Genomic DNA, 57,212 nt, shown 5'->3' with positions numbered 1-57,212 from the left:
GAAGCTTGGTTTCACTCAGTACAAGAAGTGTAGACTTTCTCTGGTATTGACTGATCGTTCAGTGAAGTACCCTGTGGGTATCTTGGAAGACCTCCCCGTGATGGTTGGAAACTATGAGATCCCTACAGACTTTGTGGTGCTTGAGATGGGTGAGGAAGCTCAAGATCCCTTAATCCTTAGAAGGTCTTTCTTAGCTACAGCAGGAGCTATTGTTAATATGAAAGAGGGCCAGATTGATCTCCACTTGGGTAAAGGGCACATTCTCCACTTTGACATCAAGGAGGTAATGAAGAAACCAACAATTCAAGGGCAAGTCTTCTACATTGAAGAGATGGATGCCCTTGCTGATGAGCTCCTTGAAGAGTTGTCACTAGAAGACCCTTTACAACACACTTTGACGGTAGAGAGAGAGGTTGAAGTGATTGAGAACCTGGAGAGTACTGCCTATGGGATGATGCTGGATTCACACAAAGGGTTTGTTAGTAAGGATCAGTATGAGGAGCTGCCATAAGTGGTTCATCAAGAAGCCTCAGTCACTCAACAAGAGGACACCCAGCAAGATGACTGGAGCGAGCTTAAGGCGCCTAAAGTGGAGTTTAAACCTCTCCCCCATGGTGTAAGGTATGCATTCCTTGATCCTAATGAAACTTATCCTGTCATTGTGAGTAGTGAACTTACTGAAACTGAGCTATCTGAACTTTTGAAAACACTTAAAAGATTTAGAAAAGCAATAGGCTACTCACTTGATGACATCAAAGGAATATCACCCTCTTTGTGCATGCATATGATACATCTTGAGGATGAATCAATGAATTCTATCGAGCATCAAAGAAGGTTAAATCCTAACCTGAAGGATGTTGTAAAGAAAGAGATTCTTAAACTCTTAGATGCTGGTGTTATTTACCCTATTTCAGATTCTAAATGGGTATCTCCTGTGCATGTTGTACCAAAGAAAGGTGGTATCACTGTAATTAGAAATGACAAGGATGAATTGATACCAACAAGAACCATCGCAGGTCATAGAATGTGCATTGATTACCGAAAGCTAAACTCTGCATCTAGAAAAGATCATTTCCCATTACCATTTATTGATCAGATGCTTGAGAGACTTGCAAATCACTCATTCTATTGCTTTCTTGATGGATATTCAGGGTTCTTCCAAATCCCCATACACCCCAATGATCAAGAGAAAACGACATTCACATGTCCTTATGGTACCTTCGCATATCGAAGAATGCCATTTGGTCTATGTAATGCTCCAGCCACATTTCAAAGGTGCATGATGTCAATCTTCTCTGATCTAATTGAGGATGTTGTGGAGGTGTTTATGGATGATTTCTCTGTCTACGGATTTTCATTTTTTGCTTGTTTGTCAAATTTGTGCAGGGTCCTACAGAGATGTGAAGACACCAACCTTGTGCTGAATTGGGAGAAGTGTCACTTCATGGTTAAGGAAGGGATTGTGCTGGGACACAAGATTTCAGAGAATGGGATTGAGGTGGATAAGGCTAAGATCGATATTATGGTTGGTTTGCCCCCACCAAAGATAGTGAAAGACATCAGAAGTTTTCTTGGTCATGTTGGGTTCTACAGAAGATTCATCAAGGACTTCTCCATGATCACTAGACCATTGACCAGACTGCTGTGCAAAGAAGCCACTTTCAGCTTTGATGTGGAATGTCTAGAAGCCTTCAAGAAGCTGAAAGGTGAACTCATTAGTGCTCCAATTGTCCAGCCACCTGATTGGGATCTCCCCTTTGAGATCATGTGTGATGCTAGTGACTATGCTGTGGGAGCTATTTTGGGGCAGAAGAAAGATGGCCCTTTGATTTTGATTTACGAATGAATTGGGAAATCTACGCGAGCCAAACCCTGAATGATGCTCAGATGAGGTATGCCACAACAGAGAAGGAGATGCTAGCCATTGTCTTTGCCTTTGAGAAGTTTAGAAGCTACTTGGTGGGATCTAAAGTCATTGTCTACACAGATCATGCTGCTTTGAGGCACCTTTTGGCCAAGAAGGATGCAAAACCCAGGCTCTTGAGATGGATCTTTTTGCTTCAAGAGTTTGATTTAGAGATCAAAAAACAAGCCAGGAGTTGAGAATGGTGTAGCTGATCACTTGACCAGGCTGAGAATGGAGTGTAGCATTCCTATTGACGAAGGACTTCCAGAGGAGCAGATCATGGCTATTGGAGCAGTGATGGCAGTTTGTGAGACTGGTAGAAAGCTTGAAGAAGTCAAGGCAACAGAAGAGAAAGAACCTTGGTATGCTGATTTGGTGAACTACCTAGCAACATGAAAAGAACCTGAACCTTGTGGGCTATGCCAAGAAGAAGTTCTACAAGGATGTGAAGAGGTACTACTGGGATGAGCCCTACCTCTACATTCTCTGCAAGGATCAACTTTATAGGAGAGTGGTTGCTAATGAGGAGATTGATGGGATCCTTACACAATGTCATGGATCATCCTAAGGAGGCCACTTTGCTACCTTCAAAACTGTTGCAAAGGTGCTATAAGCTGGATTCTGGTGGCCACACATGTTTAAGGATACACAAGACTTTGTTTCAATGTGTGATTCATGTCAAAGGAGAGGGAACATCACCAAAAGGAATGAGATGCCTCAAAATCCAATCCTTGAAGTTGAAGTGTTTGATGTGTGGGGTATTGACTTCATGAGACCATTTCCATCATCCTTTGACGACAAATACATCCTTGTAGCTGTTGATTATGTCTCCAAATGGGTGGAAGCTATTGCAAGCCCCACCAATGATGGTAGAGTTGTAACCAAGATGTTCAGGAGCATCATCTTTCCAAGGTTTGGAGTTCCAAGAGTTGTGATTAGTGATGGAGGCTATCATTTCATCAACAAACTGCTTAAGGGACTTCTCAAGAAGAACGGTGTAAAGCACAAGGTAGCAACTCCTTACCATCCTCAAACAAGTGGTCAAGTTGAGATCTCTAACAGAGAGATCAAGTCCATTTTGAAGAAGATTGTGGGGATTACAAGGAAGGATTGGTCCATTAAGCTTGATGATGCGCTTTGGGCTTATAGGACAGCTTACAAGACACCTCTGGGGACCACACCTTTCAACCTAGTGTACGGGAAAGCTTGCCATCTGCCAGTGGAGCTTGAGTACAAGGCACTATGGGTAGTAAAGTTGCTGAACTTTGACATTAAGAGTGCCAAGGAGAAAAGACTTCTTCAGCTACATGAGCTTGATGATATAAAAATGGATGCTTTTGAAAACTCAAGGATCTACAAGGAGAAGACTAAAGCTTTCCATGAAAAGAATATCCTGAAGAGAGAGTTTAAAGAAGGAGATCAAGCTCTTCTCTACAACTCTAGGTTGAAGCTATTTCCAGGAAAGCTTAAGTCAAGGTGGTCCGGTCCTTTCAAGGTCAAGGAGGTTATGCCATATGGGGCAATAGTTTTGTGGAGTACTGATGGAAGAGACTTCACAGTCAATGGGCAAAGGGTTAAGCTCTACATGGCGACTGCGCCAGAGGAAGATGGGGTTTCAACTCCACTTTCTGATCCTACCCCGGCCTATTCTAAAAGGAGGCAAAGTCAAGCTAGAGACTTAAAACAAGCTCACTTGGGAGGAAGTCCCATATATATCCTTGGACATATTGCATTAGTATTTTCATTTTCATCATATTTCTAAAAAAAAAAAAAAAAAAAAAAAGAATTGAAGTTGTGTGCAGGTGCTTGATCGATCCGGTTTGAGCAAAGAATCAGGCGTGGGAGCGAGGACCTGGAGTGAGGGTGAAAGTTCGCTCCAGCTGGGAGCGACGTCACCTCAGCGAGTGTAACAAGTCGCTCGGCTTTGCGGCGTTTTGGGCTCGAAAAATACTCTCGGAGCGACCTCCTAGAGCGACGACACAAAGTCGCTTCAGCTCCAGAGCAGGGTCAGCACAGCGACACCCCGAGGTCGCTCGGGTTTGTCGATTCCAGAGCGGGGTCAGCACAGCGACACCCCGAGGTCGCTCGGGTTTGTCGATTTGAGAGCGACGCACCACAGCGACATCCCGAGGTCGCTCCACGACCAGTTCAGGTAAGTGATTTTCGATTTAATCCCGGTTTCAATTTAATTGGACCGGTCCCTTCCCACCTAAACCAAACCGGACGACCCTAAACCTAGCCCACAACCCTTGATTTTCATCTTCCTCAACCTCCCTCCCCTCACAAACACTCATACTCTCTCAAACTCACCCACACCAAAAAAATTCCATAACTCTCTCAATTCTCAACCAAATCACCTAGTTCTTGTTTCTAAATCCAAGCTTTCGCCCCTGTAATCTATTCCCCATCACCCATTCACTATTTCCTTTCATACAAAGCAAGATATTGAGTTTTTAAATTCAATTTCGTAGGTCCATGAACCCTAGAATTTGAAAGTCGAAATTTGGTCATTTTATTACTTGATTGTGGTAAAATAGACTAGGGAAAGCTTACCTATCAAGTTGGGTTGTTAAATTAATGGTAAAATTGAGTTTAATTTGAACTTTGACAAAATTAGGGTTCATGGATTTGGGGCTTTTCGAAATTGACCTTAACTGCGTGTGTTGGTGGGTGAACTTGGTGTGTTAAGGTGTTTAAAAGTTTGATTAAAGAATTTTCTCATTCTAGAACCATTTTGATTATTGAATTTTACTTAACTTGTAATTTTCATATTTTGATAAGATTGAGAAGTGTGATTCTTTGCTCTTAGCTTGGCTTCTTAGTGCTAAATGTGTGAAATAGTTGCATTGGGTTAACTTGAGCTTAAATTGCTAGTTCATTTGTTGAGTTTACTTGCAATTTTCATTTACAAAGTCTTAATCTTCTTTGCTTCCATCCACTTATCCCTTTTCTAATATTGAAATTTTCAGGTACCAATGGTTAAGAAAACAAAGGGAAAGCTGGATGCTGAGAAGCAAGAAGCTGAAAGAAAAGAGTCTACACTAAGAGGGAAAGCTTTGGCCTCCGAGCCAGCTGGCTCTGGGACACAGAAGACTTCTCGACAGCAAACCTTGGCTGCAAAGGAATCAAAAGAGCAAGAGAAGAGGGCAGGGAAAAGTGTAGCAGTTCCCACTAATGAGGAGAGTGACGATGAAAGTGAGGATGAGCAGGCTCCTACAAAGAAAGCCAAGATGTCAAAAGGGAAGGCGGTTGCTGTTGATAGGGACATGGAGAAAACTCCATCTCTGGAAGAGTTGTATGAACACTTGCTGAATGGGGTCACTTGGACTCCAACAAGGTTCGCCGACCTTGATTTTTTGAAGGAGTTGGGTATTGATTCTGATATTGAGGCGATGTTGGGACATTTGAAGATGCCAAAACTCCTCACCATGGCTTACCCTGTCTACAAGGATGTCTCCTGTTAGTTCTTGTCTTCCCTTGAGGTCACTTACCATAACACTCCGCATGTGAGGCAAGGATGGGGCAAGATAAAGTTCAAGGTCAATGGGAGAGACTACAACATGAACTTCACGGACATTGGGAGAGTCATGGGGTTCCAAGACTTGGAAGACTCTTCTCTTCCCAAATGCGAAAATCTTCCCACCGAGCTTTGGAAGTTGATCACCGGAAACATGCACTCTACCGGGACTGACAAGAACTCACATATCCGGCATCCGTCTGTGCGCTACCTCCATAGGATGCTCGTCCATGCATTCTATCCATGGAAGGAAGCAGGTAGTGTCACCGAGGAAGATATGCGACTGCTCTACCCGGCTATCCGACCCTACGCCGCCCCTGGGGTGTTGCCTCATCCAAGCACCGACATCTATGCTACCTTTGGGATGGTCAGTTTCTTCGTGAGTCATCTCGAGCACTACAGAGACTGGGCATGGTACACCTCTGATTCACGCCCGAAGGTTGGAATTGGCGGGTTGATCACACCACTGCTTCAATTTAGGAATGTTCCCTTGGGAAAGGACGCAGCATGACCTAGATTCATTTATGGCACTTACTTGAGGATTGCTACTTATTTCAGCGGGATGTATGAGAAGAACTACGTCTACTACTACTACTTGAAAGGTAAGCCTGTTGAAGTGATTCTTCCAAACAAGAACCTGACGAGCTTAGAGAGACCTGGAGCTATCAGCTTCAACATTTCCCAGGAAGACTTTATGGGAGAGCACGGGTCTCTCGGTCCCATTGCTGCACCAAGGAAAAGGAGTGCTCCGACGAGACATCTGAACCCGTCTATGGATCTCCGTGCTACTACTTCAAGCCATATGCTGGAGTTCTTCCTCTTGGTGCCCTTCGTGATGCGCATGAGCATATTGGTCGACTTCAGAGATGGAACAAAGCACAAGACATGACGGTAGAGAAGCTGAAAGACAAGTGCCAGGCGCTTAGCAAGACTGTGAAGAAGCAAGCAAAGACTTCAGCCAAGTTCATGAAGAAAGTAGCTGATGTCTTGACCAGGGGAGGAATAGCTGGATGTAGCTCAGCAGACTTCGCCTTCGCGAACACATCAGTCCCCCAGCCTCCACCTCAGCCTACGGATCTTGGTTTCCCCCTCACTGCTAGACAGCTCCAGCGCAAGTGGAGGAACCCACCCATTGAACCCTCCACCTCGGGAAACAAGTCCCCATCCCTAGCCTCTTCTGATAATGAGGTCTAGATTGGCGAGGTTCAGAGCCAACCATGGTTTGGAGGCTACAGCTCAGCACCAGGTGGTTACTACACCACATTCCCACCTGACGACGACGATGCTGGGGCATCTGCCCCTACTCACTATCCGTAGAAGGTACTTCATTACTTTTCCTTGTATATACCATTTCATTTTTTTTTTTTGCATATTAGCTTTCTTTTGGGTATCTCTCTCTACTTGACAACATAGAGACTGTGTAACTTAAGTTTGGGGGAGGTACCAAGTATTTGATCATGTTTGCTTTGATGATTTTGCATTGAGTCTTGCATACATACCTTTTTGCATAAAAAAAAATCATATAGATTACATCGCTTGCATTTTTAGGAGAGTGTAGAGCATATAGGTTGCATTCACTTGCATTGGGAGCAATGATTTAAAATGCCTTGTAAAGAACACTACCTCGCGCTCGAATAGCTATTGCATCTCTCAAAAAGCCTTGTATGTTTCGAGCCTTGAAAACTCTTCCTGAATCTCATTAGTTGCTGAAACTCAATCTTTGAAGCCAACTACAACCTTATTTGAACTGAACGAACTTAATGCTTCTTGCTCATGGTCCCTTGTGTACTGAGTCATGGCTATACACACTTGAGTCGTCACATCCTTTACGCCAATCTTTTTGACAAACTCGAGTGGTTGACCACTCCCAAAACCCTTTCCTCCTTTTAAGCTTTCTTTGTTTGATGAGTGAGGCCTTTTTCGGAAAGTCTTACATGTGCATAATGTTGAGAGTATCGGGAACGACAATGCTTGATCTTCATTCTTGCTAGATTAGGCACTCTATTGTCTAGCTATAGGTGGGGGTGAGTGTTGTGATTATGATTTGGGAGCATAAAAAGTTTGAAGGAAAAGAATAGGCTCTTTGTGTTTAAGTGAATAGTCTTATTGGGATAAGTAGATAAACATCTAGCTCAAGTTTATGAAAAGTCTTGGCCCCCAAAAATAAAAAAAATAGAGAAAAAAAAAGAGGCTAGCAAAGTTGTTAGGAGCTAAGAAATGTTTTTAAATTGTGAAAGACAAAAAAATCCCTTGTAGATTTTAAAGTGAAAGAGTTTTATGTGAAAAGTGTTCTTAGGATCTTTTGGTGAGAGATGTGAGTTGGGTTTGACATTGGGAAATGATTGTGTAACTTGTATGTTTGGGAAAATGGTAGAACAATGGAGATTGAGCATTGTATGCATGAGTTGATCCATTTCTTAGATATATTATGTGCAATGTCAAAGCTACTTGTCTTGAGAGTAAACCACCTTAAAGATCATGTATCTTGAACCTCTTGACTCACTTGAATAAAAAGTCTTCCCTTACCCAACCAAATGATTTGGACCAATTGACCATTTGCAAGAATTCACATGATGTTTATTGCTTAATGAATGTGAGAGTTGGTTAATTTGAATGTGTGGATGCTTGATGATGATTGTAAGGGCAAAAGGAGTTGAGATAGGCCTAGAGAAACTATAGTGTAATAAGAGAGTGTGCTCATGTTGGATTTAGATGTTGAATTGAGTGCTAGATGTGTTTCTTTTGGCTATGAGCTCCCACCTTCAAACCTCTCTCCCTATGAGTTCTAGAAAGTTCACTTGTGGACAAGTAAAAGAACAAGTTTGGGGGAGTTGATATCCTGCATATTTCCATTGTGTTATCCATTCACCCATGTGCATTTTGATCATATAGACTAGGATGTAGCCATGTTTAGGTTGCATTTTGCATACATGAGTCTTTATTAGGTATTGGAGTACCACATGGAGTTCTTGGAGACATTTGGGTGCATTTGGAGCTCAAAAGAGGTGATAAAGGTGATCATTGGACGAGCAATGCATGGGAGCGACCCTTCCGAAGCGACGCCATGAACTCGCTCCAGCTCCAGAGCGAGGTGACCACAGCGACACCCCGAGGTCGCTCGGGTTGTGTCGATTCCAGAGCGAGGTCACCACAGCGACACCCCGAGGTCGCTCGGGTTGTGTCGATTCCAGAGCGAGGTCACCGCAGTGACACCCCGAGGTCGCTCGGGTTGTGTCGATTTGAGAGCGATGAACAAGACGGGAGCGACGTCCCACAGCGACTACCTGAGGTCGCTCCCAACACCCAGAGCGACCTCCCGGAGCGACGTGCCGAGGTCGCTGCGCTTCAATTATTTGGTCAAACTTATAATTAATCAAGGGCCTTTTGGTCATTTGTTATATACGTTTTACACTTTCTAAACCTATGTTTAAGTACTTTTTGTAGGCCATTGGAGGCTGATTATCTTTTATCTTAAGAAAACCACCAAAAACCTCTTGGAAAGTTCATCTCTTTGATTCAATTGATCATTTTTGTTATTGCAATCCTGTTGTTTTCATATCGATTCTCTGTATTTCTCTACATGATTAATCTGAAATCCAATATGAGTTTAAGAGGAATCATGGAGATTAGTGAGTAATCACCTTTTGAATTCATGGGTTAGGGAGATTAAGGGTGATTAGGTTAGAGCTAGGATGTTTTAGTGTAGATCATTCTTAGTCCTTGCTAGTAGAGTATTCATAATGCATCTTCTGAGTTGGCCTCTCAAAAGTTGATCTTTAGGCATTTTCCACCCAAAAGGTGTTTGATGAAATGCCTGAGACAACTCTTCTAAGCTTTTAGCATACTTTGCCAAAGACATTTGTTGTTAGAGGTGCTAAGATAGCCATTAGACTTGTTAGTAATGATTGCTTTCATATTATTCAACCAAAGACATTTGATGTTTGAAATATGTTAGTAAATGAACATTCATCTAGACATAGAGCTTGTTTAGAACTGTGTCTAAGCTTAAGGTTGATAGTTTGATTGATCGTTTGTCATCCTTAGTTCGAAACTTGATCACCCAAGGTCTAATCCCTATGCCCATGAGTTTTTTTTCCCTTAGTCAAGAAAGTTACTTTATTTATTGCTTTTATTATTCTGCAATTGCATTAGCATTACTTATTAGTTTAGAAATATTTTAAATCACCGGTTGCACTTAGATTAAGTGAGTACTTGCATTCTCAGTGCTTTAAAATCCCTTAGAATTGGTTCGACAATCTTTTATATTACATCATTTGTCTTAGGAGCCTTGAAAACTTTTAACATCAAGTTGGTGAAGCTTCTTCTCAAGAGCTTAATGTATTCCAGGTAACTTTCAAATGCTGGCCATTCCTCTGGTTTCGAAACCATCTTCACCAGTTGAGAACAATCCATTGCAAACGTAACCCGAAACTGTCTTAAGTTCTTCATGTATTCCATTGTCCAAATTAATACCTCCATCTCCGCATGAAGAGGTGAGAGACATGTCCTTACATTCCTTACTCCTAACATACCCTCAAATCCCGGTAGTGTGCTGAACCAGCCTTGCCCTGAAAATAACTCCTTATCTTTCCAAGAACCGTTTGTGAAACACCATCTTCCTGTAGTCCCTTAATTTGGTCTGATCTGTACTTCATGTACCTCAGCCCAAAGTGTTGATTCCAATTCTGCTAAGTTAAGCGTTTCCCTCAGATCAATATCAAGATTACTGAAAACTTTATTATTCCGACCCTTCCAAATGTACCATAGTATCCATGTAAATTGATGGTCCTCCATTTTTGGGTTAACTCTCCAGAATAGATGATCCATATTAGCAAAAAGAGAGCCAATAGGAAAAATGTTTGGGTTCGATGGAATCGTAGATAGTGCCCACACTTGACGTGCCGGGGGACATTCAAAGAACACATGATTTATTGATTCCTCCGGGTCTCCACACCGTGCACAACATGTATCTCCTTGTATTCCTCTCGCTATTAGATTTTTTTTTACCGATATGCAACTTGTCAACAACTGCCATAAGAAATGCCTTAACTTCGGAGGACACTTCACTTTCCAGCAGAAAGCCTTAAGTATATCCACATTGGGTCCATAAAATTCTGATGGTTTTTCCTTGTCGGGATAGATCCTTTCTACTTGATACCCTGATTGTATTGGTGAAATACCATCCATTCCTATCTTCCATTTGATTTCTACTCAAAGGAATACTTTCAATCATATTTGCATCGTGGGGTCCAACCAAAGTCCTAATTGCCTGTAAATTCCATGTCCAGGATTCCTGATTAATGAGAGAATCCACTGTGAGGTCCGGGTAACTGTTATGAAGGTTTTTGTTAGCTGGTCTCGGGCGAATAGATAGGATCCAAGGATCATTCCATACTGAAATAGATGACCCTGTTCCAACCCTTTTGATTAGTTCTTTACAAACCAGAGATTTAGCAGAGATAATACTCCTCCAGCCATATGACGGGGAATATGAGCGAATCGGTTCCAGGGGTGAAGCATTCCTGTAGTACCGTCCTTTGAAAACTCGAGAGAAAAGAGCATTTGGCTTCTCGATCAGCCGCCACAACTATTTTCTAAGCATCGCCGTATTAAAATCAGTCAAATCCTTGAATCCTAGCCCACCATTATCCTTATGTTCACATAATTTATCCCATGATTTCTAATGCATGTCTCTTGTACTTCTTCCTGGACTCCACCAAAACTGAGCTACTGCACTCGTTAATTTCTTTACTGTAGCTTTCGGTTACTGATGCACATACATCACATGGTTTGGCAGGCCGTGATCACCGATTTAATAATCACCTCATCCCCCCCTTGGTAAAGAATATAAAAGTACATCCACTCACCCTACTATTCAGACGCTCTTGTACAAAACCAAATACTTTTACCTTAGGTCCTCCTAGACTTTCTGGCAATCCTAAATAAGATCCCATTCCGCCTAGGTTTTGAATTCCCAAGATATTTCTCAACTCTTGACGGCTGGTTTCATGAGTCTTATTTCCAAATTGAATTGAAGATTCCTGAAAATTAATTTGTTGCACTGAGACAGCCTCATAGTCCTTTAGTATCCTAAGAATAGTTTGCCACTCTTCTTTGTTTGCCTTACAAAAGAATAGACTATCATCTGCAAATAGCAGATGAGAAATTGCTGGACACTCTCTTGCTACCTTCATACCAGTTAATTGTTTCACCCGCTCCGCCTTTTTTATATTTATAATTAAGGCCTCAGTACACATAATAAATAAATAAAGAGGTAAGGGATCCCCTTGACGTAATCCCCGCTGAAGGGTTATAAGGCCTCTTGGCTGCCCATTGAGAAGTACACTATATTGAACTGAAGATATACATTCTCGCATATATTTAACCCAATGTGGATCAAATCCCATTTTTTGAAGGAGGGCTTCAATAAAATTCCACTCTATCCAATCATATGCCTTACTCATATCCGTTTTAATTGCCATAAACTTATTTTGACAAGACTTGTTGGTTCGCAAACCATGAAACATTTCCTGCGCAATAAGAATATTATCCGATATTAACCTTCCTGCCACAAAATCTGATTGTGCTTCCGAAATTAGACGGGGGAGGCAACTTTTCAGCCTTTGACACAAAACTTTCATGATAATCTTATAACCAACGTTACATACTCTTATCGGCCTTAGTTCCGTCATCCTTGTAGGTCTCTCAATTTTTGAAATCATACAAATATTAGTTATGTTTAACCATGGGTCCATTTCTCCTGTGACTAAGAAGTTATTCACCAACTCAATCACATTCTTTTTAATGACATTCCAGGATTGCTGAAAGAAGAGAGCTGTCATTCCATCCGGGCCTGGCGCTTTCTCTGGGTGCATCATGAATAACGTTTGTCAAACCTCTTCCTCCGTTGCTAATCGCAGTAGCATTTGATTCATCTGGGGAGAAATTGATGGCCCTATCTCCTCCCGAAAACTATCAAACTCCGTTGGGTTAGTCGAACTGAACAAACCATCAAAATAATCTACCGCCACCTTCTCGACGCCGTTCTCTTCTGTGACCCAATTACCTGCTTCATCATGGAGGCCCACTATTTTATTTCGGATCCGACGTTGCTTTGTTAAAGCATGGTAAAACCTTGTATTAAGGTCCCCAGATGAATACCACATATTTCGACTCTTCTGATGCCAATATTCCTCTTCATCCTTATAGGCCTCTTGTAATTTTCTGGAAATCTCAAGAATATCCTCTTGTGATTTATGGTTATCTGTTTGTACTTCTTCCAGCGCTTGTTGGAGATTCTGAATTTTGTCCTTCCCATATGGTTGATTGTCTTTCCGCCATGAAGATATTTTATGATGAAAATTATTAATTTTTGTAATAAAATCCTCTGATTGGCCTTCTTGGTTCTCTATCCAACCCAAAACAATTGATTCAATTTGTCCCTCTTGGCATATCCACCGCTTATCAAACCTGAACTATCCCCTTTTTCTCTTTGATAATTTATCCTCCAAAAAAGCAATCACAGGTCGATGGTCTGATCCCACCAGCCTCAAGTATTCTGTATAAGAACATGGAAAAAGTGTATGTCATTCCTCATTGGCCAAAGCTCTGTCCAGTCGACATCTGACCGTTATTGCTCCTTTCCTTTTACCTCTCCGTCCTTGCCATGACATTTTATTACCACGAGCCGGAAATTCTAGTAAACCACTATTCCTTATCATATTGTTAAAAGGAATAAAGGAAGCCGCACATCTTAGAGATCCCCCATCCTTTTCATGATTCCCAGTAATCTCATTTAAATCTCCTATAATGAACCAAGGCTTCGAGTGTGATAATCCATACCGAGTTAATCTCTCCCACACCTGTTTCCTTAATTTTTGAACTGGCTCTCCATACACAAAAGTAAGGAAAACTTGTTTTCCTTTGACCACCGCCTCAACATCTATCATTCTATTGCTAGAATATAGTATCTTAACTTGGTAATCATTATTATAAAAAAGAGCTAGACCGCCACTTCTCCCATTTGGATCCACCGTAACCAAACTATCGTAACTAAAGTGTGATTGAAACCTTTGAACAAATCCAAAATTCTGTTTCGTTTCAGATAAAAACAAAAAATCTGGTTTATGTTTATGACATGTCTCCCGAAGATAACTTATGGTCCAATGGCTTCCGAGACTTCTGCAATTCCAGCTTAATATTTTCATATATAATAATACTTATATTGCTCTTTCGAGCCCGGAGATGGAGGTTTAAAGATACCCAATAGTTTTATCCCAAAGTCCCAAAACCACCATACCACCACTGCGTTTAAAGATGCAACAAGCCCTTGAGAGTCAGAATCACGCCGTTTAGACCCCTTTTTCCTACTTTTACGCTTCAGATTACATACATACAACAGTCCGACCAAGACATTAGACATATACATTCTGAGGCTCAGATAGTGTAGTTTCATTTTTATTCCTACTAAACCATAATACACATAAAGTCGCTTCAAAATCTTACACTTATTAATAAGAGACCCATGTAAGTAGCATGAAATTCCCAACACCTTCACAGACCCATTAACCTTTTGATATATAATGTTAAGGCTTACTACTCCAGTCCCCATAAATTGCCGAATGTTACTCATTTTCCATAGTATAGTATAATATTACAATTTAGTTAATTTTTTTTTCCAGTTGTGTAAATATTATAAATATATACTATTGTTTATATTTGGATTTGGGTTTAGTGATTGAGATTTAGGGTTTAGTATTTATGGGTTGGGGTAATGTTTAGTATTAGGAGTTGTGGATAGATTATAATCTTATACTACTTTGATCATATTTTGATCATATAGAATAGAACACTAAGTGCATATGTGTTTGTCAATAAACATGTGATCTGGATGGCTTCTCCTTGATTCCTGTCTATTTATATAGTATGGTTAATATTACAAAATATTATATATTATATATTATTTTCAGATTTTTAATTTTATAAAAAATATTATAAATATATATTATAGTTTATATTTGAGTTTAGTGATTGAGATTTAAGATTTAATATTTATGGATTAGGGTAATGTTTAGAATTAAGGGTTGTGAGTAAGGTTATAATTTTATATTATTTCGGCCATATGGAATGGAACACTCGATGCATATGTATGTGGTCAATAAATGCGTGATGTGGATGACTCCTCTTTTTTTTTCCTATTATACACGTTGACTGAGAACTTATTAAAATAAAGGGTAAAACTGGTTGAGAAGTGGCATAATGTCTGACATTACATTATGTCAAAATCAATTTTAGTTACCTAATTTACACTCAATATATGGCTATTACACAAATAAGCCCAATAAAAAAATTCACAAACCACAACATGAACAACCACAAATATCAGGTGCACAAAAAAAAGGAAAAAAAAATCTAAAATCAAGGCCATCTTATTGAATATATTACTTTTGTAATACTATTGAAAATAGTTGGAGGCTTTAAATTTGAGCAAAATATGAATTTGTTCGATGAAGTAAAGAAAAGTTCTCACATTTTTAAGAAACCTTTGATGACTTGGAGGTTGTATAAAGATTACTTTTGAGTAATTCACATACACTCATAAATATCTTCAAAATACGTATATTACTTACACAACGTTCCGTAAGCTTTTCCATTAATCTGCAATAATTTACTTTTTATAATCGAATTGAATGTTGTATGTATATTGTAAAATCACTAAAGGACTTCTATAATTAACTCGTTCTGTTTTTGCAGGAAAATTAACTTTAAAATTTATAGATTTTATCATGAGTTGATTACATATATAGAAGGGCACATTTTGTCTTTGTCTTTCACTCAGAGTCACATTGAACCTGTGACACACTTTTTTTGGAGCCAGCCAATATTTCGGACAATAATGCCCTTCCTTCCCTTTGCGATTTTGTTTTGTTTCCCAAAGGAAAATCAGTACAGTTTTCTGGTTTGGTTTATTTGTTTCCTAGGAGGCATTAATTTGTTAGGTTTATTGATCCAAGTGCTTTATTCTTGACCGTTGGATCTCGATCTGGTGCTTTCCATCCAAAGGCCGAAATTAAAACTTGATCAGTAGGGCAGTTTGATAAAGATGTGAATTTAATGTGTTGGGTGTGGAGGAACGGTTGCATACAAACTTTTAAATTGTGGTCGGCCTAAGTATTTATCCCGGAATCCGTCCACAAGTATCCTTACTTGTACTCCGTACACAAAATCTTCTGACGTATATATCTTCCACAAAACCTTTTGCACCTATTCTGTCCACAAGCATTTTTCAAATCTAATTCATCCACAAAATGTTCAGGAAAAAAAGATAGAATTTGGCTAGTGCCAATCGTTAACATATTACAAATTCTAAAGAAAGTATATAGAAATAGGTTTAACATATTACATTGGCTGTGGGTATCAACCAAAAAAACAAAAAAAGCCAGCTTGAAGGTGGAAAGTGAAAAGCCTAAGCTCGACCGTAGTAAGCAGGTATATGGAACCTGTCGCCGAAGAGATGGGGGAGTAGTTGAAGTTGGATGGAAGGAGGTTGCTTTGTGGATGGGTGTGTTGTGGATAGGGGAGCTGTGTATTGGCGAGTTGTGGACGGTAAAAGAGTGGTCGGTGGTATTGTGTACGGGGGAAGCCTGGATGGGAGAAGTGTGGATGGACATTGACGTGCTGGGAGGTTAAATAACTTCCCGAAGCAAGAGCTTACAATAAACTGGAACTCTCCGGTGTCCCGAAGAGCATGACGGATGAAAGCTAGAAGGTCTGGCTTCGAGTAAATGTTGAGCCGTCCACTAGGGAACCGGTTAGTGGCGAATAGTCTCGGTGGGAGGCGGTGGTCGGGTTGGTTGTTACCAGAAAAAAATGGAGAAAATGAAATAAAAATTAATTTTTTCGAACCTAAAAATGGTGAAATCGAATTTCTGGGTACGAGAAAGTAAACCAAATCTGTAAAAGGAAACAAACACGAAACGGTGTTCTTGAGGTTTGAATCAAGAAATTGATAGTGTAGATTAGGAAGAAAGTTGAATATGAAACATTTAATAGAAACATATAGTATCGGATCCGAACATATAAGATGTAGATTAGGAAGAAACAAACCTTGCATGACTTGAACTGGAAGGACTGAGAACGACGGTGTTGATTCGTGAGAACGGTGAGGTTACGGAGGCGACAATGGAAGACTAAGAATAGTGACAGAGATGGATTGATTCGGAAGCAAGAGTTTGGCGGTGTTACGGAGGCGAGAATAGAAAGAGAGTGAGTGAAGAATCAAATCTAGGGTTCTAAAAAATCGCCGCAAAAGGGGCGTCTTGAGAGAGGCTGCGATTTTAGAATAAGGAATAGGGTTGTGAGTTTGAATTAGAGAGTGGTTGGTATAATAGGTAAACCAATAGGCTCCAACCGGTTTGAATTTTTTTCATTTACTTTCCAAAGACATAAGGGCATGAAAGACATTGACTAGGAACAGGGCCGGCCTTGAGAGTTTGGAGATCCAAGACCATTTAGTAAAGACTTCAAAAATTTGGGAGCCTAAAAAATATTTTTTTCACAAATTGGAGGTCTATTTACATATAAAAATTTTCAAAAATTTTGGGGGCCAAAGACGAATGTTTGGGGACCAAAGGCGAATGTTTCATTGGACTTGGCCCAGGACCTGCCCTAGGAAGAAATATTGTCACATGTAAAAAATGTTTTGGGCTGTAAATTCAAAGACATAAAGTGTCTTGGAGAGAGTAAAAAATTCTTTTACCACCACATTAGCAATAATGGCGTTAAAGTAAAATCTGACAGAAGAGCACACGAACGATCACATGTATATATTATGTGTCATATACAGTATTTTATGCAGGGAGAGGAGGGACATATTGTGACTTCTTGAAAACTACATCGCTGACTTTCCTAGTTTCGTATTGAAGTTTTGATGGATATACATGAATCGAAACCATATATACTTATATATTGTTCGTTTTTTGAGAAAGGCATAAATGTATATTTATCGTGGCTGCTGTGATCAATTGTTTTAAGAGATAACGAAGTTGGGTGATCATACTTGCAACTTGTGAGACAAGTTTTCAGAATTTCTAGCAACTTGTGAGACTATCTACCTTTTTATTTTCCAACAAATGTTATCATACGTATATGTTTTCACTTCATCATGATAAGAGTGCATATATCGCGTCCAGTCAAATCTCTTGTGAAGAACGGATAATTTTTTTTTTTTGAACAACGAAGAACGGATAATTATATAACATTTTGTGGTTGCTTATTTAGTAATATACTCTACATATACATCATCATGATTAAGGTTGATTCCCTATTTCGACGATTAATTACTATTCAAAGGTGCACAAAAGTAATCTTGTCGTTAATAAATTAGACTTTTTTTTTGCAGACCGATTGGACATCATATCAACAGGAGTTATAAAATATAGTCGATAAAAGTTTTTCAAATGTGTCAGATGTTTCGGTGTTCTAGTCCTTGCGCTACCATTCTCTACTTTGTTTTTGCTTAAACCATTCTCTACTTCTTCGAGTGTTTTCTGGTTTTCCTTCAAAGAAATGGAGATAAATCAAATTTAGTAGAACAAAAGCATTAAATTACAAGCAACAACTCGTTTTAAAATTTAGTTTGGAACAACAAATTTTATTCGTTATACGTAATTTTGAAAATGGAAAATATCAAACGGAAATGTACAAAATATAAAAATCAAAAATATAAACAGAGAACGTGTTATATACTTATATTTTTTTTGCTAAGTATTTGAATTTCATTAGAAAATGGGATGGTTTATTTACAAAACAAAAGAGAAGAGCAAATTAGTCTTCCTCTGCCAAAAAAATAAAAACAGAGCAGGACTACAGAGATTCTGAAGTATCAGATTGGACACTCATGCTTTAGCCATTGAGTCATAAGTTTACAAAATTTCTTTCGCTCTTTCCTTGGTATAATGCATTTCGAACCAGCCTGTCGATCGATGAAAACGGCACAACGTGTGTTGGGAAAAATACATGAATGCATATACAGATGAATAAAATAAGATACGTGGGGGTATTTAGGTTAAGGGAATAACAACAAACGAAAATACTGTTTAATTAGCCCCACATAAGAGCTGTTGAATCTTGTCCCTACTTCCTTTCCTCTCCCATTCCTTTTCCGAAGCGATCTTTTTCTTAATTTATTTTTCCCAACACCCCTTGTGCCGTTTTCATCAATCAATTTATCATAACTGTTATCCAAAAAATCTTTTTGGCTTCAACTGTTATCCGTTCTTCACAAGAGATTTGACTGGACGCGATATATGCACTCTTATCATGATGAAGTGAAAACATATACGTATGATAACATTTGTTGGAAAATAAAAAGGTAGATAGTCTCACAAGTTGCTAGAAATTCTGAAAACTTGTCTCACAAGTTGCTAGTATGATCACCCAACTTCGTTATCTCTTAAAACAATTGATCACAGCAGCCACGATAAATATACAGCCACGATAAATATACATTTATGCCTTGCTATGTGAAGGTTAGGCTAAGGCTCGTAGGTTTGAGATCAGATGTGTTGTACTTGTACCATAATCATATAGAGAAGACCTAAAATTTCATGTACGTACGAAATACAAAATTGTTGTATCGACCATGATAAACGTAGAACATACATATACTATTTAGAAGAAGCAAAAAAAGAAATAGGTTCTTGATGGATTGATGATCTCTTCCTCTATGCTTTGTTTGAATCAGTTTCTTGTGGTTCCTAATGGTTATGGCTTTGGTAAGGAACCTCTGATGTGAGTTTTAGGAGGTAACCCGCTATGCCTTTGGAATTCATTTTCAAACAATTTGCTTTGACTGGGTTCCTGGGAAAGGTTTTGGACCGGCTATGTATATATGCTCGTTCAATCCAATCCCCAAAAAGATTGTGGTGAGAGTAGTATGACTTTTGATCAGCCTTCAAGCAGCCAGACGAATAAGGTAAAGTGGTGGTCTAGTTGTCTTTTTCGTTAGGCCTTGGTCTTTGTGTTAAAGTGTGGTTGTTTGTATTTTATGTATCATTTCCGTGTCTAGACCTTTTTTTTTTGGATCAGGTTCATATCAGTTCTTTTCGGATTTGAATTCTTTGGGTCCTAAATATTTAAACTTAATTAGGCATTTGAACTTTTTTGGTTTAGATTCGAGTCATCTTTTCAAATCTGGATCAATTCATGTCTATAACTAAATTAATACATGTAACTTTCGAATGCGTAGCTAGTCCAGATAGATTCAGGTATTTATGATCCGAAAAAGATTAAAAACATCCAATTTTTATTAAAATTTAGTTAAAATCCGTCATATTTATCTACAATTTACATAATAAGCAAAAAAGCTATAATAATTGAGATAAATATTTTAAAACTCTAATTTGAAATTAAAAATTGATATTATTTGAAAATATTAAAATAATAATAACAAAGACTACAAATAAAAAATATTATAACTAAATCATAAATTAAAATATAAAAATAGAACACTTGAAGTTATAGTCTTTGGTATTCATGTTTTAGGTCAGATATGAATCAGTTCATCTCGGGACAGTTCAAGTCAGATCAGTTCTTTTTGGATCCGAACATATTCAAATCGGTTCGTTTTGATTTTGATTCTTTTGAGTAGAGGAATTTTAAACCAATTAAGTACTCATAGATTTTTGGTTTCAGGTTGGATACTTTCAGATCAGTTTTGATTCGGACTTTTGCATTCTGGTAAAACGCGCATGCTTAATTTTGACATCTTCCATCACCCTTCGTAATCTTCTTTTGTTTAATAATAATTTCCAGGAAAAAATTATTAATCGATTGATACTATATACTAATGGTGTATATTCTTTTCAATTTCAATATGGAATTTGTGTAAATCATATCTTTCTATATAATACTGTAGGTGTTTTCACAATCAATTTATGATTTGTTACGAATGAACACGAATCAACTCGAAGAAAACAAAGAACTTAAGAGCAAAAAATGTATTGAAGCAAATACTTTTTTAGTGTTTGTATATTATTATGTGATAATTAACTTTACAATTTCTTAAATCGATATTTATAGTAGCCTCAAAATTCGATTTTTTTTCTCTTTAAGAAATCATACTTATCATAAAATTATTATTTTTTCTTAATACTAAAAGGCATATAATACCGCGGGGTATTCGGCCCCTGCACCTCCTAGATGTTAATCTTAGTTGCGAGTTTTTCTTCTTTGTGTCTACGACTGCTGGTCTTTTACTTGTGCTCATAGATTTAAGATATTTCAAGAATTAACAGATTGGAAAAATGTTTTTCTTGGTATGATTTTTCTTTCCATTCATTTCCCACATAAGCTCTCATTGTTGTTTAGTTATATCCCATTAAGTTCTGTGATTCATTGTGAGAAATTTATCTGATTCCAGTTTTATTATAAGATGTGTAACCCGAACTATCATATTTTAAAAGTTAACATTAGATGAATTAAATTTGATTGACAATGATAATACAATAGTCTACTTGGGGTTGCAAGCCCATACATTTCTATTTTCTAAGACCATTTTCAATGGTTTACTCTATTTTTCACTTCAAAATAGAGTAACTCTATAATAGAGTTGAATTCTAGTTCAATGGTACTCTATTTTAGAATAAAAAATAGAGTGACGAACAAAAAATAAATAAGTTACTCTATATTTGAAGTAAATCTATTTTTGCTCTAATGAAAATAAGAGTACTAGTAGAGTTTTTTTACTCTAAATTCTATTTTAGAGTAGAAAATAGAGTAGTATTAGAAATACTCAGGCTTAGCATCAAAGTTATCCCAACTAGCATCATAGAACATCTGAAAAATCAATAATAGAACTTCTCTGTTCTTCCCAAGAAACAGAAAAATAATAAGGTTTTCTTGTTTTTATACCTTTACAAGTCTAGGTAGGTCTATGTAGACACAACACGATTTTTATAGGTCTATACCGGTATATAATATATAGACTTAACACTGGACCCATTCACTCATCCATTTTCCCTACCTCAATATTTTTTTTTCCCTACCTCAATATATTACTTCGCTTTGTGAAAAAATCATAAAATTTTGTCAGTAGTCAAATCTTTGATTTGGAGAATAAAATGAGAGACAAACAACTTCGATAGTTGGACCCATCTCATTTGGTTTACAGAAAGTATAAAACTAATATGAGAATGAGAGATTAGATCAAAGATTAAAGGGCAAATGTGATCAGAGAGAGAGAACACCTCTTCATGTCTCTCCCGAGGGGGAAAACGAGTTCTTCTTTCTCACCTTTTTTATTCTCTTTGATTCATTTTTTCTATGAGTACGCAAGCTGTAACCCTTTCAGAATTTCCCTCTAATATATGTAAATATCTCTCGCATTCTTATTATATTTGTTTTGTTATATGTATTTTGCAGATTTAAACTTGGATAATAATTTAAACACAACACAAATACCAACATAAGGTTGGTATAATGGTTAAAATCTTAAACTGTTTAGTAGAAATCTTACAATCATATGTTCAAGTTTTTCTAGAAGACCAGAGAAGAATTGCCTTGATAAAATTCTTACATTATCTAGTAGATGTCTAATGGATCATGTTCAAATTTTGTTGGAAGAGTTTTTCTCTCCAAAAAGAAAAAATAAATTAGTTTATGACTCATTTCAAAACATGTACGGGTCTACAAATATATAACCTCCTAATTACTCAAAATAAAAAATCTTGAAGAGATGTAACTTTCAAATAAGAGTTAAATTACATGAATAGATTTCGTCAGAAAATATACAAATTTACGGATCATAATTCTTTTAGTTATTATGAAACATGAATACAAAATAATATTTATTATATCTTGATCTTCTGAGAGCATGTCCAATGGTTAGAGCCCTTGATGGGTTCTAGTGATTTGTTTAATTATTAATTGTGTACTTTATGAAATTTAGAACCCTTGTTTATGTAATTAATTTTGTCAATGTCCAATAGAAGAACTTCTTTGAAGTGTCTTAATTTTTTTTTTTAGAAATTAAATTATTAAATTTAAATTTTACAAAACTTATAAATTATTAGATTTCATAAAATTTAAACAAATATGACATAAAACATATTAAAAATATAAATATAAATTTATAATTAGAAATTTTGAATAGACATCTTTTTCTCAGCTCTGTTCCATGTTTCAATAGTTCAGCAGATCAAACCAAAGAAACCTATAAAAAGATTGTAAAACATACAAAGAGAGAGAGAAAGAAGAACCGACAAAAAGAGAGATGATAATTTTTTTTCTCTTTTATCTTTAATGAATAGCCAATACAAAATGGCCACATATGGGGTGTTTAGCGATTCTTAAAGTCCCATATTTGACACCGGTTCTGCTCTTTTAATGCATTTTTGTTTTTTTTGTTTTTTGTTTTTCTCAAGAACCCCCTCCAATGGAGATGGTCTTAAGGTTGTAAACAACCTAGTCGCATTTGTTCTATCTCTGGCTTAACTCAAGGCAAGGATACCTCACATAGTATCCAAATTTTATTCATCGATGAATATCAACACCGGAGAATAAATTTATATCTTAAAGAGTAAATGGTAGACCAATATTTGAAAACTTACACTGGTTTTAAAATATATCTATAGTGAAAATTTTTAAAAGTGGAGCTAAACTTGTGTTTTTTTTTTAAACTTATGGTAAGACCAAAAACTTATGTTTTTAATTTTGTTTAAGCTATTTGTTCTAGTTAATTTTTATTTCGATATCCCTCTTCAGCTTAAAGGGATATCCGTCTTCAGCTTAAAGTCCCTCTCTCTATATAAAACTTAAAAGGAAGAAAACAAATACCACAAATGGCATAGTCTTAGCCTATTCATTCCACTTTCTTTTTTTCCTCCTCTTTTTTTCTTATTCCATTTGATTCTCCGACTCATAGAAAGAGTTCTCAATTATAATGGAAAGAAGAAACTAAGGAGAAACGACCAAAGCTTTAGCAAACAGTACCTTGTCTTCTGTTTCAAAAACAGGCGATAATGTCTTGTAATAATGGAATGTCTTTTTTCCCTTCAAGTTTCATAATCCAAAACTCTTACGAAGACGATCATCCTCATCAGACTCCATCTCTTGCACCCCTCCTTCCTTCTTGCTCCATGCCTCAAGATCTCAATGGTATGCCCAAACACACATATTCTTACTCATGATCTTCTCTGTTTACTAAACCTCTGTTGTTTGCTCTGTTTTCAGGATTTGCTTCGTTTATAGGTAAGCAAATATTAGAAGAGGATTATTCAGATGATGGGTCTCAGATGGGAGAGAAGAAGAGGAGATTGAACATGGAGCAAGTGAAGACATTGGAGAAGACTTTCGAGCTTGGAAACAAACTTGAACTAGAGAGGAAAATGCAGTTGGCTCGTGCCTTAGGTTTACAGCCAAGACAGATCGCGATTTGGTTTCAGAACAGAAGAGCTCGCTGGAAAACAAAGCAGCTAGAGAAAGATTATGATACTCTTAAACTAAAATTCGATGCACTTAAAGCTGAAAACGATCGTCTTCAAACTCACAATGAGAAACTCCAAGCTGAGGTAATTAACCTTACAATTTTCTCTAGAAGTTAAAAATTTAGTCTAAATTCAATTGTTTTATATGTTTAGTTTCACTAAGGTTAAAAGACTGAATCTCTTAGTTTCTTTTATTTCTAAAAATGTAAAAAAATCAAGATTTTTGGTTAAATCAATCTCATAATTTTCGTAAATATTAAAAGATTGACCTTTTGTTTTGTTCTTTTGTTCGTAATTTGTTAGGGTGAATAAATATTTTTTTCTGAAAAATGTTAAAGATTAAAGTTTATATATATTTTTTGTTAATAATTATTGGGATCAGGAATTGCTTTCAAGTAGGGTTAATAAACTGCACATGATTAATGGCTTTTCAAACATCACCACCTCTTCTTTTCTTCTCTCTTGTGTGCAACAAAGATCTGAAAAACAATAGCCTTCTAATGTTTATCACATTATACAGCACTGTTTTTTTTTTCCGAATCTTGATGGGTTTTGTTAAATACAGATTATGGGATTAAAAAATAAAGAACAAACAAAATCTATAAATCTGAACAAAGAAACAGAAGGGTCTTGCAGTAACAAAAGCGACAACATCTCCGATAATCTCAGACTTGATATCTCGACGCCACCGCCGCCATCAATAGAAAGCACAATAACCGCAGGTCACCCACCGCCGCCGCAAACAGTTGGTCGACACTTCTTCCCACCGTCGCCAGCCACCGCAAGGACCACCACAACGACGTTGAAGTTCTTTCAAAACTCGTCTTCAGGACAGAGTATGGTTAAAGAAGAGAACAGTATCAGTAACATGTTCTATGCAACGGATGACCACTCTGGTTTTTGGCCATGGCTTGATCAGCAACAGTACAATTGAAACTGGTTTAAAAAAAAAAAAAATACATATCTTGTTTTTGTTTTCAATTTTGATAAATAAAGAAGAACCCATGCATGTTTCAAATTGGAATATATATTTCCTATTATTTTTAAGTAATGAGATGTAAAGTTGCACAAAAAAAAAAGTAATGAGATGTAAAAAAATTGTTTACATAAAAAATATCTATCATCATCAGAAAAGAAAAAAAAATATCATCATCATCTATCAACATTTTTTACGCGAATATATATGGAGAAAAAAGCTTATATATAAAATTGTTTGGTCGTGGGTACTGGCACGGTGGCACCATGTGTTCATAGTCGTCATATGCAGAAGTGGGGAAAATATACAATGAAAAGGACATTTTCCATGTAGCAAATTATTAAGTTTGTTTGAATCCATGAAATAAATTCTGCATATGTCATGATTCAGTCGAGAGGGTTAAAAGACCAAAAATATGATGGGACAAAATCTAAAGGAGCTAATCATGAGACCTTACGATATTTTAGTCTGAGGACGGAGCAGACCATCAATTTCATATCCCTCTTTTTTACATTCCTTTTCTTACAATTACAACTTCACCACGTGCTTCTTTTCTTTAAAAATATCTCTGTCGATAAAAGTTCTGAGAACACTCACGTCGTCCAGAGACTGTGAGTACTACACGAGATATAAGCGTTGAAGCTGACTTAATATTCAATATTTGGCTATCTGATATTATATGAATATCATCATTACATGCTCAACACAATTCCATGAGTATCATCATTATATACATTTTATCCCTCAGGTTATAGTTCTATTAATTAGAAGACACTGTAAATGTGACGAGTAAGAGGGAAACAGCAAGAGGAATAGACACACAGATTCACAGATTCCAATGGAGATAGATGAAACGGACAAATAGAGTTGGAGGAAAGCAAACAATTTGGGGTTGGAAGTTGTAAGTGTCATTGCACCAAAAAGTAGTAAGTGTCACTCTCCTTTTTGATCGACTCTTCCCTTTTACCCTAGTTCCACAACCAAATGGCCGACACTTTTTGAACTTCTCGAAATCTCTTAGAAATCGATTCTCTTTTATGATAAAGGTTTTAATGTCGAATTCGAATCACAATATCTCATTCGAAGTGGAAGGAAACATTTTGTTACGGATATGGCGATCTGGTTTGGCTTCCGATCGACAGCCATAGTTTCTCATCCAAACCAGTTTTTATATCATTTTATTCATGAAACAATAAAATTATAGTCACACCAGTTGTATTTTTTTTATTCGAATAAATTTAATTTTTTTTTCAAAACAAAAAGTTTTAAATTTCACTGAATATTTATGTATTTTTCAAATAAATCAATTGAGTTACATTACATATCTTTGTTTATGATATACATGATGTAAGAAATAATTTGTTCAGGACTTAGACGCAAGCGAAAGAAGAAAGCAACCAAAGAAATTTTGTGAATAAAAGTTTACTGGGGCCTAAATATGTAGAGATACTAAGGCCAACATTGCGTTTTAGCGACGCTGATGCAACATTTTGGTTGCCATAATTTCAGTGTGTCGCTGATCTTTTTCTCTGTACCGGCTTCATCGACCTCTTTAAAATCAGGATAACTGAGATGTAACTCACTACATAATTTTGAATAAGTCAATTAAAATACTACTCCATATGTTCCTATATGATGCATTATTTTGTGTTTATTATTTAAAAACATATTAAAATGATACTTCATATGTTCCTAAGAATACATTTTTTTTGTTTACACATATTAAGAAGACATATATTAAAATTAATTATAAATATATAATTGACAAGTAAATATTTTCCCTAAATTTAAACCAATAGTATACTGCATACAAATGTAAAATATATATATCACAATTTACCGTTAATAAGTGATAAAAACTGCATACAAATGTAAAAGATATATATCATTATGGAATACAATTTTATTTTAAACATTTATTTTCAGGAACAAAGAGTATACTTTTTTTTTTTTTTTTTGATAATTCAGGGGTTCCCCGCTTCGCGGGTCATTCCCCTGGGCCCGGTCAAGCAGCGGTCCACTTCACCCGGTGATGTTAGGAGTTTTCAAGGCTCCTAAGACAAATGTTGTAGTATAGTGATTGTCGAACCGGTTCTGAGGGATATCAAAGCACTGAGAATGCAAGTACTCACTTAATCTAAGTGCAACCAATGATTTAGATGGGTTTTAAACTACTACTAATACTAGAAATCAATAACAAAATGATACTATCTTGACTAAGGGAAAAGAGAACTCATGGGCATAGGGATTAGACCTTGGGTGATCAAGTATCGAACTAAGGATGACAAATGATCAATCAAACTATCAACCTTAAGCCTAGACACAATTCTAAGCAAGCTCTATGTCTAGATAAATGCTCATTTGCTAATATATCTCAAACATCAAATGTCTTTGGTTGAATAATATGAAAGCAATCATTACTAACAAGTCTATTAGCTATCTTAGCACCTTTAACAACAAATGTCTTTGGCAAAGTATACTAAAAGCCTAGGAGAGTTGTCTCAGGCATTTCATCAAACACCTTTCGGGTGGGAAATGCCTATTGATCAACTTTTGAGTGGCCAACTCAGAAGATGCATTAGGAATACTCTACTAGCAAGGAACAAGAATGATCTACACTAAAACATCCTAGAACTAACCTAATCACCCTTAATCTCCCTAACCTATGAATTCAAAAGGTGATTACTCACTAATCTCCATGATTCCTCTTAAACCCATATTGGATTTCAGATTAACCATGTAGAGAAATAGATAAGAAATCAACAAGAACACAAGATGAAAGCAATGAAATCTGAATCAAAAGAGGTTTTTTACTAGTTCTTCTCTAGAAAAGAGATTGTTTTTTCTCTGGTGGCTCTCCCCGTACTTAACTTAGGTTTAGGTAATCTAAAAACAATAAAACAAATGACCAAAAGGCCCCTGAAATAACATAAAAATCGTCCAATCAAACACGCGGAGCGACCTAGCATAGTCGCTCCCAGGAGGTCGCTCCCGACGCGTTTCTTCGTGTCTCGCCCCGTCAAAACGCGAGCGACTTGAGCTGGTCGCTCTGGCTGGGAGCGACCTTGGTAGGTCGCTCTGAGGGGTCGCTCCAGGATGCTCGATTTTGGTGTCTCCGGACGAGAGGACGCGAGCGACCATGGTGTGTCGCTCCAACAAGTCGCTCCGGACTTCGGGAGCGACCTCAGTGGGTCGCTCTGAGAGGTCGCTCCGGGCTTCGTTTTGTGTCGTCTCGCCATGGAAACGCGAGCGACCTCGGAGAGTCGCTCTGGCAAGTCGCTCTGAGAAGGGTGTCTCACGATAAAAGCGCGAGCGACCTCTCCATGTCGCTCTGGCTGGATCGCTCTGGGATGTGTGTCACAGCGACTTCACGGCGTCGCTCCGGTGAGGTCGCTCTGGTGCGCTGCTCGTCCGTTGATCGCTTTAAACACTTCTTTTGAGCTCCAAATGCACCCAAATGCCTCCAAGAATCCATGTGGTACTCCAATACCTGATAAAGACTCATGTATGCAAAATGCAACCTAAACATGGCTAAATCCTAGTCTATATGATCAAAATGCACATGAGTGAATGGATAAAACAATGTAAATATGCAAGATATCAACTCCCCCAAACTTATTCTTTTACTTGTCCTCAAGTGAACTTTCTAGAACTCATAGGGAGAGAGGTTTGAAGGTGGGAACTCATAGCCAAAAGAAACACACAAAGCACTCAAATCAACATCTCAATTCAGCATTAGTACACCCTCTCTTATTATACTCTAGCTTCTCTAGGCCTATTCAATCTTTTCATCCCTACACTCATCATCATGCATTCACACATGCAAATCAGCCAACTCTCAAGTTCATTAAGCATAGCATCAAGTGAATTCTTGCAAATGGTCAATTGGTCTAAATCATTTGGTTGAGTAAGGGAATGCTTTTATTCAAGTGGGTCAAAAGGTTCAAAATCCATGATCTTTTAAAGTGGTTTACACTCAAAACAAGTAGCCTTGACATTGCACATAATATATCTAAGAAAGGGACCAACTCATGCATACAATGCTCAATCTCCATTGTTCTACCCTTTTCCCAAACATACAAGTTACACAATCACTTCCCAATGTCAAACCCAACTTCCATCTCTCACCAAAAGATCCCAAGAATACTTTGCACATAAAACTCTTTTTCTTTGAAATCTATAAAGGATTTTCTCAACTTCTAAACAAATCTTAGCTCTAAACAACTTTGCTAGCCCCCTTTTTCTTTCTTTTTCTCTTTTTTTTTTTTTTTTTTTTGGGTCAAAACTTTTCATAAACTCGAGCTAGACATTTATCTATTAATTCCAATAAGATTATCCATTTAAACACAAAGAGTCTATTCTTTTCCTTTTGAACTTTTCATGCTTCCAAACCATAGTCACCACACTCACCCCCACCTATAGCTAGACAATAGAGTGCCTAGTCTAGCAAGAATGAAGACCAAGTATTGTCGTTCCCGATACTCTCAACATTATGCACATGTAAGGCTTTCCGAAAAAGGCCTCACTCATCAAATAATGAAAGCTTAAAAGGAGGAAGGGATTTTGGGAATGGTGTACCACTAGAGTTTGTCAAAAAAAAAAATTGGCATAAAGGATGTGACAACTCAAGTGTGTATATCCATGATTCAGTACACAAGGGACCATGAGCAAGATGCATTAAGTTCGTTCAGTTCAAATAAGGTTGTAGTTGGCTTCAAAGACTGAGTTTCAGCAATCAACAAAGTTTCAGGAAAAGTCTTCAAGGCTCGAAGCATACAAGTGTTTTTGAGAGGTGCATAAGCTACTCAGGTGCAAAGTAATGTTCTTTACAAGGCATTTCAAATCATTGCTCCCAATGCAAGTAAATGCAACCTATATGCTCTAAACTCTCATAGAAATGCAAATGATGCAAATATATATGTATAATGCAATGCATGAGACTCAAAATCATCAAAGCAAACGTGATCAAATACTTGGTACCTCCCCCAAACTTAAATGACACAGTCTCTGTGTTGTCAAGGAGAGAGAAATACCCAAAAAGAGAAAACTAATATGCAAAAACGAAATAGTATATACAAGGGAAAGTAGTGGGTTATCTTCTATGGGGAATGAGTAGAAGGAGATGCTCCCTCCTCGTCGTCCTCAGGTGGTAACTCTTCAAGGTGCTCATCAGCAAGAGTGCCCATCTCTTCAATGTAGAAGGCTTGCCCGAACACAGTTGGTTTCTTCATTTTCTCCTTGATGTCAAAGTGGAGAACATGCCCTTTACCCAAATGGAGATCAATCGTGCCCTCTTTCACCTTAACAATTGCTCCTGCTGTAGCTAAGAATGGCCTTCCAAGAATCAATGGGTCTTGAGCCTCCTCACCCATCTCAAGCACCACAAAATCTGTAGGTATCTCATACCTTCCAATCTTCACAGGTAGGTCCTCTAAGATGCCCACAGGGTACTTCACTGAACGATCAGCTAACACCAGAGAGAGTCTACACTTCTTGTACTGAGTGAATCCAAGCTTCTTTGCAACAGACAAAGGCATCACGCTGACACTAGCTCCCAAATCGCAGAGACATTTCTCAAATACCATAGGTCCAAGAGCACAAGGTAGTGTGAAGCATCCTGGATCCTCTAACTTCTCTGGAACATCAAGCCTCTGGATGATGGCACTGCACTCATGGGTAAGAATCATCATGCTTTCCATTTCCTTCTTCTTTGCAGCTACAACATCTTTCAGGAACTTGTTGTATTGAGGAATCAACATGAAAGCATCGATGATGGGCATTGCAACCTGAGCTTCACTCATTTGCTTCTCAAACAAAGCCTTGTACTTCTCTAGCAGCTGCCTCTTGAATCTACCAGGGAATGGTAGTTTGGGTTCATAGGGAGGAGGAACAAAAGAATTCTCACTTGCTGGAGCAAGAACTTCACCATCTTTCACTGTTTTCTTCTCTTCCCCCACCTTTCCTTTACCTTTGGCTTCCACAATCTTCTCCAAGATTTCATCATTGATTTTCTCATCAACAATCACCACTTCATCATCTAAGTTGATGGCCACCTCCTCACCTAGTTTCTCAGCATCCCTGGTGAGGGTTGTAGGAGGTAACTGCTTACCACTCCTAAGGGTGATAGCTTTGGCCTCCTTGGGGTTTTGGTCAGATTTTTCAGGTAGGGATCCTTGCTGGCGAGTCTGGTGAGTGTTCATGGAAGCAAACTGATTCTCTAAATTCTTGACTGTAGAAGCAAGATGTGAGAACTTGTTGTTGAGCTCATTGTAGCTCCCATCAATCTTGGAATGAAGGTTCTTCAACTCATAACCAACATGCTTCTCACTTCTAGTCTGAGACTCCAAGATTTGTTCCAGCAGGGTGTCAGTGCTGCTCTCTTGAGGAGCAGAGGAACCAGATAAGGGGTTTTGCTGAGGTTGATAGCTGCCTTGCTGGTTGTTTCGAGACGGATAACCAATCTGTTGGTTGTTGGAGTAGGATTTCTATTGGTAGTTGTTGTACTGAAAGTTTGGCTCTTTTTTGTACCAGCTACCATTGTTGTTGATGAAACACAGCTCATCCTGACCTTCCAAACCCTCAACCTCATGGACAACAGGTGGATCGTCCTGCTTGGAGTTACCAACAAACTTCAGCTGCTCTTGGGTGGCTTTTTCAGCAATGATTAGGTCGATCTTGTCTTCCAAAGCTTTGATCTATTTCCTCGTCTACTTATCATCACCCCTACTGCCCCTGTCGTGATCTGCACTGTAGACTGCATCACTCTTCACCATGTTGTCAACCAGCTCTTCTGCATTGTCTTCAGTTCTTCCCAAGAAGAACCCATTGCTAGCTGTATCCAATCTGGCTCTGTACTTAGGAAGGGAACCTCTGTAGAAGGTACTGAGCAAGCTCTCCTTAGAGAAACCATGATGTGGGCATTTGGTTTGATAGCCTTTGAATCTCTCCCATGCTTCACTGAATCCTTCCAAGTTCTTCTGTTGGAAACTGGAGATCTCATTTCTCAGCTTAGCAGTTCGTGAGGATGAGAAGAATTTCTCCAAGAATGCTCTCTTGCACTCATCCCAAGTAGTGACAGAGTCGCTGGGTAGAGACTTCTCCCATTGACGTGCCTTATCCCCCAAAGAGAAAGGGAATAACTTCAGCTTTAAGGCATCCTCTGACACACCATTGGTTTTTGACAACCCACAGTAGCTGTCGAACCTGTCCAAGTGATCGAATGGGTCCTCTAAAGCCAAGCCATGATATATGTTGTTTTCGATCACGTTGAGGAGTCCTGACTTGACCTCAAAGTTGTTGGCTGCCACAGCCGGTGCTCGGATTCCCAGTCTGTGACCATGAATGTTGGGCCGGTCATAGGTACCAATGGGTCGAGCTGCCCGCGGTTGGTGTTCTGCCCCTTGCGGTGGATCTGCCATATCAATATCCAATCGCTGCAAGTGGGCTTGTTGTTCTTCTTCTCTTCTAGCTCGAACACACTCCCTCTCTAAAGCTCTAATGTCTGCTACTATTGGAACTAGGTTTGTTGGACCCCTGCTCCTCAAGTTCATACACCTGAAAGTTAAAGGTAGGTGAAGAAGAAGAATCAGTAACAAAAGAAAATAAAAATGACTTAGTCTCAAGTAAGTGACTAAATCTCAATGTTCAAATATACTCAGAATTTGGCAACGGCGCCAATTTGATGTTAGGAGTTTTCAAGGCTCCTAAGACAAATGTTGTAGTATAGTGATTGTCGAACCAGTTCTGAGGGATATCAAAGCAATGAGAATGCAAGTACTCACTTAATCTAAGTGCAACCAATGATTTAGATGAGTTTTAAACTACTACTAATACTAGAAAGCAATAACAAAATGATACTATCTTGACTAAGGGAAAAGAGAACTCATGGGCATAGGGATTAGACCTTGGGTGATCAAGTATCGAACTAAGGATGACAAATGATCAATCAAACTATCAACCTTAAGCATAGACACAATTCTAAGCAAGCTCTATGTCTAGATAAATGCTTATTTGCTAACATATCTCAAACATCAAATGTCTTTGGTTGAATAATATGAAAGCAATCATTACTAACAAGTCTATTAGTATCTTAGCACTTTTAACAACAAATGTCTTTGGCAAAGTATACTAAAAGCCTAGGAGAGTTGTCTCAGGCATTTCATCAAACACCTTTCGGGTGGGAAATGCCTATTGATCAACTTTTGAGTGGCCAACTCAGAAGATGCATTAGGAATACTCTACTAGCAAGGAACAAGAATGATCTACACTAAAACATCCTAGAACTAACCTAATCACCCTTAATCTCCCTAACCCATGAATTCAAAAGGTGATTACTCACTAATCTCCATGATTCCTCTTAAACCCATATTGGATTTCAGATTAACCATGTAGAGAAATAGATAAGAAATCAACAAGAACACAAGATGAAAACAATGAAATCTGAATCAAAAGAGATTTTTTACTAGTTCTTCTCTAGAAAAGAGATTGTTTTTTCTCTGGTGGCTCTCCCCGTACTTAACTTAGGTTTAGTCAATCTAAAAACAATAAAACAAATGACCAAAAGGCCCCTGAAATAACATAAAAATCGTCCAATCAAAAACGCGGAGCGACCTAGCATAGTCGCTCCCAGGAGGTCGCTCCCGACGCGTTTCTTCGTGTCTCGCCCCGTCAAAACGCGAGCGACTTGAGCTGGTCGCTCTGGCTGGTCGCTCTGGCTGGGAGCGACCTTGGTAGGTCACTCTGAGGGGTCGCTCCAGGATGCTCGATTTTGGTGTCTCCGGAAGCTCTGGACGCGAGCGACCATGGTGTGTCGCTCCAACAAGTCGCTCCGGACTTCGGGAGCGACCTCAGTGGGTCGCTCTGAGAGGTCGCTCCGGGCTTCGTTTTGTGTCGTCTCGCCATGGAAACGCGAGCGACCTCGGAGCGTCGCTCTGGCAAGTCGCTCTGAGAGGGGTGTCTCACGATAAAAGCGCGAGCGACCTCTCCATGTCGCTCTGGCTGGATCGCCCCGGGATGTGTGTCACAGCGACTTCACGGCGTCGCTCCGGTGAGGTCGCTCTGGTGCGCTGCTCGTCCGTTGATCGCTTTAAACACTTCTTTTGAGCTCCAAATGCACCCAAATGCCTCCAAGAATCCATGTGGTACTCCAATACCTGATAAAGACTCATGCATGCAAAATGCAACCTAAACATGGCTAAATCCTAGTCTATATGATCAAAATGCACATGGGTGAATGGATAAAACAATGTAAATATGCAAAATATCACCCGGGAGGGCTTTACCTGGGCTGGATCGAACCCAGTACCGCTTTGGTGTCCAGAAGAGGCAGGGTAGTTTCCGCATGGAGAGGGAATCGAACCCGGATGGTGGTTGCCACCACAGACCCGTCCTGCCACTTAGACTACCTCGTCCGGATAACAAAGAATATACTTGATGCCAACCAAATAAATACCTTGCAAATGATATTTTAACTTTATAAAAATGGGTCTATCAGTTGGACTTTGATCTATATGTGATTTAAAAAATTAGATACGCTAGTCTTCAATATACCTATAGGAATTTGAAAATAAAAATAAAACGAAATTAGTCGTTCTTCAATATACCTCTAGGAATTTGAAAATAAAAATAAAACGAAATTAGTCGGTGCGACCTAGAATTATCCACTTCGTTTCTACAAGTACACGTTTCTTTTAGCTAACCTTTTATGGTCTGCTTTCTTTTGCTTCTTTGGTTAATGGACCCTTTGTAAACTTGGATGCTTTAACTACACTTAAATGCGTTGCTCACCCTCATCTCTTTCAATCTTCCAAGCTATATACTTAGAGCATGTGCAACAAAAAATCCTTAGCTCGAATCCATAAAAAAAAATATTAAAATATTGGTGTGGGGCACAAATTTTGTAAGGATCAATCCGAAAAATCCTAACATAAAGATTGATCCTAGGTGCTTTTCGTTATTGTGTCGTGGGCCCCACGATACGCGGCGGCCCACGATTGGTCCGTTTTTAAATTTTTTTTTTTTAATTAAACGAAAAAGAAAAAAAATCTAATAAAATAATTAAAATTTAACATTGGAAATCGAGCTCTCCAGGTCTACCATTTTCCAGGTCTACCATTGCAGGTGCGTTTATACTGTACTATTAATAATGGACATCCTTGTCTGCATGGGGCTCTATGGTACATCCATTTTTTTCTCTAAAACTTCATTCATTCATACTTTTTTTTTTTTGCTAAAGGGTAAATATCATTAAAAAGATAATGAAAATCCGGTTACAAATTATAGAACATTGAAACCAAGAGATGCTTTTCAGCTTATCAGGTTTATGGAACCGCAAAAAGTTTTAAAAAGCCCCATAGAACCTACAAAGATTAACACCAAGCAACCCAAACAATGGCTTACTTAAGTTAATATTACATTGAAGCACAAAGACAGCATTTTGAAATACATTGGTGGAATACATTTTTGTGGCTCTATTATACATCTTATATCATAGAATTGTGAAGTACATTATTCCTTAACTACGCTACCCACTCATAAGCATATCTTTTATAGTGGTACGATTTCAATACTGAAACATGTATATAAAATATTTTTAATTTTAAAGTTTCAATTTGAAAACTGCTTATATGTTAGCAATTTTAATAACTTGTTTAAACGACCGTAAACCCATATCATGAAAATGTGAGCAAGAACATTGATGGTTTTCACTTTCTTCTAAGAGCATCTCCAAAAGATCCTCAAATCTTTAAATTTTGATTTTTTGCTATCCAAGAGATTTTCAAAACTTCAAACACTATTTATTTCTCAGTAGTCTTTATACTTTTGTAATTTACATATAATTCAAATAATATTACTTTTTTATCACTTTAATCCTTATAACTATATTTCACTTAAGTATTTAAATATATCTTTATATATATTAGTAATACATAAACTATACAAATAATATAAATAATATTGTTTAAAATAGAATTATTATTTCACACAATAATTATATTACATTGAAAAATATATTACAAATTAAAGATTAAAAGTACAAGAATATATATTTTACAATAAAGATAACACATAAACATTACACCAAAATGTTGTTCATAAAAAAATGTTATAATATGAAGTTGTTGTTGCTCTTTTCTTTTATGTATGATTCTTGCTTGTTTGGATCATTGATGTGAAAGAGAATCTATGGAAAACTATGTATAAGATTATGAGTAAAATTATGAAGATTTTTTTGTCTTATCTATTGTTCAAACATTGATGAATTTGTTAAAAAGTATGAATAAAATTGTGAGGATTTTTTATTTTATCTTTTGGATATGTTAGACATATGGAGAGGAAAATGACAAATTTAATCTAGTGGTTGATATCAAAGAAAATCTTTTGAATGACATAAATTGATCATATATGGGATCATATTTTTATTTTTATGTATTTTGTGTTTTAATAAATTGTATTTATAAATATTGCGTTTAATATTTTTAATATGTATGTATTATATATATATATTAATTTAGATTAAAATTGAGGACTAAAATGCTATTACATTGAATTTACAAGATAAATTTGAAATTTCTTTTAGGAGTAATTCATCCTCATAGTTTCATTTTAAAGATCCTCTTCTTCAAAATGAGGTTATTTCTTAGAGATGCTCTAATATAATGTTCTTTGTAATGTGTTCAAATTTCTAATATTTCTGTTGACGTTGATGATCAAATTCAAGAATTCCTGTAGACAATAGTTGTCTCAAGAGAAACCTCAGGGGTCAAATCCATCAATTACGTTCAGGAACTGAATTACATGGACACGAAACTTATTCGTACAATCTACTTTGGTGGCTATATAGTTAGAAATTCACAGCGATTTCCTCGAGATCAAACTGAAGCAAAAAATGCTACGCACGAGCAGAGGCAGATGCACCTTACGGAAGAAGTAGGGGTAAACATAAATCGAATATGCAGATTTTTGTAAATGTTGTTAAATAATCAGTTATCGATTGGATTCAATCCGATCTGTATCTATCTAGATATTCGGCGTTAAGATATCTAATTTTTAGGATATCCAATTTGATTGGTACAAATAAAATAAAATAAAATAACTAAAAACTTAAAATAAAATAAAATAAAATAATAGTATTTTATTACAAAAATGTTATTTACATTTAAAATTTTAATAACTACAGTAATAAATTTAAAAAATAAAAATATTATAAAACTTATATAAAATATGACAATTACATATATATTATATATAATTTTAATATATGCATATATGTATATATAATGGATCAGATCGGATATTCATTCCTATAAATATTATATTAATATTTATAATTCGGATATTCATTATGTTAAGTCTTTTGATAATATAATTTTTTTATTGTTTCGCCATTTTTGGTGACAGTGTATCAGATGCCATTGTGCCAACATGCATTTTTCTACATGCCATGGCAACCAAACAAAGAATTACCCGTAAAGAAGAACACTATGCGAGTATGTGGCCATCAGCTTGCTGCTTCCAGTCCTTTATTAACTACTCACATCCAATGGAAGAATGGCTCAAAACAATATTAACAACAACTTTGACAAAAAGTAGCTAAGATCACGGTGTATATTGTTTCCATTTACTTATGTACAACGTACGATCAGCTTGTTAATTAGTTTATCAGAAAACTATTAGAAAATTATATCTGTTATATATGGAACGAACGTCTAAGTATATAATATTCCTCAAAGATAAACTTTCAATATATGTGTTTATGAAATTGGGTACGACATTTGTATGTGAACTTTTAAACAGCTAATATATTCTTATTGTCCAGACGAGGTAGTCCAAGTGGCAGGACGGACCTGTAGTGGCAACCACCATCCGGGTTCGATTCCCTCCCCATGCGGAAACTACCCTGTCTCTTCTGGACCCCAAAGCGGTTGGGTTCGATCCAGCCCAGGTAAAGCTCTCCCGGATGAAGTGGACCGCTGTCTGACCGGGTCCAGGAGAATAACCCGCGAAGCGGGGAACCCCTAGATTATAAAAAAAAAATCAAAAAAAAATATATTCTTATTTGGTCGATACGTAGACTGTAGTGGGAATTATATAAACATGTGCATAATGTCGCTATTAAAATATAACATTAAGCAGTGTGAAAATGCTGGAGTGTCTATATGCTATGAGTTCTAACGTTGAATAACAGAATATGATATTAAAAAATAAAAGAGGGAGATGGGATGGAATGTCTTTATTTAAAAGGTTATATTACCGAAAATAAAATATAGTGGTATAAATGAAAAAGGAAAAGAGAGATAGGATGCATGTGACTGAGACAAAAAAAAAAGAAGAATGCATGTGACTGGCAATGACAATATGACATGAAGAATAGTGGTTCAATGTTTTGCACTTTGTTTAAGTGTTAGCAAACGATCTTTCGTTGCCATTTCACGTTGCCACATATTTTATACTAGGGAGAATTTGTCAAATAGACAAATAACCATAATAGGAAAGGAAATTAAGGAGGAAACAGTCATTTAAATACCAAACTTTGTCAAATTTGCTAAAAAAAATACAAACTTATCATTAAACCAAATAAATCACAAACTTCCGTTGACTGAGTCATAATAGATACATTTTCGGTTAACTTTTTTAACTATTAAATCTTTGTTTACTGTTAACGGAAACTAAAACGATGTGTTTTGAAATGAGAACATAGAATTAAAAAGTCCCAAATCAGTACTCGTTCTCCCCTTTAGAAACCTAACATTTTTTCTCTGCAAATCGATTTCATTTCTTTTCTCTGCAAATCGTTTTCTTCCTTATACGATGAGACAGAATAAGCTTCCATTACGTCGAAGCAGAGCTAGAGAACCCGAGCCTCGACCTCCACCGCCAGTTGTTCGTGATGAAATAAGGTTTACTGCAATTGAAGATGGTGGAGATGAGCGTGAACCTATACTTGGTGATGAAGTCGAAGAAGAAATGAATGAGACTAAAGAAGAGGAAAGGAATGAGGTCAACGAAGAAGAAGACAATGAGGACGTGGAGTCAGAATTGAAGAACAAGCTTGTGAAGTTATATCATCACTTTGAAGATGTTGCAGGGAATGATGGAGGAGATGATGTATGATGCATATGTTGCCTCTCTTTGTTGTTGTATTTTTATCTACTACTTGTTGTTTCTTTTTGTTGTGAATTGAGTCAAGGTAGAACTTATGTTGTAGTCACTTTGCTGTCGTTGGATTTTTTTTTTGTTTTGTGTAAACTTGTATGCATGTTCTTGATTAGTGTCTAATTCTTCTTTCATAATATAAAGCCATTTTAAAAAAATAAAACATGGACAATGTTAGAGATACAAGAGTTCAAACACAAACATAGACTAATAGTCTTTCAAATGAGACAAAGATACAAGAGTTCAAGATGCTTACAACTATCTGAAACAGTTTTACAAATGAGTTTCCACTTCATACCAGAACTTCCATAATACAAGAGCTTCCAGAACACAAGAGCTCAATAGATGGGATAGACAATTCCAATCACAACAAACATAAAACAAATGAATCCACAACATGTCTCAGTAATTAGTTTCCACTTCCTCATCTCAAACTTGGTCGAAATAACATCCTATATTAACTCATCAATCATCTTCTTCAAGCAATCAACCTGGCTTTTGTTTCACACCGGTAAAACGGACAACCGAAATTCTCTTTTGTCTTCGAAGTTTATATAGACACTTCACTCCCACAAACACACCTTGATGGCAAGCCTCATTTTCTACTCATTTGCAACTGGAATCAAACTCATCTTCGTCACTCGCTTTTAGTCTATAAAAGTAACAAAGGAGAAGAGTATAAAAAGAAGAAGAAGGGAAATCAAATACTTTGTTTTCGCACAGAAGAAAAAAAAAGGTGAAATCAAACTTGTTTTGTTTTTAAAGTGAAGATGTTTAATGCTCCGTGAACAGCAACAGAGATTTGACGACAAAAATAAGTTGAGTAAAAATATATCTATTATGGTTTGGTCAATGGAAGTTTATGATTTATTTGGTTTAATGAGAAGTTTGTATTTTTTTTTTGGCAAATTTGACAAAGTTTGGTATTTAAATGACAGTTTTCTCAGAAATTAAGTGCATAACAATGATTTTAACATAATTAAGTTCATAACAAACTTTCCCAAGATTTGTCCGGTACTACCCTTTATTTTCTTAAATTATCGGTGACAAAAGGGAAGTGATGTCATTAATGACAAAACAAAAACTACACTGTTGAAAATTAAATTAAACATATAACATGTCATCACTCAACTAATCCCACCACATATGAAAGCTCAATTTCTTAAATTAAAGAGGGTGGAACAAGCGGCGAAACAACCATGCATGATTATTGAAAACAATTTTTTCATAGATAAGACATAATATGAACTCTCTATAAATAGTATATAGTTTATAGTCTATTTCATTTACATATATAAATTAATAAACTTGAACATCATATAAAATAGTGTAGAACTTATAGTAATTTGATAGATATAATCATAAACCCTAACTTTGAATAATATAATCACCATACTATAAATAATATATATAATCATAAACCCTAACTCTAACCCCCCCTCCCCTTCAATACTAAACTCTAAATCCTAATTAATAAACCCTAAACCTAAATATAAAATATAATATATATATTTATAGTATTAATTTTAAATAAAATTAAAATTTGAAATATTTACAATAAAAGTTGCTTCTAAAAATTATATGCATCCAATAGAATATTAGACAAGATGAAACATAATTATAACCCCACCCTTCCCCTTTAAATACTAAACCCTAAATTCTAATTAATAAATCCTAAACCCAAATATAAAATATATATATACTTACAATATTTTAAATAAAATCAAAATTTGAAATACATACAACAAAAATAGAATAGAACATATCAAATGGTATAGTATATATTAATTAAAATAGAATGTTTCTTCCATTAAAAAATAGATTTTGTTTATTAAAAGTTTCTTCCAAAAATCATATGTATACAACATAATGTTAGAAACAAAATTATAAGTTACGCATGTGACATACTCTTCCATCATACAAGATTATGCAAATGAAAATATAAATAGAATGGAATACAAAAAACAGTATAGTAAATATTGAATAAATTATCAAATGGTCTAAAAATATTATACTATGTATGTGCTAAATTAGCAATTATAATGCTTTAGAATGCTAAATGGTATGCTTTCAGTGGATACAAAATTTAGCAAATAGAATAAAACTTAATTTTAAAGTCGCCATACTAGAATATGCGACGTGGTTATGAAGAAACGTTGAGTAGAATGGAAAGATGTAGTGGAGGTTTCAGAGTTAGTGGTGGTCGTGGCGGCTATGATGATGGAGGACGTGTGATGGATCTGTTCATGAAGGAGTAGATGGTGATTATGGAAGAGGCGATGGTTGTTACAGAAGAAATGGAGGTGGTTGAAGCGACGGTAGAGAAACATGTGGTGGTGGTTGTTACAGCAAGGGCGATGATTATCGGAGCGACGACGGTTACCGGATCAGCAATGGTGGTTATAAAATAATCGGTGGTTGTGGTTTCGGAGGAAACTGTGATCATGGATATAAAAAGGTGCTATGGTGGTGACCATGATGATGATAGGATGGTGGAAGATAAAGTGATATTATGTGGATATTTAACCACATCGTGGTGGCCTAGTGGTTTCCACTAGAGGAGGAGTTGCCTTGCTGGTCCAGGCCAGGGATCGACTCCCCTCTAGTGCAAAATTATTAGCTCCACATGTGGCCACGCGGATATGGGCTCATGCTTACGGCCTATTTGAATACCCGGGAGATGATCCATCCGTGGGTTGCACCTCCCACCCGGGGTTAGGTCTGTGTCTTTAATAGACCCGGGTTTAACCATTTTTTTCAAAAAAAGATATTATGTGGATATGAAAGAAACAATAATATGTAGGAGTAGTTACTGGAAGAAAATAAAACAAAAAAAGAAAATAGATAAATAATGAGAGTAATATAGTATATATTGTAGAAATGTTAAGAGGTTTTTTATTTTTTAGTTAGTTTCCTAATTATAATTTATTTGAAGGCTACTCAGTGCAATTTTCCTTTATACTTTTCGATATTCTTTATTTATTTCGTCAACGGGTACAGTATAATATACATCCAAAACCTCAAGTTGGCTTTGAAACCGACTTTCCTTCGAGATCTCCTAAACATTATTTCTAAAGTAATTTATGTGTGTAATCATCATATTTAATTTTAACAAAAATAATGATATAACTTTTGAAAATTTATGATCAAGCATCAGCTTAATTATAACATTTTTTTCTTATAAAGAATTATTTTTGGCAAAGTCTTTAATATGGTAATAAGTTAATAACAGTTAACTTATATATCACTATTAATGTAATGTATTGTATAAATATTTATATTGAAAAAATATTTAAAAATATTAATAATTAATAGCTCATATATTATCATTAAATTAATATAATTAATATATATATATATATATACATATATATATCAAATTAATAAAAATAAACTAAACATAACTACAATTATATAAATCTTCCAAGAGATCCTAAAATAAGTATTTTGAATTTTTTTTTTTCAATTCCAACTTTTCAGTTTTTTGACAAAACTTTCAAATTTGATTTCAAATCCAAAATTTATTTTTGAAGCTATTTTTAAATTATTATTTTAAATTTTAAGTAATTCTTTTTAAATATCACTAAATTCCACCTCTCAAATCTAAATCATAAATCTACATTAATTGACCCTACCAATATAAATGTATTTTTACCTTCTTGATGAAATATTTAGGTCATTTTGACCATTGTGAACTATATTATGATAAAAACGTTTTTATGCTATCATAGGAAATTTCTATTATGACTTTTACAATAAATTATATATCATATTTTGTATATATATATATACATATATATATATAATCAAAATTAGTTTTAATTGTGCATCAACAAATACAAAACTAAAGTAACACTAATCAGATAATTTCTTAATTATTAAATAATTAAAATTTTATTAAAATTTATCAGTTCATTATATTAATCAACCAATTAATTTTATATAAAAAAATATCCAAAGTTTATTAGAATTTATAAATTTAATATAGAAAAATTAAATTTAGATGATAAGAGACATATACAAAATAAATGAGCATCAAATGTAATATAATATACAATCAAATTTTTAATTTATAAAATATAATCTTAAATCTATTGAAATTTTAAATAAGATAAAAGTGGTAAAAATCTGATATATACTGATATATATGATTCAAATTGATTTAAACTATTCTAAATCGGTTAAAATTGATCTAAATTAGTCCAAATATGTTACATTAAGCAATAATGTTATTACAAATCTACAAATTTGTCTAATTTCTTTTGTTTTGTTTATCTAGTTTTGATAATTTATTACAATAATTTTATAATTAAACTTAAAAACTAAAATATGTCATATAAATATATAATATATAAAAAATAAATTAATTTTGTGTTAACGCCTAGGTCCCTAATAATTTGCCTAGTCGTTAGTTCTCTATAAAGCGTGTAGTTACCGCCTAAGGATTTTTAGAACAATGTTAAAAGCTATTTTAATATATATATATATATATTATATTTCTCTTTGTAATGTCCAATGAAAGATGGATGTTTCTCTTTTCCATTTTTCAAAAAAAGTTATCTTCCTATTTTTCTTTTAATTGCCTTAATTTCTGCTTTTTTATAAATTGTCCACTCTTTTTTTCTTGTAACACAAACTGTCCACCCTTATTATGCATCAAGAGTAACAACCTCAATTCAAAAATACATCTTGGGAAGGAATGGAGTCAGTTGACCTTACTATTCTTTAAAATATGTATTTTTACTTAAGAAAAATTGCATTCACCCCAGTAAAAATAAACATTTAATTGTTAAAAAAAAGAAAAATTTAATTCTACTAAAACAAATTTAACCAAATACAAAAATTTCTGGCTTCACCACTTTCTAGTACTATATGTATGTATTAGCTAGTATAACTTTTCATATTTCTTTTATGTGAAATTTGACTTTGGAGGATGTTTAGCAGTCTATTCATGATTCATAACAAAAACCGAAAATCATTACTTCAATAATTGGGGTTTGCGACAGCGACCGGAGATGGTGGAGTATTCAAAACTTGGTGGGCAGTTAAATTTTAAATCAACCATATCCTACGTGTTTTTAAATCTTCACTGCAGATCACGTGTTTCTTGCTCCAGTTTCGCTCATCAATTACTAATAATATAAATTTAAATGCTACCCAAATCATAAAATTAATGAAGACACTGTCAGTGAAAACTGGAAAGTATAATAACAACTATCATCATTAAACAATTTACAAACATATGGGTTAGTTAAAAGAGAAGATATTTGCAGAGTATTAATTGAATCTATTGACGTTGATAACAAAAAGAAGAGAAGATGAAAATGAATTTTCTCCAAAGTCTCTTGCCAGATCTTTTGATAAATATCAGCATGAAAAGACCCACGAAAATAACAAAATCTAATACAGTAGCCTTAAATTTTTTAGAGCATGTCAGTTCAAAATGAAATTAATATGATGTGATCAGTCTATCCAATGTACAAAATTGAAAATAATACGAGTGCAAATGGGATGCAAATACGCTGGTTAGAGAATACAAGTCTGTGAATATTTGTTCTTAGGCTTATTATAGCTCTACCTTCCGAAAGTTAAAGAATATTCTCCCTTTCATAGAATCTTCAACTCTCAGTTTTTCATATTTTTGTTTGTTAGGTTAACAGAATCTTTGATCCGTAACGTAACGTGTCTCAGGCTTGAATGAACTCATCACAAACTTGAATTTATCAGACTCGATCAAAGCTTGAAGTAAGAGAATGAAATTAAATACATACTTCCAACTCGAATAGTTATGAATTTGTAAGTCTATTTGATGAATTTGTATTTCCGCTACATTATCCAATATATATATATATATATATATATATATAGCTCTCAGCACCAGTTAAATCTAATCGCACTCTTTGGAAGATCAATCCTGACAAATTATTAATAAGAACAAAAATTTCTACGATTAGCCAAACAATAGAACAAGGATGAAGAGACTTCTACATTTTTGAGTTTGAGAATTTACTGGCGAGACCATTTCTCCAAAGGCATAAGTCCTGGGATTCGAGAGATAAGGAAGGAGGAGAAGGAAGCTGCAGACATTGTCGCAGCAGGACAAGCAGCAGTGTCTCCTCGCTGAAGGAGCTAGCAACCAAGGAGGCATACATCTGAGATTGTTGTTGTCAAAGGGATTCTGAAAACCATGAGACCAGTATCTCTAGCAATATCAATCAATGGACTTAGATTGTTCCTATCATCGGGCCAGAATAAACAAATCCTCACAATCCCAGTTTACAGGAAATAATAGGTCTCGCCATAGGTCGAAGCTTCATAAAACGTCTCCAAATCCAACATCCAGATGCTGACGCTGACCAGAAAACTTATTTCCTATTAAATTATCTCCCCCCACGCAACCCATAAAGACCCTTCTGAAGAAGACAAAAGCCAAATGAGTTTTTAATGTTCATATGGTTTAGATGATATTGTATGACCATGAATTATCATTTATTCATAGCATCTTAATCAAATTCCAATGATTTGAATGTTCATACCGCATGTGATTAGAAATATATACACATTATTTATTTAATGATTTATTCTATAGATAATGTACCTTTAATTAAACATGTATCTGTATTGAAAATTGTTTTGAATAAGTCCAAAAGTTAAATAACACATATGGTTATGAGGTTGGGTCCAAAATAGGTCTGATCTTACCAAATCCCACAACGAAGTAAAACTCCACGGTAAATCCTTCTGCTCCAGGAGCTTTATTTTTGGCAAAGAAAAATCTCCTCATCCTATGGCAAAATACCTAACGGATTTGATAACTCTTCTGAACAACTAATAAGGATGAATCTCCTGAATTTGCTTTACTGAAAGTGGCTGACCTATTGATGCAGCGTGGTTCACCCTTTTCCTATTTAGTTTTGGTGTTACTTTCCTTTAAACGTTAACTTTAAGAGATATGTTAGTTTTCCTTTATTTTAGGAGATTAGAATAAGACTTAAGGATATAATGTTAGATCATAATCCCTAAGGACTTAGGTCTTTTCTTATTGATATATATAGTAATCTCTAGGCTTTGTAAAGAGACAATTTTATCAATTTATAAAACATAAGCTTTGCTTTTAATCCCTTGTTTACGGCTAGATCATTGGTGATCTCAACGCATTCAAGTTCGTAGATCTCTTGGGAATTCTCAGACTAAACAATTGCATCTACACCCTATCGGTTACTCTATCAGTTGGTATCAGAGACAGCCGTTTAGATTTCTCAATCTAAACCTTACGATCATGGCACCACGAAAACTTTCGGACGAAGAACTCGAAGAAATTCGTCTTATGCTTGAGACGTTTACAGCCGGTCTACAAGCGGCCTTACAAACTTCTGTAACCACCGCCCTACAGACGGCGTTACATGAGAATCGCATCCAGCAAGCGGCTCAGGGAGCCAACCCACAGAATCAACGAAATCAACAGGAGGCTAGAGAGGAAGAATCAGATGATGAATGTCTAGCTGAGAACGTGTTTGCTGAACACACCATCAATCAACAAGGACGGCGTGGTGATAACAATAACGACCACCGTAATGCGCATGGTGCTGAACACGACCAGCGACCAATTCAAAACCGTTGGGAGACCAGTTTTCGTTTCGAACTTCCTGAATTCCATGGTACCCTCAACCCAGAAGATTTTATCGATTGGGTAAACATAGTCGAGGAGATTATGGACTTTCGTCAAGTCCCGGATGATGTTAGGGTCTCGCTCGTTGCAACTCGATTCAAAGGACGTGCGATGGCTTGGTGGCAACAACTCAAGGAATCACGACGTCAAGATAACAAACCTCGTATCAACACATGGGAGCGATTGACCAAACACATGCGACGTGCCTTCCTGCCATTCAACTATGAACGAACCTTGTATAACAAGCTACAAAACTTGAGACAAGGAACGCGCACGGTTGATGAATATGCTACAGAATTCTTCTACATGACAGCGAGAAAGACATCGGGTGAAACTGAGAAACAACTCATCTCACGCTTCATTGGAGGATTACGAGGCCAATTACAAGTCGCCTTGGCTCAATTCAATCCTACGTCTGTTTCGGAGGCTCATCAACGCGCCATCTCCATGGAAAGTCAACTTCGGCCGTCATGGAACTCAAACTCATGAACTCGCTTTAACCACTCAAGAGACAACGCAACAACCACACCAACCGATGGAGCCAGTACATGAACAGGGCCTGCTAAAACAGGCCAGAACTCGGACACTATCGCCAACTCTCGGCCAGCTCGTACCAATGCCCTTCGCTGTTTCACTTGTGGAGAGCGAGGGCACATCCAAACTGCGTGCCCCAAACAAGTTAAACGTGGTCTGGTTATACAAGAAGGTGATGAGGAAGAACCAGTGTACGACAATTACGATACAGAGCATGATGAGACCACAGACGAATTACATGGTGATACGGGCCTCAGCTTAGTGCTTCGTCGCAACTGTCTCCTTCCCAGAGCACCACAAGAGTCGTGGCTACGTTCTAATCTGTTTCGATCTACCTGCATTATCAATGGCAGGTAGGAGATTAGAATAAGACTTAAGGATATAATGTTATATCATAATCCCTAAGGACTTAGGTCTTTTCTTATTGATATATATAGTAATCTCTAGGCTTTGTAAAGAGACAATTTTATCAATTTATAAAACAGAATCTTTGCTTTTAATCCCTTGTTTACGGCTAGATCATTGGTGATCTCAACGCATTCAAGTTCGTAGATCTCTTGAGAATTCTCAGACTAAACAATTGCATCTACACCCTATCGGTTACTCTATCACCTATCGAATTTGATTTTCCTAACAGTCCGAATAGTACCCGGGGCCAATCTCCTTTATCCTCGCAGGTTCATAAACCTTTTTTCCAAAATTATCCGCGAGGAAGTAAATGATACTACGAGGGAGATTTCCTAACACTGATTTGTGAAAGAAGCCTGTATTTGAATTTGTATTCTTAAGCCACTAAATTAAGGATTTTGCTTGAAGAAAGATTCCTACGCTAAGGCGGGAAATATCAAGATTCCCTACATGACTTCCTCAGTTTTAAAAGTGCTAGGTACTTGCATTTGCCTAAAACGCAAAAAAAAAAACCTACGTCATTTTTACAAACTTCTCTACCATTTCTGTCTTGACTGATTTTATGTCCAATTTGAGTTTTACAAGTTTAACCTAGTTCCTGGCTAGATCTAATACATAGTTTCAGAGATTTAATTTATAACTTCAGCGATATGCATATGTTTTATAGTACTGATATTATTTTTTTAATTATGGAAAAGTGATTTAATAAAAAGCAGGAATAGTTCGCTTTATGCTCACCAGATGGCTGCATATAGTTATGCAAAATTAATACATTAGAATATTGGAGTTATTTTTTACAACGTTGAGGTTGTGTTTTTTCAGTAATAATTTTTTGATAGAATAGTTTTGAAAAGTTTGAAAAATTCAAGATAAGATATGAATGTCTGAAGCTTTTGAAATTTTTTTATTAAAATATTATTATCTTTTGGTAAAAAACTCTAATTAAAAGATCTCAATTCGAATGATCTAAGGGTTTGGATATATGCCAAAAAAAAAAAAAACGCGAACATCCTCTCTGCATCGTAGGAAAAAAGTTTCGAAAAACAGTGGCCGTACGGTGGTCGGTGGCCTTCGCTGCCGGTTATGATATATGGTGTTTTTGACACCATTGTGTATATGCTTTTTAACTTTTTTTCAATGTTTTATCGAGTTAGTCCAGTCCTTTTGGAATCATTTCAGGTCTGGAGTAGACTGAAGAGCTGAAGGAAGAAGCGTGAAGAAAAGAGTAAGAATTGTAGTCTGACGGTTGATCCCACCAAGAACAGCCAGACGATTGTTCCCGACATTTATGGAAGTTTCCATATCTTTCAAAGATTTGCCCTAATCATCGATTCTCTCCTCTGAAGTCGATGGCGCCTCCATATAAAAAGCCATCCTTATCTTTATTTTGTTTACTACGCTAGTTTTGCAATAGACCTAGACCTATTTTGGATAATTGCTATTGTAAGGGAGACGGCTCCTCTTCTTGACAGAGAAGATCATCCTGAACCCTATTGATTTATCTTTGGATTTATATGCAGTATTATTGAGTCATCGTGTCTGTTTCATCTTGTTTAATGACTGAGTAGTCGGCTAGCTTGTCTAGGGTTCTAGGGTGTTAATCACAAGGCTAAACATAAATAAGCAACACTATTGTGTCTTCGTTCATCCCGGCTCTTAATGCTAGCTCCAACCTGATCACTTACTGCTAGATCTTAGGTTTAATCTGCTCATTAACCGTGTAGTAGGTTGCTTGATATTGAATGAATGAGCCGCGCATCCCTAGTCAGCGAAAGTAGATACTTGGGTGCTCGGTGTACTTATCGGACTTGATCTCTATTGCTTGTAATCAATCCTTGATCCAAACGACAGTTTAGGCATCAAGGTCGAACCGCAAAGGGAACAGCACCACGACAGTGGGCTGTTCTACTTGAGTGATCCGTGTTCTAGATTATGCTTCAAAGCGCTTGAATAAATGTTTGGTTAAGCATTGACACCAGATAAGAAACCCTAGATCGGCTTATCTTTAATATTGAATTCTAATCATCTGAAATTATTTACTTTACTTGCACGTCACCACTTAATTCAAACCCCCACTTTTAGTTTTAGCTAAGTAGAAAACTTATAAGAATAAAGTGTAAACTGGTCCTCTGGATTGAATCTCAAATACTACAACTACCACTGTTAACTTGACAGTAGGAAATGTTCAGTTTTAGTGTATCAGGTTACCACCTTCGTTTTTGATTTTGCTTTACGCCATCTCGCCGGATCTTTGGACCGGTGTTTTTTTTATTAGTGGTCTCTGTCTCTGGCATCGTCGATTCTGTAGAGTTGCATGTCCGGTTTAACTTCAGTATCGCACCTATCTATTGGTGGATGACTGACTTTTGACTCTGGGGCCGGAACGTCTTCTTCGGTGTTGGTCGCCGGCTTTTGTATCCGTTATACATCGGGGGTGTTTGTTGTCGGTTGGTTTGTGGTTAAAATCTGAAGCGTTGTAGAAGGTTTCCTCGGCGGTCTAGATCGGTGAGACGATTCCGTCTTTGTGTTCGGTGGTTCAGTTTGTGGATGAGATCTCGATTTAGATCGATTAAAGCTCTCCGAATAACGATCATAAGTGTATGTGTTGAAGACGATGGATTTCTTTTAACTTCCAACATAGTCATTGGAGGTTTCTTTCGTCGTGGTGTTCCCGGTTGATTCCGGTGGTTCGATGAGAAGTTTGGTCCGGTGGAGACGTTCAGTCGGTGAAGACGGTGGGGGCTCGTTTCAGCATGTGTCGCGCTCTCCACGTTTGGTTTCCAACACGTGTTGATGCTTCTCTTGTGGTCCCGTGGGCTAGGTTTGGACCAGTGTTGGGTCTCTTTAGTTTGTGTTTTTTTTGGGCTTGTAAGCTTATGCCCTTTGGACTTTGTATGTGTGGTTTTTAAACCTTTCGATAGAATACAAGATGGCAAAAAAAAAAATCCAAGGGTTTGGATATAGGAGCAGAGCTGGAAGTTTGGTTTGGACTATATACACAGTGAAAATCATTTTGATTTTGTTTGTTTTTAATATACTTTGACCATATATTATTGTGAACGTGTGCAAATGATGTCATCTCTTTTGTTTTTTTTTAAACGATCTCTTTTTTTTTTCATACATTTATATTAGCGTTGGATGATCAATTTTTATTTATTTAATAGCATAGTTCTTGTGAAATTTAGGAGAATAGTTTCTTATTCTTATTCATCATAAACAGGAGCCTTTTATATATAGGGAATTACACCATCATAGAATAATGAAAAAACTAGAAAAAGTAAATACAAATATGGAAATAGTACAAATCATAAACCAAGAAGGAAAAGGCAAAGGTGGCCGACTCTCTCTCCTCTAGACTCACGGCCGACACCGGTTATGGACCGGGCCGGTTATGGACATCCACAATATGATTTATAACACTTCCCCTTGGATGTCATAACCATACAGAGTTTGTAATACGCTTTGGATGTTTCCTCATTAAAAACTTACCAGGAAAACCCAAATGGGACAAAACCATGGTGAAGGAAAAAGACTACAACACGTATTATTGAAGGTCTTTCAGTCTACGCATCCCAATCTGATGCATGAGCTTCCTGAACGTGCAAGTCGGAAGTGATTTGGTGAACAGATCGGCTGAGTTGTCGCTGGAACGCACTTGGACTACTTGGACCTCGCCGGCTTTCTGTAGCTCGTGCGTGAAGAATAACTTCGGTAACAAGTGCTTCGTCGGGTCTCCTTTGATGTAGCCATCCTTGAGCTGAGCAATGCATGATGCATTGTCCTCATACATCACGGTTGGTGCGTCCTTGCCTTCGGACATCCCACAGTCAACTCGAACATGTTGGGTCATGGACCTCAACCAAACACACTCGTGGCTTGCCTCATGTATTGCCAAGATCTCCGAATGGTTTGAAGATGTGGCCGCGATCGTCTGCTTCATGAAACGCCACGATATGGACGTTCCACCATGTGTAAACACATAGCCTGTATGTGATCGAGCATTGTGTGGATCCGAAAGATAACCTGGATCAGCAAAACCAACTAAACCTTCTTTGTTTTGGTTAGTATAAAATAGACCCAAGTCTTTCGTTCCTTGCAGGTAAGGAAGAACATGTTTAATCCCGTTCCAGTGCCTTTGAGTTGGACAAGAGCTAAATCTAGACAATATATTCACGGGAAAACATATATTTGTTCGTGTGTGACTAGCCAGATACATCAAAGCTCCTATGGCACTGAGATATGGCACTTCGGGACCAAGGACTTCCTCATCGTCCTTCTTAGGACCAAACGGATCTGTGTCTAGTCCGAGAGACCTCACGACCATGGGGCTAGACAATGGGTGAGACTCAGCCATATTGAATCTCTTGATTACTTTTTCTGTATATGCTATTTGATGCACAAGGATTCCATCTTTAATCCATCTTTAATGTACTCAAGCTGTAATCTCAAACAGAACTTTGTTTTTCCTAGATCTTTCATCTCGAATTCTTTCTTAAGATATTTAACTGTTTGGGAGATTTCTCCAGAGGTTCCTAGGATATTCAGATCATCAACATACACTGCTATGATCACAAAGCCCTGGCTGAATTTCTTTATAAAGATACATGGGCTGATCGGATCATTCTTATATCCTTCTTTCACTAAGTACTCGCTTAGGCTATTGTACCACATTCGGCCTGATTGTTTCAATCCATAAAGTGACTTGTTCAACTTTATACAATGCTGTTCTCGAGAACTTGCTTTGTTTTCCAGTTCTATACCCTCTAGTACTTTCATATATATCTCATTATCCAGTGGACCATATAAGTATGCAGTTACAACATCCATTAACCACAAGTCTAATTTCTCTCTTATAGCAGACTTATCAGGAATCTGAAAGTAGTAGCATCTACCACAGGGGAGTACGTCTCCTCATAATCTATTCCTGGTCTCTGTGAGAATCCTTGTGCAACAAGCCGTGCTTTATATCTCAAGACTTCACCATGTTCATTTATTTTCCTCACAAAGACCCAATTGTATCCAACTGGTATAACATCATAGGGTGTTCGGATTATAGGACCGAAGACACATCTTTTCTTTAAACAATTTAACTCCACGTTTATAGCTTCTTTGCATTTGATCCAATCTGATCGTTGAGTGCACTTATAAGTAGACGTGGGTTCATGATCCTCGTTTAAATCCATAATTTCAAGTGCTACCTTGTATGCAAATATATCATCAATGTCGACATTCTTTCTGTTCCATTGTATCCCAGACAAAACATAATTTATTGAGATCTCATTATTATCAGGGCCTTCAGTACCTTGAAGCTTGGCGTCCCAAGCATCAGTATTAGGTACATCAGGGCCGGCCGCATCTAAGGGTTTATGATCGTCCGCGATCGCTATTAGGGTTTTGGGATCGGCCGCGTCTACGACTCGGGATTTCGATTTGGCTGCGGTCGTGTCTAGGGTTTTAACAACCTCGGTTTCTTTATCTGCACCTTTCTTAGTTTTCCGAGGGTTCTTATCTTTGGAACCTATTGGTCTACCACGTTTCAAATGTTGTCTAGTCTCTGTAGCAACTTGATTGTGTCCCTCTTGAACATCAATACGAATTGGTGCATTAGCAGCTGGTATATATGACTTTTTTACTCTTTTCGGGTCAGCAAAGGAATCTGGCAATTGATTAGCTAGCTTTTGTAAATGTATAATCTTTTGGACTTCTAAATCACATTCTTGAGTCCGAGCATCTTGCCAAGATAAGGATGTTTGATTCCATGTAATTTCTTTTACCAGCTTATTATTCTCTCCCCCTAATGTTGGATGTTCGGATTCATCAAAATGACAATCCGCGTACCTGGCCTTAAATAAATCACCCGTAGTTGGCTCAAGGTACTTAATAATCGTGGGAGAATCATATCCAACATATATCTCCATCCTCCTTTGAGGTCCCATCTTTGTTCTCTGTGGTGGTGCAATTGGAACATAAACGGCACATCCAAATGTCTTAAGATGAGATATGTCTGGCTCGTGACCCGTGAGCAATTGTGATGGGGAATATCTATGTTCACTCGATGGCCTGATGCGTATGAGTTTGGCCGCATGCAGGACCGCATGTCCCCAAGCTGAGACCGGGAGTTTTGATCTCATAAGCAATGGTCTAGTTATTAGTTGTATTCGGCCAAGCCGTTCTGTGTATGTACATGTGCCATGGAGTGTTCCACACTTACCCCCATGGACATACAATAATCATTAAACACTTGGGACGTGAACTCACCAGCATTATCAAGACGTATAGTCTTTAAAGGAAAGTCTGGAAAGTGTGCTATCAAACGAATGATCTGAGCCAACAATTTCGCAAACGCCAAGTTACGAGTTGATAAGAGACAGACGTGCGACCATCTCGTGGACGCATCAATCAGGACCATATAATATCTGAACGTCCCACAAGGTGGGTGTATTGGTCCACATATGTCTCCTTGTATTCTTTCCAGAAAGTTTATTGTTTCCTTAGTCACTTTAACTGGTGATGGCCTAACAATGAGTTTTCCTTGTAAACATGCTACACACGTGAGATTCTTAGGAACAACTATTTTCTCTTTCAATGTATGGCCGTTTGTGTTCAGTAACAACTTTCGCATCATGGTCGAACCAGGATTGCCGAGCCGGTCGTGCCAAAGAGTGAAATTCTCATTGGCCACTCTGTTTAATGTGGCATTGACCTCTATCATACTGACCTTGGCGTAGTAAAGACAAGTAGAGAGTGCAGGTATAGTCTCTAAGACTTTCTTATGGCCTTGGGTGATTTCAAAGATCTGAAGGAACTCTTTGTTTCCTTCGTCCTTAGTCTCAATATGAAAACCATTCATTCGAATGTCTTTAAAGCTCAATAGGCTTCTCTTAGAGCTGGGTGAATACAATGCATCAGATATCTCTAGATGTGTACCCTTAGGCAACAGGATGTTAGCCTGACCATAGCCCTCTATGAGACTGGCTATACCCGCAATAATATTTATATTGGCGTTTTTAAGAGTTAGGTTTATGAAATATCTTTTGTCTCTTAAGATCGTGTGGCTTGACCCACTGCCCACAACAAATATATCCATATAATCGTTCATTCTTCAAAACAAGATTTATAGAATGATACTTTAGAGACTTCATATAAAAATCATTCATTCATTAAGTTTAATAAAACAAGTTTAAAGAAATAAAACATAGAAAACACAGAAGTAAAGAACACAAAAGTTTAGATGTTGAATTCAACTTCATTCTTTTAGACAATCTGAAGTTTCATAATCCATAAGATCGTCTCGTTCATGATTGAAATCATCTTCACCATCTTGATAGGTCATATGGATTTCAGGATTCTTCCCTTTCAAACTCTCTTGATAGATGTCAACAAGATGTTTGGTAGTCCTACATGTCTTAGCCCAATGATTACCCATACCACATCTATGGCACACAGATTTGGTCGAGTTTTGTGGCTTAAAAGAAGTACCACGGCCTCCATAGGAGTTTCCTTGGCCATGGCCATAAGAATTATAATTGCCTCGGCCTCGACCAAAGGAGTTTCGGCCTCGACCACGTCCATGCCATTTTCCACGGCCACGGCCGTGTTGGCTATCACTCTGGACATGGTTCGACTCTTTCTTAGCCTCTACGGCCGCATGTGCTTCAGGTAATGGGGTTGATCCAGGAGGTCTCAATTCACTGTTTCTCATCAACAGCTCATTGTTTTGCTCCGCGAACAATAGACAAGAGATCAGATTAGCATAAGTCGTGAAGCCCTTCTCACGGTACTGTTGTTGTAACAACACATTGCTTGTGTGGAAGGTGGAAAAGGTTTTCTCAAGCATATCCTTATCCGTTATATCTTCACCACACAGTTTCAATTTAGAAACTATCTTAAATAGGGCAGAGTTATACTCGTCCACGGACTTGAAGTCCTGGATTCTGAGATTCCTCCAATCATACATAGCCTTTGGTAATAACACCGTTCTCTGGTGACCATATCTCGTTTTCAACTCTGTCTAAAGGTCTAGAAGATTCTCAATAGTCAAATACTGATCTTTGAGACTCTCAATAAGATGATGGCGTATAATCAATATAGCTCTGTATCTATCTTTCTCACTAGCATTATTGTCGTCGGTGATACATTCACCGAGTCCCTTGGATTTCAGGATAATCTTAGTATCCAATGCCCATTGCAAGTAATTATCTCCCGAGAGATTTAGGGCAGCAAAATCCAAGTTGTTGATTTTCGACATCTGAAATCATATATTTCATTCTTAAGATTATAATTTTCATATGATGCATACATGACAATCGGATATGATGCAAATCAGTTTATACGGGTATAATGCAAGACAAGCCGCACGACCAAGTATGTTCAGCTTAGCATTCGATTTCTATATGTTCATAATGCAATTGGTTATACAACCTAGCAAACGGTTTCTAGGTGATCATATGAGTGGAAACATGAAACCTCAATCAAACAATCAAGCAATGCATCAAGGGGTTAATTTACTATCAACCTAACAGATCATATTCAATCAATCAATGCAATTTAGGTTTTAATATGAACAAGGCCGGTCGGATACTCAAGTCTTAAACATGATACCTAGCATACGAATTTATGTGATCATATTCAAACAATCAATCAAGCAATTCGATTTCAAGTATTAATTTTAGCAAACCTAGCATTCGGATTCTATGTGATCATACAACATATTTAATCAATCAACCAAATTCAGTTTCGATTCTAGGTTTAGCATTAGGGTTTGAATTAAGATCAAGTAATCAATTTTGATTTTAGGTATTAGGGTTTGGATCTATTACCTTAGGGTTTTGGTTATTAGAGTTTTAGATTTACCTTAACCTCCAATTGGGTTGGATGGACCACGAACAAAAGGAAGGTCGCAAGCTGGAACGTTGCTGAGACGTTGGTTGCGAGCTGAGACGTTGGTTGCGAGCTGAGACGGGTCGCGAACGGTATCGGGAACGTCTATCGCGAGCTGGCTGAGATCGGGTCGCGAACGTGGTGATTGCTGAGATCGTCTCGCGCTGGAACGGACTGAGATCGTCTATCGGCTGAGCTAAGACGGGTCGCGAACTAGCTGGGATCGGGAACGCCTTAGATACGGGGTGAAAAAGGTTCTCGATCGGGTTTACGGTTCAAGCTGTCAAGGTTTATCGCCGAGATGAGTTAGGGTTTTGAGTCGGGACTTTTAGCTTAGGGTTTTAGAGAATCGTGCTGATAACGTGTTGTGAAACTTAGGAGAATAGTTTCTTATATTCTTATTCATCATAAACAGGAGCCCTTTATATATAGGGAATTACACCGTCATAGAATAATAGAAAGACTAGAAAAATGAAATACAAATATGGAAAGAGTACAAATCATAAACCAAGAAGGAAAAAGCAAAGGTGGCCGACTCTCTCTCCTCTAGGCTCAGGGCCGACTCTCTCTCTCTCTAGTAATGGACCAGTTATGGACCAGGCCGGTTATGGACATCCACAATATGATTTATAACAGTTTTAAATTGTATATTTATTGTTTGGCTTGTAAATGCTAGGAGGGAT

At 36.9% G+C, this 57,212-nt stretch overlaps 1 protein-coding gene, 2 long non-coding RNA genes and 1 other non-coding gene across 4 annotated transcripts; 2 read left to right on the top strand and 2 right to left on the bottom strand.

Moving 5' to 3' along the window:
- Positions 1 to 23,227: 23,227 nt before the first annotated feature.
- Positions 23,228 to 24,964, top strand: LOC106449852 (homeobox-leucine zipper protein ATHB-13). Its single transcript, XM_013891533.3, has 3 exons — positions 23,228 to 23,579; positions 23,655 to 23,992; positions 24,474 to 24,964. The coding sequence occupies exons 1-3, from the start codon at positions 23,444 to 23,446 to the stop codon at positions 24,840 to 24,842; spliced, it is 843 nt and encodes a 280-aa protein (XP_013746987.1). The 5' UTR covers positions 23,228 to 23,443; the 3' UTR covers positions 24,843 to 24,964.
- Positions 24,965 to 31,787: 6,823 nt separating this feature from the next.
- LOC125589284 lies at positions 31,788 to 31,894 on the top strand. The gene has a single exon (XR_007325472.1). It is a non-coding gene; the product is annotated as a small nucleolar RNA R71 (small nucleolar RNA).
- Positions 31,895 to 37,555: 5,661 nt separating this feature from the next.
- On the bottom strand, positions 37,556 to 38,298 carry LOC125588610. The gene is made up of 2 exons (XR_007324738.1): positions 38,137 to 38,298; positions 37,556 to 37,900 (listed from the first exon to the last, which is right to left on the bottom strand). It is a non-coding gene; the product is annotated as an uncharacterized LOC125588610 (long non-coding RNA).
- Positions 38,299 to 39,225: 927 nt separating this feature from the next.
- On the bottom strand, positions 39,226 to 41,587 carry LOC125588609. The gene is made up of 2 exons (XR_007324737.1): positions 41,165 to 41,587; positions 39,226 to 39,690 (listed from the first exon to the last, which is right to left on the bottom strand). It is a non-coding gene; the product is annotated as an uncharacterized LOC125588609 (long non-coding RNA).
- Positions 41,588 to 57,212: the final 15,625 nt, after the last annotated feature.

Source organism: Brassica napus, chromosome C6 (assembly GCF_020379485.1).
Source record: "Brassica napus cultivar Da-Ae chromosome C6, Da-Ae, whole genome shotgun sequence".
NCBI lineage: Eukaryota > Viridiplantae > Streptophyta > Magnoliopsida > Brassicales > Brassicaceae > Brassica > Brassica napus.
The sequence above is the reverse complement of the archived record's forward strand: the minus strand, read 5'-3'. Positions and strand labels throughout refer to the sequence as shown.

Coding starts and splice junctions, on each gene's coding strand:
- LOC106449852 (XM_013891533.3), top strand. CDS start 23,444: ATGTCTTGTAATAATGGAATGTCTTTTTTCCCTTCAAGTTTCATAATC. Junction 23,580..23,654: donor CATGCCTCAAGATCTCAATG/GTATGCCCAAAC, acceptor CTCTGTTTTCAG/GATTTGCTTCGTTTATAGGT. Junction 23,993..24,473: donor ATGAGAAACTCCAAGCTGAG/GTAATTAACCTT, acceptor TGTTAAATACAG/ATTATGGGATTAAAAAATAA.